At 37.3% G+C, this 72089-nt stretch overlaps 1 protein-coding gene, 2 long non-coding RNA genes and 1 other non-coding gene across 5 annotated transcripts; all 4 read right to left on the bottom strand.

Annotated features, from left to right (window-relative positions):
• Positions 1-1551: 1551 nt before the first annotated feature.
• LOC122200074 lies at positions 1552-8453 on the bottom strand. Its single transcript, XR_006193709.1, has 3 exons — positions 8393-8453; positions 7512-7644; positions 1552-1712 (listed from the first exon to the last, which is right to left on the bottom strand). It is a non-coding gene; the product is annotated as an uncharacterized LOC122200074 (long non-coding RNA).
• A 10717-nt stretch (positions 8454-19170) lies between these two features.
• Positions 19171-26284, bottom strand: LOC122200075. Of its 2 annotated transcripts, XR_006193711.1 has the most exons (4): positions 25776-26284; positions 23021-23156; positions 21786-21909; positions 19171-19306 (listed from the first exon to the last, which is right to left on the bottom strand). It is a non-coding gene; the product is annotated as an uncharacterized LOC122200075 (long non-coding RNA). The 2 variants fall into 2 exon arrangements; XR_006193710.1 differs by lacking the exon at positions 19171-19306 and having other exon boundaries at positions 21622-21909.
• A 2037-nt stretch (positions 26285-28321) lies between these two features.
• Positions 28322-53851, bottom strand: NXPE4 (neurexophilin and PC-esterase domain family member 4). Its single transcript, XM_042905961.1, is given in 8 exon segments — positions 28322-28854; positions 31725-31957; positions 33732-33767; positions 37936-37953; positions 44721-44970; positions 44973-45119; positions 45122-45443; positions 53753-53851. Coding segments are annotated over 8 exon segments (1638 nt in total).
• A 13376-nt stretch (positions 53852-67227) lies between these two features.
• LOC122201478 lies at positions 67228-67334 on the bottom strand. Its single transcript, XR_006194190.1, has one exon. It is a non-coding gene; the product is annotated as a U6 spliceosomal RNA (small nuclear RNA).
• Between the last annotated feature and the right edge of the window lie 4755 nt (positions 67335-72089).

Raw genomic sequence — 72089 nt, forward strand, 5'->3', positions numbered from 1 at the left:
GTGGGGTGTGACCCACATTTCCATCCATCCATATCTGTGGGCCCCTCAACCTGATGGTTGTCAAGCTAAATCCTCAGGACATAAAATGAGACAAACAAGAAGGCAATAGCTGTCTGTGAAGCAGAAAATGTATACAACCAGTGGGTACCAAAAAGCAAATTCCTAAATCCCAACTCAAGATCTAATTCTTCCAAATATTTTTTACCTGCAAATCTGAATTTGGAAAAGAAGAGATCATGTGAAATGTGACCATTCTCTCTCAATCAGGCACTATCGGTAGAGATCTGGCAGAGCTGACTTTGGTAAGAATTACTCTTTGCAGGCTTCTGCCAGTTTTCGCAGGATCCCATATGCAGACTCTGGAGTGAGTAAGGTTGTCCCAGCAAGTGTCATTCTGGGCACCAGAAACTTAGAAGAGGAAAAATAATTTTCCTTCTACCCTTTATGGTAAGTGCTTCCCTGAGACTCCTTTTTTCCTAGGGTAGCTTCTAAATGTTTATCTACCTTAGAAGTTCTCCACCGTGGCTACTGTAATTTGTGATTATTTTTGATAAGGTTAACTTGTTGGTTCAGCCTTAAAATTGTATTCACCTAAGACCTCATGCTAGACCCAGTCCAGCCCCAGCCCCAAGTTCAGTTTCTAAGTCAGAGCCGGTCCAACTCCAGCCTGTTTCTGTAACCAGTGGGGAAAGAAATGCTCAAATAAAGTCTGAAAGTTCATAAATAACTGCAGAACTAGGATAAGAAAGGGACTTACCTACAACCACTAGTGGCAGCAAGAAGGCAGTGGGTCCCAGGGGCTCAGTGGGTACTTTTGCTTGTTTGCTCCTGAGGGCTCTCAGAGGTCTCATTCAGTTGCTTCTTCTGACACTAGCACTGTTAAAAGTAAACTGAGGCTAGAGTGGGAGAGAGCCAAAGCATAAGAGACTGTTAAAAACTGAGAACAAACTGAGGGTTGATGGGGGGTGGGAGGGAGGGCAGGGTGGGTGATGGGTATTGAGGAGGGAACCTTTTGGGATGAGCACTGGGTGTTGTATGGAAACCAATTTGACAGTAAATTTCATATATTAAAAAAAAAAAAATTTCCCAAAAAAAAAAAAAAAGTAAACTGAGGCATATTACAATACTTGAGAGTTTATCTGAGCCAAAAATTAATTTGAATCTGGCAGTATCCAATGTAGCAGACAGAAAAGGGCTCCGAGGAACTGTATAAAATGAAAAACTTTTATAGGCAGAAAGGAGTGGGAATAAGGAAGTTACTATAGTAGACAAAAAAGAAGATTGGTTTTTGCAAGGTTACTTTTCTTTCAGGGATAGCAAGGGTCTATCAGGCAGATTACCAAAATTGAGCTGATGAGGGAATTACTAATTGATTTATTTAAGATTCCATTTCTGGGAGAGCTGAAGCTTTAAGTCTGGGTTTGGTGACATAGGGCTTAGCATAAACGATTCCATTTTGGGCCCAATGTCATTTTTGTTTTTTAAAAAGAAAAAGAAACTTGTTCGTAGATAATTTCATTGATTCCAAAAATCAATGACTCACCCAGATTCTACTCCTGAACTTGAGCTCTGCATATGCGAATTTCATCAGAATGTTTCCACGTGGAAATCCTCACCTTCACCAGCAGGGGCGTGCAGGCTCATACGAGCTTGTGAGAGCTTATTGTGCTCATCTTTTCCCAATTCCTGTGCCATGACATCATCTTGATAGCCTGAAAGTGACCATGAGGGATAGATTTACATTATGGGAAGCAGCAATTCCTGCAAACAGGTTTTTCTCCTACCCCTTACCCCTCAGAAAGCAAGTTTATTAGTGCACTACTGCTTATAGGAATCTCAAAGTCAACTTGTCCAAGTGGAATGTTTTCTATTCTTTTGCTTCTTCCTTTACCTTTCTTTGTGATGGTATCACTAATCAGAAAACTAGCCACTCTCTTTGACTCATGTCATCCCCGTATGTTTATATCCAATTATCCTTAGACATGAGTGAGTCAATGTGCAGACTATAGTCTGTTGCTAGTAACAGAAATGTAGCTAGGTAATGGAATAGTGTTTATCTTAGGGTGGTATGCCTAGTGCCCTATCACGGTACCTATGAAGGAAACTAGAACATGTCACCCCCAAATTTGCCTCTTTGACGTAAAAATTATTTTGAGCTGCAGGCAATTAAGAAACAGTAAATGCAAACAAATAAACCCCTGATTTTATTGGAGATAGACTTATCAGCTCAGAGATGGCGTCAGAGGAATCTGCAAACAAACCCTGGTAAACTAACCCTTATCTATCTTAATTAGAAAGTTAAGGAAATTAACTACTTAAGGAAGATAGCAACTACCTAGCCATAGTTCAGCTGGCACTAGCCCAACCCATGTCTTGCCAATTCTTCACAAATTTATTGTTTGTCTAAAAGATGCCAACGCTTTCTGTTTCGGTTACTTTTTTGGGTATTCATTCTCTTGTGAAGACACCCATGTACATGTAAAAATTCAAAAAAAATTTGTGTGCCTTTCTCTTGTTACTGTCAGTTTAATTTTCAGACTAAACCAGTGACCTAAAGAGAGTTGAGGAAAACCTTTCCTCCCCAACACCTGAGAAACACAGTATTTCCCAGCGTCCATTGTGTTTGGGTGTGGCCATGGGACTGAGTTCTCTGAAGTGGAATATAGACAAAGGGTGATGTGTGCCATATCCTGGCCTTTCCCTTAAGGCCATAATATAGTTCCTCCATGCTCTCTTTTCTCTTCCTACTTGATCCAAACTAAATAGGGCAGCAGCCTGGCTTTGACCATGGGGGTGACAAAATCCTAACACAGTTCTTAAAACTTCTTTGTAACATGGTCCCTTTTGGCAGTCTGGTGAAGCCCTTGGATCTCTTCTGCACATAATGTTTTTAAACACATGAAATGTAGAGGATTGTAACAAAAGTTAATTACGTTGAAGTACAGTTATCAACATTTTAAATGACTTAATTATATAGTTATAAACACATTAAATATTTAGCAGCTGAGAATAATTTATGATAATTTAAGAGTGATGTTAGGTGTGAGTGATATTTCCAGATTCTGTAATAACTGAATTGTGATATCAAAATATCTGTGATTTCCATTGGTGACTGGGTCACAGGGACTGTCAATGCTACTGTGATTTGTTGTCACTATTTAAAATTAAAGAGATGACTCAACTTCATTTAGAAGCTAGTGAATATAAAGATGTAATTTTTTTCCCCATTCAAGTTTAAAAATTAACTAAATTCTGTCTGTAGGACGATTTGGGTCTCCATTGGTCTTAGGTTAAGACCACTGGCAGTGGATAACAGCTTCCATGATGGATGCCTGGCTTCCTAGATGACCTCAAGGATCAGAACCTGCCTGAACAGTTACATGAGTGAGAAACAAACCCCTGTCCTGTTTGAGTTATCATATTTTGGGAGTTTTTTTTCCCCCAGCAGTTCAACCTGCCTACATCTACTAAGTATCTCCTCAATTTTAAGTCTTTTTTTCCATCAGTACTATTGCTGAGGTATTGCTTAGGAATTGTAACAGAGGTTTTTTTTTTTTTTGTAGCTTTTTTTGTGATATAACTTGTATACAACACGTTCATTCTAAGTAACAGTTTTATGAGCATTAACACATGTATACATTCGTATAGAATCAACATATGAAGTATTACCATTACCCCATCAAGTTCCCTTGTGCCATTTCCCAGTCAACTCTGCCCCCTCCTTGCTCCCACCTACTGTGCTTTGCTATTTTTATAGTGTTTTTCTTTCTGTATACATCCACAACAAAGACGATCAGAAGTGGCCATACTGGGAATCTCTGACTTGTTCTCATTGTTATTTTCATACTTCCCCATATTTGATTAAATGTATAATGTTTGGTGTAGGATATTTGCTGTTTTTAGTGCTTTCTACTGGATTAAGAAAGCTGTCTTCTCAGAAGAATTAAAACTGTCACTATTTGCAGATGACAAGATACTATATAGAGAAAACCCTAAAAAGTCCAATAAGTGAATTCAGTAAAGTTTCAGGATACAAAATTATATACAGAAATCTGTTGTGTTTTTATATACTAATAATGAATTAGCAGAAAAAGAAACTGAAGCAATTTCATTTATCCTTGCATCACAAAGAATAAAATGCCTAGGAATATTTACCCAAGGAGGTGAAAGACCTGTATTCTGAAAACTATAAGACATTAATAAAAGACATTGAATATGACACAGCCAAATGAAACGATATACCATGCTCATAGATTAGAAAAATTAATATTAAAATGTACATACTACCCAAAGCATTTTACAGATTCAATGCAGTTCCTATCAAAGCACCAATAGTATTCTTCACAGAACTGGAACAAATAATAGAATTTTTATGGAACCACAGAAGACCCTGAATAGCCAAAGCAATCTTGAACAACAAAGCCTGAGGTATCACAATCCCAGATTCAAGCCATACGATAATGGTATAGTAACCAAAACACTATGTTACTGACACAAAAATAGATACATAGATCAATGGAACAGAAAGCCAAGAAATAAACCCACTCTTACATGGTCAGTTAATCTATGACAAAGGAGGTGAGAATTTACAATGAGAAAAAGACATCTCTTCAATAACTGGATAGTTATGAGCAAAAGAATGACAGTGGACCACTTTCTTTTTTTTATTATTATTTTACTTATTAAAAAAATTTCTGTTTTCTGTTTTATTTATTTTTGATAGACAGAGAGACAGAGCACAAGTGGGGGAGGGGCAGAGAGAAAGAGGGAGACACAGAATCCAAAGCAGGCTCCAGGCTCTGAGCTGTCAGCACAGAGCCTGATGTAGGGCTCGAACTCACAAACCGCGAGATCATGACCTGAGCCAAAGTTAGACACCCAACTGACTGAGCCTCCCAGGCACCCCGACACTGGACCACTTTCTTATACCATATACAAAAATAAAGTCCAAATGGATTAAAAACACATCTGAACCCATAAAACAGAAGACATAGGCATTAATCTCTTGGACACTGGCTTTAGCAACATTTTTCTAGATATGTCTTCCAAGCAAGGGAAATGAAAACAAAACTAAACTATTGGGACTACACCAAAATACAGAACTTTTTCACATTGAAAGAAACCATCAACAAAATAAAAATGGCAACCTATTGGATGTGAGAAGACATTTGCAAATAATATATCTAATAAGGAGTTAATATACAAAATATATAAAGATCTCTTACAACACCAACCCCCCTTCAATAATCTTATTAAAAATAGGCAGAGGACCTGAATAGACATTTTTTCCAAAGAAGACATACAGATGTGCAAGAGACACATGAAAAGATACTCAACATCACTAATCATGAGGAAAATGCGTATCAAAACCACAATGAGGTATTACCTTACACCTGTCAGAATTGGTACTATCAACAAGAAATAACAACTGTTGGAGAGGATGTGGAGAAGAGAGAAACCTCATGCACTGTTGGCAGGAAGGTAAATTGGTGCAGCCACTCTACAAAAAACAGTATGGAGGTTCCTCAAAAATTAAAAATAAAAATACCACAAGATCCAGTAATTCTGTTACTGGGTAGCAGAACTTAAAGAAAATGAAAACACTAATTCGAAAAGATACATGTGCCTGTAGGTTTACTGCAGCATTATTTACAATAGCCAGAATATGGAAGCAACCAAATCATCCAATGACAGATGAATGGATAAAGATGATGTGGTACACGTACACACAATGGAATATTATTTGACTAAAAAAAAGAAGGAGATCTTGCCAATCATGACAACAAAGATAAACCTAGAATATTATGCTAAATAAAATAAGTCAGACAAAGACAAATACCATGTATTTGCACTTATATGTGGAATCTAAAAAACAAAACATAGGAACAAACAAAAGAAAAAGAATTATAAATACAGAGGAGAAACTGGTGGTTGCCAGAAGGGAGGAACATGGCAGGTGGGGTGGGGAATGGGTGAAATAGATGAATGGGTCTAAGAAGTCCAAACTTCCAGTTATAAAATGAACAAGTCACAAAGGTGTTGAATACAGCATAGGGACTATCAGTAATGTGGTAATAACTTTGGGTGACAAATGGTTAACTATACTTATTGTGGGAAGCACTGTGTAACGTATGGGATTGTTAAAGCACTATGTTGTACATATGAAATTAATATAACATTGTATGTCATGTATACTTCAACAAAAAAGGAATCTATCTTCTGGACAACAGCTAAGTGTTTAATGGAAGTTGAATTAGTGGGAGGTGAATTATTCTCAAAGGCTTTCTTTCTGATTATAGAGGTGGTTATATGATTTCTCTCCTTTATTTTTAAATGTTTTCTAAAGCGAAACCACCCTACCTTGCTGGCGCTTAAACCCAACTGAGTCATAATATATATTGCATTTTTATACATAAGTCTGTTGTATTCTTGGTGAGTATAAAAACAAGTATAATAATTTTTTAATTTAAATTTTATTTAACATACAGCGCAATATGATAGCATTTTTTCCCCGTGAAATTGTGTATACTTATGTCCCAAGTCTACGCAATCCAATTTGAGTAAATCAGAGGACGTTTCAGTCACGTCCATAAAACAATCACTTTCAGAATTTGGTTTCAGTTTCCTGTGTATCTATGTGTGTGTTTGTATAGGGCCTTAGATGGACTTTAATTTGTATTACTACGAAATGGTTAAGAAATATGCAGTGGATGTGTAATGTGAGACACTACATTGCAGTTAGAAGCAACCTACTACATTTTAATACAACATAGAGGGTTGCTCAACACATTGCTAAGTGAAGAAAGAAGTATTATGAATATTTATCACAAAGTTATTTATGTAAATTAAAACATACACACAAAACACAATATAAGCATACTCCTATATTCAAAGGCGCAAATCAAAAAATCTTCCTGCTTTTGTGACTTTATGACACGTCTTACTTTGGGATGGCTTGCCCTGCACCAATCCAAACTTGATGGGCAGTCAATCCCCAGCTTAGGACCCATCTTTATAGAAATCTTTCCAGAGTAATTCGATACCACATTTATCTCTCCCACATTCCAAATTCCTGTGGCATATTTACACATTTTCCACCCAATGTCTTACATGAAACAAGGTTAAAAAAAAAAAAAAAAAGAATCAGCTGGAAGCAGGTATTTTTGACATACTTATTTCTCCAACTAGATGTTAGGTTGAATGACTGTATATATGCTTGCTCCCCATGGAGCACTGGGTACTTTGGATCATTGGTTATTAGAAAAATACATTATTTTCATGCCATGTCAGGAAAACTAGCCTGTCCTTGTTATGAAGAGAGGCTCTTGTAATCATTTTTGTTTACCACATTTTTTCTTCCAAACTTTCCCTTTTTCTTCCTTTCTCTTCCTTGAAAAAAGATTTTGGCATAACATCATCTTTCTAATTCCTTTTTCTTTGCTTTTTCCTCTCCGCTACTGACCACAGGCAAGATTAGAGGTAATGAAGTCTCTATAGTTTTGCTTACTCACCTGTTTTAATGACTTCTTCATCTGGGTAGTTGGAAAAGTACCTGAGTTCTTAACTGTCTCTTGTGGCTGTACAAAACTTATTTTTTTCTTGTCCATGAAGACGTTTGTTTTCATCCATGTGTATTCACTGTCACTTGGTTTATGATTAACCCAGGGCATAAATTTGAAGAGACAATAAAGAATACGCAGTTAGATGGTGATATAATTCCACAGGTTCTGCTAACTGGATATGTCTCAGAAATTCTTTGAGATTCCTGTATCTATCCCCATATGTTACCAGAAGCCCTTGGGAATAGAAATTTCTTAGTTTTAAGACACCTAAGTCCTTGTGGCCATAGTGTAACAATACCCCGTGGCTCTAGTGCATGGTAGAATTTCCTCTGAAAACCTGGAGTCTGAAGATAACTCCACATAAGAGGACACATTGTCAGTGAACACCATGCAGAGACATGGTGGGTGGTTGAGCTATTTCTGTCCTGAGTCTGAAAAGGATCTAATAAATAGGAATAACTATTTGCTCTGTAAGAGCAATTCATATTTCTGCTGGGGGGGCTCTTCCATACTTCACACTCTTCCCCACCTAATACTTTCAGTTTTATCATGTGACTATTACTTTAGCTCTGAAACCTAACTCCGACTTCATCTGTCTTTTTATGCCTGGATGCCTAAAACCCCGTACCAATTCCTAAGATTTGGTCCTGAAGATTGTAAGTGATATATATTCAGCCAACATCCTTGGCACAAAACCTTTCAAACTACCTGTGGTGAAAGACAAGTTACTTATTTCCAAACTGTCAGCTACTGTGACTTTTGAAAAAAGTCTTAAAATCTGCATAGATGTCATGGCAATTGAAACTGTTTAGAAAGTTTCAAATACTTACCCTCAGTTTCCATATGGATCTTGATGAGGACCAGTAGAAGCATTCCGTGGGCTGGCACATGGACTGTATGTTTCTGTCTGTGGACCGTAATTTGAGAATCACTGCTGTAAAAGAAAGGCTGTGAGAGAAGAGAGGTGGTAGAAACACCCTCCAAGACAAGACATCACAGTAGAAAAGTCTTTGCTAGGGAGCATGAGAAGACAAGGCAGGGTTTATCTAAGCATTCTCATATCCCTATATCCCCTTTACACATTTTAGGCCTTTGACATAGAGAAAGTACAGCAATATTTACTGTATTGATAAATACAGTTATGTGTATGTTCGTTTATGTGTATGACAATGAAGAACTAAACCGTTGTACTATACCATGTACATACATTAATTCACTCATTTATTTGTCCAACATTAACTTGATACCTATAATGTTTTAGGTGCTAGTGATTCAGATATGAATAATAAAACATTATCCTTCATCTTAAGAATATCATAATCTAGTTATCCCAAGGTTTTAATCTTTTATGGCATTAACAACATATTCCTAGAACAGCCCATCCTACCCAGAGTTTTATTTGCCTCACAGATATTCCTGTGTCTAGACATTCCCTGAAGACAATATACCATTCTAGTGACTCAAGTTTCAGGTGCCAGATCCAGAATGGAGATGTACTACTCTTGGCTCTTGATCCAGGAATGTGGTCTAAGTGGAAGATGTGGTCAGAGAATAGAAATATTAGTCATTATGTTCTCCCGAGAGTTCTGTATGTTAAAACAGATATTATAGCATCCCCTTTGTTTCTATTTAATATTTTCCGATTTCTTGACCTTCAACATTTTGGTGTCATTATGTTTTAGATGTATCTTTTGAACAGCTTAAAAAGGGATTTTATTTAATTCTAATTTATAAACTCACTGACATTGAACATTAAGGAGAATTTGGCCCACTTAAAGTTAGTGTGATTTGGGGTACATTTGAATTTATTTCTACCTTTTTCTTTTTTTGCTTTCTATTACCATGTTCTTCCCCCTCACTCCCTTTTCTTTCCTTTCCTCTTAACTGGAATAATTACTTAAACAATAGACTTTAAGAGCGTTTTTAGATTCACAAAACTGAGTGGAAAGTACAGAGATTTCCCATATGCCTCATCCACCCCTTCCCCCCTTCACTGTGTCTTCTACTATCAACACTATGCAGTGGAGTGGTACATTTGTTACAACTGATGAACCTACATTGGCACATCATTATTCCCCAAAGTCCATAGTTTATGTTAGATTCACTTTGGGTGTCATATATTCTATGGGTTTTGACAAATGTATAACGATGTGTATTCATGATTACCCTATTACACAAAATAGTGTCGCTGCCTTAAAAATCCTCTGTGCTTCACCTATTCATTCCTTCCTAACTCCTAGTAACCAATGATTTTTTTTTTACTGTCCCATAGTTATGTCTCTTCCAGAATGTCATATATTTGGTATCATATAATATGTAGTTTTTTTCAGATTCCTTCTTTTACTTAAAAGTGTACATTTAAGTTTACTCCATGTCTTGTCATGATTTGGTAGCTCATTTCTTTTTAGCTCTAAATAAAATTCTCTTGTCTGGATGTACCACAGTTTATCCATTCACCTACTGAAGGCATGTTGTTTTTTTTTTTTTTTTTTCCAGTTTTTGGCAATTATGAATAGAGCTACTACAAATATCTCTGTGCAGGTTTTTATGTGGACATAAGTTTTCAGATCATTTGGGGAAATACCAATGAGTGTAATTGCTGGATATTTTAAGAAGATGTTTAATTTTCTAAGAAAGTATGGAACTCTATCCCAAAGTGCTGTGCCGTTTTGCATTCTGACCAGCAATGAATCAGAGTTCCTGTTGCTCCACCCTCTGCCCAGCATTTGGTGTGGTTAATGTTTTGGATTTTGGCCTAATAGTGTGTTATGATATCTAATTCTTGTTACAATTTTCAATTTCCTAATAACATGAGGATGAGCATCTCTTCATATGCTTATTTGCCATCTCTATTTTTAATGAAGCAAATGTTTAAGTCTTTTGCCCATTTTTAAATTATTGTTGAATTTTAAGATTTGTATATTTTAGAAAACAGTCTTATCATATATGTCTTTTGCAAATCTTTTCTGCCACTCTGTGGCTTGTCATCTTATATTTTGATGATTACATTTTATCCTTCACCTCCCTTTAGAGTTTTACAAGTTTTACTATATATATCATAGATATGGATCATAGATATCTATATGACATATATATATACATACACACACACACACACACACATATGTGTGTGTGTGTATGTATATATATATATATATATATATATATATATATATATATATATATATCTCATTAGTGAATTAAAAGATTTTAGTATGCATATTTAACAAACTTTACAATCAATCTGTATCTTTTGCTCCTCTTATGCAAAGAAATACTTGGCTAGGGAGGTGTTAAGATGGCAGAGAAGTAGGGGGACTCTGGGCTTTCCTCAACCCTCAAACACAGCTGTATTGAGGTCAGATCACTTGGAACACCCAGGAAATCAATTGCAGAGTGGCAGAGGGATCTCCAGAATTGGAAGGAAACAACTTGGCAGGTGCAGGGTGGGTCGAAGTGAATTGGGGGAGAGAAAAACAGTGGTGCTGTGGAGGGGAAGGAATCCTTTCTGTGGAGAGACAAAAGGGAGAGAAAGGGAGAGAAAGAGAGAGGAGTTGAGTGATATCAACTTTGCACAAGAGGAAAACCTCTCTGGACCATAGACTGGGGAGTGAGAAGTAGTGAGTGTCCCAGTTATTTTTTTCAAATCAAGTTTGGAGCTCAAAGTCTGAGGTTTTGGAAGCCTGTGACTTTCTTGGAGTGGAACTGTGGCTTGCGCTCCTCAGAAGGAGGGAGCTGGCCCTGGAATGAAAATTGTGGTGTAGAGATAATTCGAGGTGCACTGGGAGAGAACATTTCCCTTCTTGCAGTACTTTTGGAAGAGGGTTTCTTACCTCCCCAAGGCCAGAAGCCTCTTCAAGTACCAGCCAAAGATCTTTCATCAGCTGGGTGGAGAGGCTGTACTCCAGAGCAGGGGTGGGGGGCGGTTCCGCACGGTTCCAGGTCCTTTAAAACTTCTAATTTTGAATCCCAGTTATGCACCAAAGGAAAAAAATGTAGGAGAGTTGTGGAGCAAGGCTAGCTGACTGCCCTTGTTCTTTCGTGAGGGCTGCCTGAACGGTGGGGCAGGGGTGAGATCCCCAGTCAGGGGATGAGAGATTGGGGTGGTGCCATTTCCCCCCCAACACCAACAGGGTGTAGCTTTAGAAAGCAACACAGCAGGCCCCAGGAAAGACAGGACACACTTACACCAAACCCCATCCTATGCCTGGCAACTGCTTATTTACTGGGGCAAGAGTGATTCTGAGCCAATGCAGTAGGCCTTTCCTCCAGAAGACCAGCACAGCCAGCCCCCCACCATGCACCAAGTGCAATGAAACCAAGTGCTTCAAAACGACACCAGTTTTTCCTTTTTTTCTTTCTTCTTCTTTCCTTTGGAATCAGGCTTATAGTTTCTTATTTGATTTTTAATTTCCTTTTCTCTTTCACTGGATCAGCCTTTTTAATTCTTTTTTCTTTTCTTCCTTTTTTTCTTTTTTTTTCCTTTCTTTTTGAGTCAGCCTTATAGTTTTTTGATTCTTTGTTTTTTTTTGGTCCGCTTTTCTTTTTGGGGGGTATCAGGCTCTTCGCCCCCCCCCCCCCCTTTTCAGGCTTACTTCAACAAAACAAATCAAAGTACACCTAGTTAAAGGTCCAAACACCCCGCCACTGCAAGCAAGGAGGAGCTCTGCAGAGGACTGACCAGTGGCAAAGAGCAGCCAAAATGCAACAGCAGAGGGCACATGGCATACAGCAGAGACACTTCCGGAAGTGCCATGCCCTGGACAGTGTATGACCCCTTTTTAAGATAGCCGTACTCTCAGGTGTAGGAAACATAATAAACTTTTAAAACACACAAAAGACAGAGACTTAGCCAAAATAACGAGATGGAGAAGTTCTCCCCAAAAGAAAGGTCAAGAAGGAATCACAGGCTACAACTTTTTCAAAACAGATATAAGGAATATCTGAACAAGAATTTAGAAATACAGTCATAAGACTACTAGCTGGGCATGAAAAAAAAGCATAGAAGACACCAGGAAAAACGCTTTCTTCAGAGATCAAAGACCTAAGAACTAGTCAGGATGAAATGAAAAATGCTATAACTGAGATGCAAAACAAATTGGATACAGTGACAGGATCAAAGAAGCAGAGGAGAAAATAGGTGAAATAGAAGATAAAATTATGAACATTATTAGGTCATGGGGGGAGACTTAGAGAACTAAATGATTCCATGAAATGAAACAATACCCATATCCTAGGAATCCCAGGAGAAGAAAAGCAGGGAAAAAGGGCAGAAGGTTTATTTGAACAAATTATAGCTGAGAACTTCCCTAATCTGGGAAAAGAAACAGGCATTTAAGACAAAGCACAAAGAACTCTCCTCCAGATCAACAAAAACAGGTCAACACCATGACATATCTTAGTGAAACTTGAGAAATACAAAAAGAGAATTTTGAAAGCAGGTAGGCACAAAAGGTCCTTAACCTACAAGGGTAGATACATAAGGTTAGTAGGGGACTGGTCCATGGAGACTTGGCAGGCCAGAAGGGAATGGCAGGAAAAATTCAATGTGCTGAATGGGAAAAATATGCAGCCAAGAATTCTTTATTCAGCAAGGCTGTCATTCAGAAGGACAAAGAATAAAGAGAGATAAAGAATTTCTGAAACAAAAAGTAAAGGAGTTCATGACCACTAAACCAGTCCTGCAAAAAATTTTAAGGGGGACTCTCTGAGTGAAGAAAAAAAAAAAGACCAAAGCAACAAAGACTAGAAAGAACCAGAGAACATCACCAGAAACACTACCCCTACAGTGAACTCAATGGCGCTAAATTCATATCTTTCAATAATCACTCTGAATGTAAATGGACTAAATGTTCCAATCAAAAGATATAGGGTATGAGAATGGATTAAAAAAAACCCCCACAAAACCCAAAATCCATTTATATGCTGCCTACAAGGGACTTATTTTAGACCTAAAGACACCTGCAGATTGAAAGTGAGGGAATGGAGAAATATCTATCACGCTAATGGACCTCAAAAGAAAGTGAGAATAGCCACACTTACATCAGACAAACCAGGTTTTAAAACAAAGATGGTAGCAAGAGACGAAGAAGGGCATTATGTCATAATTAAGGGGTCTATCCATCTGCCAATTGATGCCCCCACTTAGAACAGCCAAATAAATAAATCAATTAAAAACAATCATAAAGAAATTTATTGATAATACCATAATAGTAGAAGACTTTAATAACTCACTTAAAGCAATGGACAGATTGTCTAAGCAGAAAATCAACAAGGAAACAATGGCTTTTAATGACATAATGGACCAGAGGGACTTAACAGATCTATTCACAACATTTTATCCTAAAGCAGAATACATATTCTTCTCAAGTGCACATGGAACATTCTGCAGAATAGATCACATAGTGGGTCACAAATCAGCCCTCAACACACAAAAAGATGGACATCATACCATGCATATTTTCAGATCACAATGCTATGAAACTTGAAATCAACCACAAGACAAAATTTGGAAAGCCGTCAGATACATGGAGGTTAAAGAAATCCTACTAAAGAATGAATGAGTTAACTAGGAAATTAAGGACGAAATTTAAAAAGCATGTGGAAGCAAATGAAAATGAAAACTTGACAGTCCAAACCCTTTGAGATGCAGCAAAGGCGGTCCCCTAAGTGGCAAGTATATTGCAATTTATGCCTATCTCAAGAAGCAACAAAAGTTGGGGAGGGAGCCAAACTGAAAGAGACTCTTAAAAACTGAGAATAAACTGAGGGTTGATGGGGTGTGGGAGGGAGAGGCGGGTGGGTGATGGGCATTGAGGAGGGCACTTGTTGGGATGAGCACTGGGTGTTGTATGGAAACCAATTTGACAATAAATTTCATATTAAAAAAAAAAAGCAAGAAAGGTCCCACGTACACAAACTGGCCTTACACCTAAAGGAACTAGAAAAGAAGCAGTTTTAGCAAATAAAGCCTAAAGCCAGGAAAAAGGTATATAATAAAGATAAGAGCAAATAAATGATAAACAAACAAACCCAGTACAACAGATCAATGGAACTAAATGCTGGAGTTTTGAAAGAATAAACAAAATTGATAACCCCCTAGCCAGACTTACCAAAAAGAAAAGGGAGAGGACCCAAATTGATAAAATCACAAATCAAAGAGGAGAGATCACCACCAACACCACAGAAATACAAATAATTTTAAGAGAATTCTATTAAAAATCTGGAAGAAATGGACAATTTCTTAAAAACTCATAAACTACCAAAACTGAAACAGGAATAAAAAATATGAATAGGCCCATAACCAGTAAAAAAATTAAATCAGTTATCAAAAATCTCCCCCAAAAAACAAGAGGCCTGCGGCAGATGGCCTCCCAGGGGAATTCTACCAGACATTTAAATAAGAGTTAATACCTATTCTTCTGAAACTGTTACAAAAAAATAGAAATGGAAGGAAAGCTACCAAACTCATTCTATGAAGACAGCATTATCTTGATTCCAAAACCAGATAGAGACCTCACTAAAAAGGAGAATTACAGGTCAATATTCCTGATGAACCATTCTCAACCACTCTTAGTAATTAAAATAATTATTCCCATGATTAAGTGGGCTTTATTCCTGGGCTGCAGGGCTGGTTCGATAGTCACAATTCAGTCAACCACATTAATAAAAGAAAGGCTAAGAACCATATGGTTCTGTCAAGATGCAGAAAAAGCATTTAACAAAATATAGCATTTTTCTTGATAAAAACCCTCAAGAAAGTAGAGATAGATGGAACATACCTCAACATAATAAAACCCATATACAAAAGATGCACAGCTATTATCATCCTCAATGGGAAAAAAAATGAGAGCTTTCCCCCTAAGGTCAGGAACATGACAGGTATGTCCACTCTCACCACTGTTGTTCAATAGCTGCAAGTTCTAGCCTCAGCAATCAGACAACAAAAATAAGTAAAAGGCATCCACATTGTCAAGGAAGGAATCAAACTTTCACTGTCACAGATGACATGATACTCTACACAGAAAATCCAAAAGACCCTACCAAGAAACTGCTAGAACTGATACATGAATCCGTCAAAGTCGCAGAATATAAAATCAATGAACAGAAATTGGTTGCATTCCTATACACCAATCATGAAGTGGCATAAAGAGAACACAAGGAACTGATCCCATTTACAATTGCACCAAAAAAAACCCCTCTACGATACCTAGGAATAAACCTAACCAAAGAGGTAAAAGGTCTATATACTGAAAACTACAGAACACTTATAAAAGAAATTAAAGAAGACACAAAGAAATGGAAAAACATTCCACGCTCATGGGTTGGAAGAACAAATATTGTTTAAATGTTGATACTACCCAAAGTGATCTACACATTCAATGCAATCCCTATCAAAATGACACTAGCGTTTTTCACAGAACCAGATCAAATAATCCTAAAATTTGTATGGAACCAGAAACGACCCCCAATAGGGACCACAATTCTGGACGTCAAGCTGTATTATAAAGCTGTAATCATCAAGACAGTATAATACTGGCACAAAAACAGATACATAGATCAATGGAATGGAATGGAGAACCCAGAAATGGACCCATAAATATACAGCCAACTAATCTTCAACAAAGCAGGGAAGAGTATCCAAAGGAAAAAAGTCTCTTCAGCAAATGGTGTTGGGAAAACTGGATAGTGACATGCAAAAGAATGAACCTGGACCATTTTCTTACACCATACAAAAAAAAAAGTTCAAAATGGATGAAAGACACAAATGCGAGACAAGAAACCATCAAAATTCTAGAGGAGAAAACAGGCAACAACCTCTTTGACCTCAGCTGCAGCAACTTCTTTCTAGACATGTCTGTGGAGGCAAGGGAAATAAAAGCAAAAATGAACTGCTGAGACATCAAGATAAAAATCTGCACAGTGAAGGAAACAATCAACAAAACTTAAAGGCAAGAAGATATTTGCCTTTAAAGGGAGAAGACATTTGCAAATATCATTTGGTTAGTATCCAAAATCTATAATGAACGTATCAAACTCAACACCCAAAGAACAAATAATCCAGTGAAGAAATGGGCAAAAGACATGAATAGACACTTCTTCACAGAAGACATCCAGATGGCCAACCGACAAATGAAAAAGTGCTCAACATCGCTCTTCACCAGGGAAGTACAAATCAAAACCACAATGAGATACCACCTCACACCAGGATGAGAATGGCTAAAATTAACAATTCAGGTAACAACAGATGTTGGCGAGGATGTGGAGAAAGAGGATCTCTTTTGCATTGCTGGTGGGAATGCAAACTGGTGCAGCCACTCTGGAAAACAGTATGAAGGTTCCTCAAAAAATTAAAAATACAACTATCCTATAACCCAGCAATTGCACTACTAGGTATTTATCCAAGGGATATAGGTATGCTGTTTAGAAGGGGCACATGCACCCCAATGTTTATAGCAGCACTATCAACAACAGCTAAAATATGGAAAGATCCCAATGTTCATGAACTGATGAATGGATAAAGGTGATATGGTGTGTATATACAATGCAATATCACTTGGTAATCAAAAAGAATGAAATCTTGCCATTTGCAAAAATGTGAATGGAACTAGAGGGTATTATGCTAAGCACAGTAAGTCAGAGAAAGACAGCTATCACATGATTTCACTCATACGTAGAATTTAAGAAAGACAACAGATGAACATAGGGGAGGGGAAGGAAAAATAAGCTAAAAACAGAGTGGGAGGCAAACATCAGAGACTCTTAAATACAGAGAACAAACTGGGGGTTGCTGCAGGGGAAGTGGGTGGTGTGGATTGGGCTAAATGGATGATGGGCATTAAGGAGGGCACTTGTTGGGATGAGCACTGGGTATTATATGGAAGTGATGAATCACTGGATTCTACTTCTGAAACCAACAGTACACTGTATGTTAACTAACTTGAATTTAAATAAATAAATCTAAAAAAATTCTGAGCTATAAGAACACATTATACATGAATTTAATTGCAGGATTTTAATGTATCGGTGGTATATACACAATGATGTATTTTAAATAAATGGTATGTTAGAGTCAATAAAATATTTAGCTCCCATTTTCTCCTTCTATATTACATTATTTAATCTAGTATTTATTTCAATTCTTTAAGTTCCTCAAATTATTCAGTATTATTTTAACTGTCTAATAGAACAAATGTTTTTTACATGCTTGCCAAGTGTCAGGCATTGTTCAAATGATTGAAAAGAAACAACCCAATTTGTCTGTGCCTTACTATCATCAGTTTCCAGGTATATATCTCATAAGGCTGCTATTAGGATTAAATTAATACATGACAGCATTTAAAACAGTGCCTTGAACTTAATGTTCAGATTCATAGGAAGTTGCAAAGATTGTACAGAGAGATCCTCTCTGCCTTTCATCCAGTTTTCCCCAATGGTTATGATTTACATGGCATATGATCAAAACCAAGAATCTGTCACTGGTACAATGCATGCATGTAGTTCTCAGTAATTTTATCCCACATGTAAATTTGTGTTACTACCTCTATGACCAAGATATAGAACTATTCCCTCACCACAAAGATCTACCCTTTTGTAGTCACACACTCCTTCTCCCGTACCATTCCTAACTTCTGGTAATCACAAATCTATTCTGTCTCTATAATTGTGTCATTTCAAGGATGTTATATGAATGGAATTATACATGGTGTTTTGAGATTGGCTTTTTCACTTAGCATATAGCATAGAGATCCATCCACGCTGTTGCACCTACCAATAGTTTGCTCTTTTGTGTTGCCAATAGCATTCTATTGTATGGATGTACCAGTTCTCATGACCATTCACCTATTGAGGAACATTTGTTTCCAAGTTTGGGGTATGGCAAATAATGCTGATATCAACAATTGTGAACAGGTTTTTAGGTCAACATAAATCTTGCTTTCTCTGGGATAAATGTCCAGAAGGGAAATTCCTGGGATGCGTGTTAAGTACATGCTTAATTTTCTATTTTAACTTCAACTTTTTTTTTAATGTTTTATTATTTATTTTTGAGACAGAGAGACACAGAGCATGAGCAGAGAAGGGGCAGAGAGAGAGGGAGACATAGAATCCAAACCAGGCTCCAGGCTCTGAGCTGTTAGCACAGAGCCTGACGCAGGCCTTGAACTCACGGACTGTGAGATCATGACCTGAGCCGAAGTCAGATGCTTAACCAACTGAGCCACCCAGGCCCCCTAACCTGAACTGTCTTTTAACTAGGAATTTTACTCTTTTATATATAATATGATCGCTGCAGACTTATTTCTACATTATTTTGTAAACCCAATTTCCAAGTCTTGCTTGGTTTCTTTATTATTGTTTCCTTTAAAACATTTATGTATTTCCTTTGTTAGATTTTTTCCTCTTCTGGCTTAAAATTAGATACTTCTTTATGAGCTGTTCTTAATTAAAAAAACCTGATAGGCTTAAATTTATACTTTAAAAGATGCACCTAGATAGCACATAAAAATTTCCTATTGCTATATTGTTAGCACTCAAACCAGTATTAGTTTGCTGGAACTTCCATAACAAAATGCTACATACTGAGCAGGGTAAGCAACAGAAATTTATTTTCTCACAGTTCTGGCGTCTCCAAGTCCAAGATCTTCTGAGGCCCCTATCCTTGGCTTGCAGATTGTCACCTTCTTGCTGTGTCCTCACATGGTCTTTCTTCTGTGCATGTGCCTCCCTGGTGTCTCTTCCTTTTCCTATGAGGGAGCAGAGCTACTGGATTAGGGTCCTACCCAAAGTGCCTGACTGTAACTTAATAACCTCTTTAAAGACATTATTTCCAAATACGGTTATATTCTGAAGTCCTGGAGCTTGGGACTTCAACATGAATTCATGAATTCAACATGAATTGGTGGGGGGACATAATTCAGTATACATTTAATATCATCTGGAATCTCAATGCTATTTTTAGGTTCACATCCTGGCTCTATCACCTACTAGCTCTGTGACAAATGGCAAGTTATTCAACTTTTCTGTGCCTCAGGATTATCGGTTTATAGGTATATAGCTGACAGGATTGTTAGGAAGATTAAATGAATACTTACACGGTATTTAGAACAGTGTTTTGTACTTAGTTTAAGCTCAGCAATTATTGTCCACTACTGTCATTACCACCTGTACTAATATTTATGCTTAAGTTTTACATATAATAGTTCTCAATTATAGCAATATTGTTTTGTAACTGGCTTCTCTAACCGATATTACTTCTAAAAATCTACTCCTATCTACTAAATTGATTTCTCCTCTTGTAAATTTTTTAGTGCTTTCGGAAAGGGCCAACACAACACTGAATAGGTTTTTGCTTTGCATCCACAAATAGTTAAGTCTATCTGGTATAGGATGAAAAGATGAAAAATATTTGTCTTGTATCTTTGAAGATGCTGTTCTATTTTCTTCTCGCATCTAATGTGACTGATGAGATATCAGATATCAATGTTAATATCCTTCTGGAACTTTTTAAAATTTTCTCTTCATCCTTGGTTTTATGAAATTTATGCAAATCTTTTATCTTATCTTTCTTGGTAGTTTTAATGGCTCATGACCCTTTACATCTGAGAACTAATATCTACTAACTTTCCTTTCACAATTTTGATCTCATTTTCCTTGTATTCTATATTCTGGAGGAATTACTGAGTTAATATTTCACCTTACCAGTGTATGGTTTTCATTTCGATTTTCAGTGTGTCCCTCAAGTTTTTTTTATTTCATCTATCTTATGTTTAGTTTAGCAAAACATCTAGCTAACTTTAAGCATGGCTGCAACATCTTCTCAGGTCACTCAGAAATGAATTATACGGTTTCCTGAATGTGCAAATCTCTTCTCTGTGTTGTGTTTGATGTCTTTTCTTTCAAGTATTCACCTTTTTCAAATGATTGGTAATTTTGGTTAAGTATTCATCTTTGAATGTAAGATCTACTAGTAGCTTCCCTGTATAGACATACCTTATTTTATTCTGTTTCACTTAATCGTGCTTTGCAGATACTGCATTTTTGTTTTGTTTTACAACAACATTGAAAGTTTGTGGCAACCCTGCATTGAACGATCTATTGATGCCATTTTTTTCAACAGCATTTGCTCACATTGTGTCAGTCACATTTTGCTAATTCTTGCACTATTTCAAACTTATATTTGTTATGGTGATCTATGAGCAATGATTAGGATACATTGAAAAATTACCAATAGATTATTTTTTAAATGTTTATTTTTGAGACAGAGAGAGCAGATGAGGGGCAGAGAGAGAGGGGGACAGAGGATCTGAAGCAGGCTCAGTACTGACAGCAGAGAGCCTGATATGGGGCTTAAACTCACGAACTGTGAGATCATGACCTGAGTCAAAGTTGGGTGCTTAACCGACTGAGCCACCCAGGTGCCCCAGCAATAAATTATTTTTAAGCTAAGGTTTAAACATTATTTTTTAGATATAATGCTATTGCACACTTAATAGACTACAATCTTCTCAGGGCTCTCTCCTGAGCCAAGTATATGAAACTTTTGTGGCAATCCAGTCCTGAATTCATTTTGGACTGTAGTTTTCTAGTTTAATCTCCTCTCTTTTGATTTCAGTCTTTGGATTTTCTCACACTCTGTTGAAAGAAATTCTTCTTGTTTTCTGGCATGGTAAGGAAGTTTTATAAATCTCCTTCCAGACATTTCTGTGGACTTATTTTAGAGGGAAGGCTACAGCATGTGCCAAGTCCACCATTTTGAGTAAGTTCGACAGTTTTTCTTATTTATTGTCAGCTTCCTACTTTCTGTTAGTATCTTGTTATCTCTTTATATTGTGAGTCACTTGTTAATCTTTTATTACTAGATCCTGTTTGTATAATATCTGATAAAAGTTTCTCCTAGACTGGGTTGAGAATCTTGGACAGGTTCTTAACTTTCTACTCTGTAGGCAGAATTTAGTGATCAGTAAGATGGGATATTAAGAGTACAAACTTCTTAGGGTTTTTGGTAGTTCCTTTAATCTGTTTCTTTTATTTATGTGAAATAAAATCATTCAGTCTCCATACAAACTCTGTGTGTCCACTTTATCTTAAGAAGATTCATAGCAAAAGATAGAAATACTATTATTTCAACTGTTTTCCATCAGGGTATCCAGAAAATTCTCTTTGGTATCAATCATAGGTCCTCGGCCTGTTTAATTCTGTTAATTTCCTAGAGTTTGTAATGACCTGAACAACTGCATCTGCAGTCTTTTATTATTGCTCTCCAGAGGCAAGTTGATCTTACAGGAACACACTATCCAGGACTCTTTCAATTGTAGTTTCCAACTCATGCTAGTAGTTTCCATGACAGCTAAAGGAAAAAGAAAAAAGGGAACTTAATGAGTCATCCAGGGGTTCAAATAAGGTAAGCAAGTTCTCTAAGCCTCTAGGCTCTCCTGTCCTCTCTTTCCTTAAATCCATTCTCAGACTGATTCATGTCACACTGTAGTCCCAAGAAGCTTAAGCCACACATGGGCTTCAGTGTTCAACTTTCACAATGAGAGGGGCCCACATCCTTCCAGAATTTATGTGTCACAGAAAAAAACACAAATAAGAACTCTGATGGACTCAATTGGGATCAATCACTTATGCAGTGGTAGAGTGCTTTGATGGATGAGTAGGATCCAAAAAAAGGGAGAACCACATGTTTGAGAGTTCCACTGGTATGATATAAAGTGGAGTAAATGCAGTTCTCTAGGAAAACAGGGGCTCTGTTACTAGAAGGAGGAGTACTGGTCAGGAAAGAAACAACAGATGTGCAGTACAAGAGGCAATACAGATGAAGGCAGCTAAGAGAGGGAGTCCTATTTCCTACCATTAATTCTTTGTTTAGGGAAGCTTTATCTGAAACTTTGTTCTATTCCTCACATGAGTCATAAGAGTTGTTCATTCATTCATGCATTCATTCATTTAGTCCCAAACATGTATTACATGCCCTCAGTTGAAAACTTGGAAATAACTAGGAATCCAAGCATGGTCTCTGAGCACCAAAGGTCAGGCATTGTTTATAAATGATAAAGGTGTATTCCCTGCTCTCATGAAATATATAATTTAGTTTCAGTGTTATCTATGTTATCAGACACATACAGAATTATTTCTAATATATAACATCACAGCCATATGAAAATAGTGCTATGAGTGCACAGGAAAGGAGTGGTTGAGTATGGCTATATAGATCTGAGTTTGATGGTTCTCTTTAATTAGAGAATGCTATGAAGGAATTTCTTTCCATTAAAAAGGAACAGTTTGGACGATGGGTTTAAGGCAGGAACATATATTTAATATGATCCTTACCTAGTTCTGGAAGTGGGAAACCCATTTAAGAGATACTTTTAGAGGCTAATTTAGTGTGAGATATAGAAGTTTAGGCTATGCTGGCAGATCCTTGGTTTCATTTCTTAGTTATTTCCATACAAGTTTACCTCTTTAGTTGGATTACATATACTTTCTGGCAGAGACCAAATCTTATTCTTCCTTATTTTTCTAAGTGTGCCAAACCCTTTCCAGGAGACACTTGGAGCATTATCATTGTTCATGTTCCAAAAGAGCAAATCTTTCCTGGCAAACACAAAGGTACAACTGTTAACATATGTTCATATTTTTCTTTCTCTTTTAAAGCTTCAGTCACCAATAGGTAGTCATGAAAAATACAACCTTTGTTCCTAAATTTGAAATTTCTGACTCACAACCTGACAGTATTTCATAATACACATCTCATGGGCTTTTGCAGACTTGATGGATCTTGGAGTCTTTCTGGAATATCTAGATATATCCTCCTGAAAGAGAACATGTCTTTATAACATGCCATTCTATAAATAGCTGTATAATTATTAGCTATTAGCTAATAAGTGACTATTAGTCACTGTGGCATCCAGCTTCCTCCCTGACAAATGTAAAAGGAGTCTTTATTTTATTCAACACATACAGATTGAACCAATATAGTCTGGGTGTTTTCTAGATGCTGTGGACAAAACATCTAGTGAGCAACACAAGGCCTTTATAGTCAGGGAGCTTAGAATCTAGCATTGAGTAGAACAGGTAAAAATCACATATAAACCTAACTTAATAAGATCATCTTAGATAGTGATAGTCACATAAAAAGGGAACATGATAATATAACCGATAGACGGAGGGACCTACATCTAGTTTGTGTGGTCAGGAAAAATTATCTCTTAGGAGACACTTGCCCTGCGGCTGGATTTAGAATCCATTGAAAGATTTTATCTAAGGGAGTGAAATAACACAATTTACAGTTTCAAAAAATCAATCTGACTGCTGTGTAGAGAATGCCTTGAAGAAGTTTCAAGATTATAAGGAGAAAGACCAGTTGTTGCCTAACTCCAGGAGAGAGGTGGCCTGAGCCAGGATGATAGCAATGAAAGTGGAGAAGAGATAGATTATCTACATTTAAAAAAATATGACAGGATTTTGAGGTGAGAGAAATGGATGAATAAAGAATAGCTTCTGACTATTATATGAGTCTTGCTAACATTTTGTGAATTGGAGAAGACTCGGATAAATGTGTTTTGGGATATAAATCAATAATTCTACTTTGATCATGGTGAGTTTGAGATGCTTCCTAGATAATAGAGTTAAGTAGGCAATTGGTTATGCAATTCCTAAACTCAATCAAGAGATCAGAGTTGGAGACGAATATTTAGAAGTCATTGAAATTTTAGGCAGTATGTAAACCACAGAGTGGATATTACCCAGAATGAAAGTGTAGATAGGGAAAAGCAGTGAAGGGGATGGAACTCCAGGGTATTCCAAATTTAGAGGCCAAGTAGTAGAGGTGGAATGGGCAAACGAGAGGGGGAAAAAGTCTCTAGGCAGGCAGGCAGAAAACACAGAAAATCATGTTACACAAAGGAAAGCGAGGGTCTGAATAAAGAAGGTGTATTCAACTTGAATGCTACCAAGAGTTTCAATGGTATGAACACAGACAAGTGGCCATTATATTTGACAGCACAAAGGTGACCTTAAGACGAGCAGTGTAGAACATAAGCCAACATGGAATGTGTTGTAACAGAGAGTATGAGTCATGAGGACAGTGAATAAACAATCACATTTTGAAGCAGGCTTTGTTCAAAGAGGAGAGATGTGTGATGGTAACTGAAGAGAAATGTAATTTCAGGGATGGATATACACATACAAATACATGTATATATTTATATATATAGATTTTAAAATTTTTGTTCATTTTTTTAAAGATGCGAAGTATTATTACAGCATGGTCTTCTTTCCTAAGGAAAAAAAGGAATACACTAAAGACTGTAGCAGTTATCAATTTATTTTCTCTCATGTCCAAACATTCCCTTCAATATACTCTCTGCAATAATGGACAGAATTCTCTCAAGCATGCCTCCTGTACAATGAGCACATTGTTTAGCTTTCTCAAGAGAGGGCACTGGAAAGACATTAGAGGAGGAAGGTGCTATCCTGCTATTTCCAGTGGCTACGCAGTGGGTTGGTGTTTTGGGTGTGGGACCATCTGGTGGAGCTCTTCCCCAGGCTTGCTCCCAGAACCTATCCATCATTTGATTGCCTTGCAGACTTGTTCTGAACTAGTGATAATCTACCCTGGCCTTTCCTACACAGAAAATGATGCCACAAAGCTTCCTCTCTCCAAAGACCTCCTCCTTGTCTGGGCACTGATTACTTCTGCAGGTCTCCTGCACAGTTTCCCTGTGTTCCAGATCCCCACCTGCTCTGCATGCCCATGCCTCTGCTTGCCACTCACCTGCACCCTGCCCACCATCACCTGTACCCAGAAAACATACAGAAGGTGTTTTCTGCTTGCCTAGCAACAGCCCATGAACTGTGGTCTGGGAAAACCAACAATCTCTGTTACTTTCACCAACAAGGTCTGACCCTCAGCCATGGGAGGCTCCCTTCCAAGTTGCTCTTTCCTTGGATTCCCTCCCTCTACTCTAAGAGTACCATATGATTTCCTTATATGTTACAGTCACTCCTTTACCAGAGTTTGATAATTCTCTAGATGGGACTTCCTCAGTTTAGTTCACTGTATTGTTTCTACCTTCTAATTGGATCCAAACTTACACAACAACGAAAGAGTCTAACTACAGGAATTCAGCACTAAGTGGTACTTAGAAAATACCAGTTTTTGAAACATTTTCCTTGGAAAGGTCCCCGTATATGTAATTAAAAAATGCTTACCTTCTCAGTTTCTTCTCAGTATATTCTTTAACACCCTTGCCCCTTGATAATGGTTTCCCTTGGAAATATTCACCTCTTTGTTTCTTTCAGGAGTAGTTTTCCATGTGTAACAATTCATTCTATCTAAAAGGCTGGGTGCCATTTTTACCTTTTCATCCCGTTGGAAGACCAACTTGCATTTCTGGGTACATACTTGGCAATCATCTCAGACAGGAAATGACCACATCTAATGTCAAGGAGACATATCAACAGTTACTTCTATGTTTATGATGATTCAGTTTTTGGAAGAACCAAAAGTGCAAACTTCTGAGAGCTGTTCTGAATGTATTGCCCTATCTGAGCTTACATTTCTCTTAGGATTTATATGGTACAAACATATTTCTCTTTCTTTTCTTAAAAGAAATCTCTAGGTCTCATTCTAATTTTTAGTCTCTGTTCTAAAATTATAGCCCTCTGTGTGTTCTCTTTAAAAATCTGCCCTTTAACATGCCCTCTTCTCCATTCTTCCTTCACTTGAAGAGTGATTGTGGAAAATCACTTTATTAATAGAAAACAACACATGCTGTTCCAGGTTTCCATGGTTTCACAACTCTTGTTCATTCTGACCTTAGCAACTGGAACAGTCTATGGTGATGCCCGAGTTAAGGTAACCAGTCCTTCCCTCCCTTACATTCTCTTTTCTTGCTCTATTGCTCCTTCTTTCTATTTTTCCATCCCTCTACTGCCTTCCAATTGTAATCAGGATAAAATTCAAACTCCTTGCCAAAGGCTACAGAGGCCATACATGATTGGGTTCCTGCTTTCCTCTGTAACTTCTCCCTCCATATTTCCTGCATTGCCAATACTCCAGGCATAATGATCCCTGTTCCTTAAATAAACCCAGCTCCATTATGTCTCTTGGGTTTTGCAATTGTCATTTTTTCTGTCCCTACTTTCTCTCATGGATGCCTCATTTCCAGTATTTTGATCTTACTTGAAGTGCTTTCCCCTGAGAGGCCTTCTCTAACTCTACTTGTCACCTCCATCACCATCATGCCATCATTGTGCATTACATAACATTATATACTTTGTTTATACTACTTTAGCAGGTCAGAATTATTTTATATCTACATTATTCTTATAACGTAAATTCTTTCATGGCAGAGAATTCATTTGCCTTTGTGACCACTTTATCACTACAGACTAGAATAGTTCCTGGCGCATGATGGATAAAATTTTTGACCATCTGAATGTGTACTGGGCACTGAACTGTGAACCCTTGTTCCTGGGCAAATAAGTAAAAATTTATTATCCTTTACCCAGAGGAAACTGGATAAATAGATTTATGATGTTTCTACTATAATTGTTCTTTCCTAGAAGTAGCAAGAGTAGGTCAGAGGCCCAGAAGTATGTGGGCATGGTTTGGAGTGAAAAATTAAGGAAGAATATGATGCCAGATTGTTTTTATGATAATGATATTTCCCCTTCTAACTGAAATTCTATCAATCATTATTTTTTAAAATGATTTTAAATTTTAAATTTTTAAATGATTTAAATGATTACGTTTTGGGAAGGTCTGTTAAAGTCCAAGTGAGAGATTAAAATGTTAAACCTCCATGTGTAGGTTACAGAAACCAGTGTTTTGATTACTGGTTTTCAAACAGTTTTAAGTAGTGGAGCCTTTTCAAATCAAAACCTTCCCAGAAGTCCAGCACACATATAGGTTAACATGGCTGATATGCTGGCTGAAATGGCGTAGCAGAACTTGTATCCTGCCCACCAGGCACCTAAGTCCTGTTCCTCCAAGCAGTACCTGAAGGACCACCCATAGCACCCAGATTTGTACAGAGCAAGGTTTGAAAATCACAAATCTTGGACCAACTCCTTTATCTGGGAAATAGGCCCAGAGAGCTGAAGTTGTCCAAAGTTGTAAAATTACTGTTGACAAAAGGACTGCAGCTCAGCTTCTTGAATGCTAGGGCACTGTGCTTTCACCTGCTATTCTATATTCCTGGAGGATAAATTCTATCAAATCAGGCTAGCTCCTAGCAGTGGGAGTTCTTAAAAGGAGAGAAAAGTCAAAGGATTTTAGTATCCAGGGGACCTCACTTGGAATTCTGCTCTTCTAGGAGGACATGGTGAATTACCTCACAAGACTTCTCTTGCCACTTGGCAATCATCTTGAGTTGGTCTTTCACGGTAGAAAGAAGAAAATGGGACTTTCTCCAAATATTTTATGACTTTATTGCACTGAATGTCCATGAATCAGAAATTTTAACCATTTCTCCACATTCTTGCCATTAGAAGTATTGACTTCCCATTTGTGAAGAGTGGCAGGACTCTTATCAAGAAGTGTAGGTCCCTTTCATGAGCATTAAATTTTTTTTTCTCTTAAGTAGAAGCCCAATTAGAAAGAACTGATTTGGTTGAATTGGTGGTTTATGGATTAGCCATAGTGTAGATTATTTCATGCTGATTGGGAGTGCAGAGCCAAATACAGCATCTGACAGGACAGCGAATACTTCATAAATGTTTTTAATTAAGTGAATAAATTTCAGAGATGTTAGCTAGCAAATACAGTTTAACAATATATTAATTTGATTTCTGACTACAGATTGAGGTGGGTGGACACTATTTTGCTATATGCAATTGTTATATCAGACATCAATGATGCCCACATAGAGATCTTAAAAAATGTCCTTAATGGCAAGATACTGGATGTAACCATGAAAATCACTAAATCTTTCCACATCGGTGTTTATCTCCCTGATGTTTTCTGCCTTTATGATAACCATAGTGTCTGGGCTTCTCAGAAGATGATGCTGAACAGCTTGGTGGACATTGAGGGCCCTTCAAATAAAAACATCAGTGGGGAAGGGTATGAAATGCTGGCCCAGAGAAATAACAATGACGGTGTGTTTATCTCCTCCAGTTTTGTCAATGACTCTGGCAATGTACTCAATTTCTTTCACTGAATAGGCCAATGATCCAATCAAGGGATAACCATGTTTTTGCCACTGAATGTTGATATTCTCATCCAAGTCCACAGCAAGTTAGTGTTGAAATTTTCCAGCCTCAGGCAGATCCATTGACTTCAGCGCTGATGACAGGTAATCCCCAAAATCAAAGAAGTGTAAAATTATAAAGATCATAAAGACAGAAGAAAAGGTTTGGTGTTTATCATAAGTTAATCATGACTGATTTATTACTGGTTCAACTGAAAGAATAGCTTTGAAGACTGTTTGAATCAAAAGTGCTACGCAGATAAGAAATTATACATGCTCCCTTGTAGAGCCATGCAAAAGCAAATTGGGGATGGAAAAAATTCAAGTAACTTCACTGGAGTGTGATGTAGTTAATTTTTAAGGTATTATTTTTGTACATTTTGTGAGCTGTAGATTAAGCTTATTTGAGGATAGAGAAAGTACTAATTGAAGTATACATTTCAAAAACCAAATAAACCTAATACTCTGTTTCCTTAAGACTGGAATTATATTCTCTGCTTCTGCATTTCCTTTACCTATTCTTAGAATGGGATTGAGCATGTCATCTATAATAATGGTTTTACTATCCATTTGTGAAGGGCTTCATAGTTTACAAAGCACTTATTTGGATTTATACATTCATTCACCTCAAAGCGTGCTCCTCCTTTCCACACACATGTCCCCCTTAGCCATTAAGAATACATTCCAAGACCCACAGTGGGTGCCTGAAACTGCAGATAGCACTGAACCGTATATATACTAGGTTTTTTCCTATACATACATTCCTTTGACAAAGTTCAATTTATAAATTAGGCACAGTAAGAGATGAACAATAAAAAGGAGAATAATTATAATATACTGGAATAAAGTTAGATAAATGTGATCTCTCTCTCTCTCAAAAGATCTTGTTGTACTGCACTCATCCTTTTTCTTTTCTTGTGATGATTTGAGATGATAAAACGCCTACATGATGAGATGAAATGAGGCGAATGATGTAAGTGCTGTGACATGGCCTTTGGCTACTACTGACCTTCTGACAATATGTCAGGAGAATTATCTTCTGCTTCCAGACCACAGGTGATTGTGAGTAACTCCAACTGTGGAAAGTGAAACCATAGATAAAAGGGGGTGAGGGGGGAACTACTGTGTCTACACACACACACACACACACACACAACTACCATGTTATAGAAAACCAAGAGATGAAATGACCTGCTCAAGATTATACAGCTAGTGACAGAATCTGCACTTGAATTTGAACTTCCTCCCAATTCTTGTGAAAACAGTCTACCCAATCTTAGAACCTATGAAAATGTAATATGAACAGAATAAAATGATGTCCTTCAATTTTTCATCCCATAAATTAGACCTTTATCAGACTATCGGGGCCAGCTGCTTTGTAGTTAGAACTTCTGAGGAAAATATATATAAGAGGATTATTAATGCTTTGTAACAAGTGCCATCTTTGAAGTAAAGGGCTACATTTAAAGTTTTAACCCAGGGGGTTTGAAAATGAAGACACTGGAGCATTAGTTGAATGAAAATGGAAGTATCATTGTCTTCATTCTGCTGCTAATTTACTTCAATATCCTTGCCCAAAGCATGCTGTAAAATTTAACTTTTAACAAAATGTGTAACACACATTTTGCTACAATTTAAAAGATTAGGCAAAGAAGGAGGTAACTCAGTAATTCAGTACTTTCTATAACCTAAGAGATCCACTGGTACTGAATGTGATGCTAGAGATTACCACCAGACCCTTAATTGTTTAAAGATTACCACAAAACTGAGGTATGGAGGAGTTCGGAGGTCACAATTTAAAACTCTCCCCTTCTGGTGGGAATTCTACATACTGCTTGGAGCCAAGGCCCTAACTGATTTTATAATGGGAGGATAAGCTTGCCTTCTAAGTTTGAGATCACAAGAGTGGCATCATTCCAGAAAGGCCATAATGGAGCCACATGAGGTGCACTGTCCCCAGTGATGACAGCCAGGACCCAGGACACAATGGGCAGACAGTAACAGTTTTATAGGTAAGAGTGCTAAGATCTACTAGTGAGTTCTGAATTACTTTTTGTGCATCCTTGGTTTAGTAAATAGAGACCGGGACTAAGATTCTAGCCACTGGATTCTAGCCCCAACCTGGATGTTAGATAACTGCATTGAAGTTTTCTAGGCACTTTCTATGTGTCTGTGTGCCTTGCAACGTGTTAAAAATTTTATAACTATTATCTCTTTTAGTATTTATAACTACCAGGTAGTATCATGTGGAGTTGATCGATGAGGAAAATGACGCACTGACAATAAGTAACATGCCAAAGGTCATGGCTCCTAAGAGGCAAAGTTTATATATGATAATACTTAAAAGCATGTGTTTTTTTTGTGCCTAATTCTAACTGATGCAAAGTCATCACCTTGCTCCTGGCATCTCTCTTTTCATGTAATGATACAGTGATGATAGCTTATACTAAAGAGAACTTCACTATGTAACAAACAATTCTAAATGCATTGTATATAATACTTCATTTTACCAGGTGGGTACTATTTTCATCTGCATTTTACAGATGAAGAAACTGAGGGGGACACTAGTTATGTAAATTGCATCAGATTATCCAGGTAGGACATGGAGAAGTCAAATTTTGCTTCCAGGGCAACAGGATCTAAAATCCACACTCTTAAGCATCATCCCAACTGTAGAAAATGGGCAATATCTTATGGTATTTTTAGCTCTGTTAACAATTTTCTGAGCATGCTGGATACAAACTGAGGCATGTATTCTGCAGGGATAGGAATGTAATAAACCTTTTCTATACTTGCTCCCTTCCAGTCAGATAAACATATTGTTTTAAAGGAAAGGGAAGGATGTCTGGAAAAGTTTGGGTATGTTGTGATTAAGAAATATGAAGAAGAGGCATTTCTTATTGCTACCTTGAAATAAAAGTAATTTCTTTAAGAGATATAAATAGTAGCTTAGACTGTGGCATACTGCTGATACTGTTTTTGAAATATTCCATCCACTGGCAGATTGTGGAATCTCTCATTAGATATATAAAATTTCCTCTTAGGCATTCTTTCATTTTGATTGGAGCCAAACTACAAGAGACAGGATTCCATGTGTCTTTCCAGACATGTCCACCCGGGATTGTGGATGCCATTCCAAACTCACATTTCTTTTTCATTTGAACTGTTTTTTCTGCCAAAGAATCAGCAAGATAGGATCTTCGAAATATCACCTTATTCATCAGCATTTATTAAGAATCTATTATGTTTTCTAAGTATCCTCTTAATAGGTCATGAGGGAGGGGAAAAAGCCTATTGAAACATCATCTTTTAAATGTCATAGTTTTTTTTTAGTAAAATTTTTTTCTGATATGAATTTTCTAAGTGATGCCCATTAATGTTCATTATAGAGAACATGTTTTCTCCCCTTCCCTGTCTCCCCAAGAAAAAGAACACGCTGGGTAAAATTTAAGCATTTATTTGCCTTTCTATGAAAGTTACCAATTCTTGCTTAGTAATAAAAACTCAATTATTTTATCATTCTATCCCTCTTTACCCCCAAGTTTGCTACATTCTGTCACAGCACCTTAAATGCCATCATCAAACTAAATTCTTTGAACAGAGGGTACAGAACGGCAGCATAGGAAGACCCTGAACTCACCTTCTCCCATGGACACACCAAATCTACAATTACATATACAGCAATTCCTCCTGAAAAAGTGAGGGCTGATTGAACAGCTTCTGCATGACAAATGATAGAGGGACTACATGGAGAAGGGTAAAAAGATGGGAGCATGGTAACAATAGGAGCCTCATTCCCAATGCAACAACCTCATGGAGGGGCCCACATACAGACTTCCCTATCTAAGGGCACAGCAAAAACCAGCTACTTAAAAGGCAACTAGTTTATAAGTGAAGAAAATGCATTAACTAATCCTAGATCATCTGCTAAATAGACAAGGAGCTACTGAAACGCTTTCTGGGGCTGGAGATGCTGGTAAGTGCCATTTTTTGCATTCTCCTTCCATCTTAATAGCATTGATGGGAGCAGAGTTCAAGTGCTCTAGCCAGCTTACTAGGGCTGCCCCAAGCAAGTCCTGTGCTCCTAGTTCACAACAGCTCCAGCTGCCCCTAGAAGAACCACCCCACCCTGCAACCCCCAGTTTGTGCCCTCCCCAGCTCCAACTGTCCTGCCAAGGGGCCCCAGAGTGGCACGCCACAGGATTTCTCCAGGCCATGCTTTACCCAGCCATCCTGCCAAGGTGGCCTAGACTGCCCTGGCATGATATACACCAGGAACCCCTGGCATGCACCCACTCCAGACTCAGCCATCTTGTAAGGGACTGTGTGTGACAGGATCTCCTGGCCCAGGCCCACTCCAGGTCCAGCTGTCTTAGCAGGGTGGCCCCAGCACAGTACACCCTAGAACCTCACGACCCATGCCTGCTCCAGCGCCAGTCATTCTACCAAAGCCACCAGGCACACAGTTTACACAGGGGATGCTCCTGCACAAGGCCACACTGTTAAGACTGAGAGACATGATTATTCTGCCTATTTCATAGAAAAAAAAAAAAGAGTGAAGCAAAATGAGGAGCTAAGAATTATGTCCCAAATGAAAAAACAAAATAACCCCTACCCCAAAACCTTAATAAAACAGAGATAAGTAATGGTTATAATGATCAACAAAATGGAAGAATGGAGAACTGTAAGAGTTAGAAAATATAAAAAAAGCAGAGCCAAAGAATACAAACTGAAATGGAAAATAAACTAGAGTAAATCAGCAGTAGAGTATATACAACAGAAGAATGGGATAGCAATCTGGAAGACAGAATAGTGAAAATCACCCAAACTGAATGACACAAACACTGAAACAAATTAAAAATATAAAAAATATAAGGATAGTTTAAGGTAGCCATGGGATAACATTAAGCATACTAACATTTACATTATAAGGATCCCAGAAGAAGAGAGAGAAGGAAATGGGCAGAAAGACTCTTTTGAATAAGTAATGGCTAAAAACTTCCCTAAGCTGGAGAAGGAAATAGACATCCAGGTCCAGGAAGCACAGAGTCCCAAACAAGTTGAATCCAAAGAGATTCATACCAAGACATAGTATGCCAATCAAAACGGCAAAAGTTAAAGGTAAAAAGAGGATCTTAAATCAGGAAGAGAAGGATAACCATATACATAGAAACCCCATAAGGTTATCAGCTGATTTTTAGCAGAAACTTAGTAGGCCAGAAGAGAGTGGAAGGATATAGTTGGAGTGCTAAAAGGAAAAACTTACAATAAGGATACTCTACCTAACAAGGTTATCATTCAGAATTGGAGGAAATACGGAGTTTCCTGGACTAGCAAAAACTGAAGAAGTTAATCACCACTAGACTGGACTTACAAGAAATGATAAAGAGAAAACAGTAGGTCCTATCTGTGTGTGTGTGTGTGTGTGTGTGTGAGAGAGAGAGAGAGAGAGAGAGAGAGAGAGAGAGAGAGAGAGAGAATTTCATTAGTAAAGGCAAATAGGCAGTAAAGGTACTAAAGAGTCACTTAAGGAACTAATGAAAGTTAAACACAAAAACAGGTTAAGCCACTATAACTACAATAAGTATTTAAGGGATACACAAGATAAAAAGATGTAAAATAAGACATCAAAAAAAAAAAAAAACAGATGGGGGGAACAAAAAAGTAGTACTTTAGAATGCATTTGAACTTGAACTAACAGCTTAAATATATATATATATATATATATACATATATATATATATATATGTATATATATATATGTATATATATATACATATATATATACATATATATATATACATATATATGTATACATGTATATGTATATATATATGTGTGTGTGTGTGTGTATGTATATATATATGAACCTTATGGTATCCATAAACCAAAAACCTACAATAGATGCACAAAAGAGAAAGGAATCCAAATATAACTGTAAAGAAAATAAGCCAAAAAATAATAATAATTAAAAAAAAGAAAATAAACCAAAAGGGAAGAGAAGAAGAAGAAAGGAATGGAGGAAACACAGAAAGAACCAGAAAGCAATGAACAAAATAGCAATAAGTACATACCTACCAGTAATTACTTCAAATTTAAATGGAGTGCTTCAATGGAGAAAAAAGAAAGCACAAATTACCAATGTTAGAAATGAAAAATAAGATTTTACCAAAGATTCTGCAGACATTTAAAAAGTACCAAATCAATATTACAATAAAAATGTATGCCAGAAATTTTCAAAACTTAGATGAAATGGATCAATTCTTTCAAAAATAAAACCAAATCAACAAAAGATGAAATGGAAAATCTGCATAGTCATGTTCATATTAAATACATTTAAAATAAAACACTTCTAAGAAAAAAGAAGGCATAGGGTGGCAAAACAGATAAAAAATAAGACCATTTTTAAGCTGCCTACAAAAACTCACTTCAGATCTAAAGACACACAGGCTGAAAGTGAAGGAAAATAAGATATTCCATGCAAATGAAAATACAAAGATAGTATAAAATACTCATATCAGACAAAACAGACTTTAAAACAGAAACTGTAACAAAAGACAAAGGAGGTATCACATAATGATAAAGGAGTGAATCCAAGGAAGGGATATAATGTTTGTACTATTCATGCAACCCAACATTGAAGCATCTAACTACATAAAGCAAATATTTAAATACATAGGGGGAAATTGATAGTAATAGACTAATAGTAGGAGACTTAAATACTTCACACTTTCATTGATGGGTAGAACATCCAGACAGAAAACCAATAAGGAACAGTGGCCTTAAATGACACATTATAGATATCCATAGAACATCTCATTCAAAAACTCCAGAACACCCATTTTTTTAAAGATGCACATGGAACATTCTCCAGGATAGGTCTCATTAACTTCAAGAAGAGTGACATCAAAACAAGCATCTTTTCCAATCACAACAGTATGAAACTATTTATCGATTACAAGAAGACCTGGAAAAAACTAAACACATTTATTAAACATGTTACTAAACAACTGATGGATTAAAACAAAATCAAAGGGGAAATAAAAATACCATGAGACAAATGAAAATGGAAACACAACTCTACTAAATTTGTGGGATACAGCAAAAGCAATTCTAAGAGAGTAATAGTAATATTACTCTAAGAGAGTAATTGTAATTGCTATAGTAATATAGCAAGTAAGCAAGCAAGCAAACAAAAATCCCAAATTAACAATCCAGCTTTATACCTGAAGAAACTAGAGAAAAAGAACAAAGCCTAAAGTTAGGAGAAAAGATGTAATAAAGGTCAGAATGGAAATAAATGAAACAGACTGAAAAAAAAATAGAAAAGATCAATGGATTAAAGTTCATTCTTTGAAAAGATAATCAATAAATGTCAAGCCAGATTCATCAATAAAAACAAGAGAACATGAAATCCTGAAATGAAAGAGGAGAGCTTACAAAATGATACTACAGATATAAAGTATCCTAAAAGATTACTATGAACAGTCACATGCCAAAAATTTGGAAAACCTAGAAGAAATGAACAGCTTTCTAACTCTGCATCATAAAGAAATAGAAAATCAGAATAGGCCATTACAGGAAATGAAAGTGAGTCAGTAATTTAAAAATTTTCAAAAACCAAGGGTCCAGGACCAGACAGCTTTACAGGTGAATTCTAATCAACATCTAAAGAAAAGTTAATACCTAGTTTTCCCAAACTATTCCAAGAAATTATAAAGAAAGCAATGCTTTCAAACTATTTCACGAGGCCAGCACTACCCTGATAGCAAAACTAGGCAAAGACACTGCGCGCACATGCACACGCGCGCGCGCGCGCGCACACACACACACACACACACACACACACCCCATTACAGGCCAATATTCATGATCAACTTAGATGAAAAAAATCTTTAACAGAATATTAACAAATAAAATTCAACAATACATTAAAAAGATCATATAGCACAATTGACTGGGATTTATTCCAGGAATTCAAGGAAAGTTCAGTATCTGCAAATTAATCAATGTGATATACCGTGTTACCAAACTAGGATAAAAATCCTAAGATCACCTTTAATAGATGCATCTTGACCAAACTCAATATACATCTATGACATGAACTCTTAAAGTGAATATAGAAAGAACAGATCTCTACGTAAGAAAGGCAATATACGACAAACCCACAGCTAACACCATACTCAAAAGAGAAAAGCTGAAAGCTTTTCCTCTAAGATCAGGAACAAGACAATAATGTCCACTCTCATCACTTTTATTCAACATAGTATTGGAAGTCCTTGTACAGCAATCAAACAAGAAATAAATGTCATCCAAATTGGTAAGAACTATTACTATTTGGAGATAACATAATACTATACACAGGTAACCATGAAAGCTTCACCAAACTGATTTAATTAACATAAATTCAGTAAAGTTACAAAATACATAATCAATATTCAGAAATCTGTTCTTTCTATACACTAATAACAAAGTAGCAGAAAGACAAATTAAGAAAACAATTCCAATTATACTTGTATCAAAAAGAATAAAATACTTAAGAATAAATTTAACAAAGGAGATTTAAAACCTATCAACTGAAAACGTAAGAAACTGATAAAAGAAATTAAAGATGACAAAACCGTATGGAAAAATATAGCATGCTCACGATAGAATATTGTTAAAACGTCCATACTACTCAAGGCCATGTACAGATTCAATGCAACACTACTCAAAATATGAATAGTTTTTAAAGAACCAGAACACATATTCCTAAAATTTGTTTGTTACCACAAAAGACCCTGAACTGTGAAAGCAATGTTGAGAAAAAAGACCAAAGCTGGAGGTATCATAGTCTGATTTCAAACTATACTACAAAACTGTAGTAATCAAAACAGTATGTTACTGGCACAAAACAACACATAGATCAATAGAGTAGAATAGAGATACCAGGAATAAACCCACACTCATGTGGTCAATTCGTGTATGAGAACAGAGCCAAGAATATGCAATGGGGAAAACACAGTCTCTTCAATATATGGTACTAGGTTTCCTTTTTTAAGATTACTTTAGCTCTTCGGGGTCTTTTCTGGTTCCATACAAATTTTAGAATTGTTTGTTCTAGCTCTGTGAAGAATGCTTGTGTTATTTTGATAGGGATTGCATTGAACGTGTAGATTGCTTTGGGTAGTATTGACATTTTAACAATATTTGTTCTTCCTATCCAGGAGCATGGAATGTTCTCCATTTCTTTGTGTCTCCTTCAATTTCTTTCATATGCTTTCCATAGTTTTCAGCATACAGATCTTTTACCTCTTTGGTTAGGTTTATTCCTAGGTATATAATTATTTTTGGAATTGTAAATGGGATCAATTTCTTGATTTCTCTTTCTGCTGCTTCATGTTTGGTGTATAGAAATGTAACCAATTTCTGTATGTTGATCTATCTTGCAACTTTGCTGAATTCATACATCAGATCTAGCAGGTTTGGGGTGGTGTCTTTGGGTTTTCTGTGTAGCGGATCATGTCATCTGCAAAGAGTTAAAGTTTGACTTCTTCCTTGCTAATTCGTATGTGTTTTATTTCTTTATTTTTGTATGAGGCTAGGACTATACTAGGACTTCCAGTACTATGTTGAACAGTGGTGATAGTGGACTTACCTGTCATGTTCCTGACCTTAGGGGGAAAGCTCTCAGTTTTTCCCCACCGAGGATGATATTAGCTTGTGGATCTTTTTTATATGGCCTTTATCATGTTGAAGTGTGTTTCATCTATCCCTACTCTCTTGAGAGTTTTTATCAAGAAATGATGCTGTATTTTGTCAAATGCTTTTTCTGCATCTGTTGACAGAATCCTATGATTCTCATCCTTTCTTTTTATTAACGTGGTATATTATGTTGACTGATTTGTGACTACTGAACCAGTCCTGCGGGCCAGGAATAAATCCCACTTGATCATGGTGAGTTTTTTTTTTTAATGTTTATTTTTGAGAGAGAGAGAGAGAGAGAGAGAGAGAGAGAGAGAGAGAGAGGCAGGCAGGCAGAGAGGCAGAGTGAGAGGGAGACACAGAATCCAAAGCAAGCTCCAGGCTCTGAGCTGTCGGCACAGAGCCTGATGCGGGGCTTGAACTCATGAACCGTGAGATCATGATCTGAGCTGAAGGTGGATGCTTAACCAACTGAGCCACCCAGGCATCCCTGTGAATAATTCTTTTAATGTACTGTTGAATTCAATTTGCTAGGATCTTGTTGAGAATGGTTCATCAGGAATATTGACCTGTAAGTCTCCTTTTTAGTGGGGTCTCTGGTTTTGGAATCAAGGTAATGCTGTCTTCATAGAATGAGTTTGGAAGCTTTCCTACCATTTCTATTTTTTGGAACAGTTTGAGAAGAACAAGTATTAACTCTTCTCTTTAACTGTCTGGTACAATTCCCCTGGGAATTCCCATCTGGCACAGGACTTTTGTTTGTTGGGAGATTTTTGATTACTGTTTCAATTTCCTTGTTGGTTATGACTCTGTTCAAATTTTCTAATTATTCCTGTTTCAGTTTTGGTGGTTTGTGAGTCACTAGGAATTTGTCCATTTCTTCCAGATTGCCCAGTTTGTTGGAATATAATTTTTCATAGTATTCTCTTATAATTGTTTGCATTCTGTAGTGTTGGTAGTGACATCTCTTTCATTCATGATTTGATCTATCTGGGTACTCTCTCTTTTCTTTTGGGTAAGACTGGCTAGGGGTTACTAATTTTGTTTATTCTTTCAAAGAACCAGCATTGGGAGGCCTGGGTAGCTCAGTCAATTAAGCATCTGACTTTGGCTTGGTCATGATCTCATGGTTTGTGGGTTTGAACCCCGTGTCAGGCTCTGTGCTGACAGCTCAGAACCTGGAGCCTACTTCAGATTCTGGGTCTGCCTCTTGCTCTGTTCCTCCCCTGCTCATGCACACTCACTCTCTCAAAAATAAACAAACATAAAAAAAAAAAACAAAAATAAAGAACCAGCATTTAGTTTCATTGATCTGTTCCACAGGGGTTTTTTTTTTGTTTGTTTGTTTGTTTGTTTTGGTTGTTTGTTTCTATATCAAAGCTAGAAGCATCACAATTCCAGATTTCAAAGCTTGATTATAAAGTTGCAATCATTAAGGCAGTATGGTATTGACACAAAAACAGATCAATGGAACATTATAGAGAACTCAGAAATGGACCCACAAACATATGGCAACTAGTCTTTCATAAAGCAGGTAAGAGTATCCAATGGAAAAAAGACAGTCTCTTCAGCAAACGGTGCTGGGAAAACTAGAGAGCAGCATGAAGAATGAATCTGGACCAAATTTTTACACTATACACAAAAATAAATTCAAAATGGATGAAAGACACAAATGTGAGACAGGAGGCATCAAAACCCTACACAAAAAAACAGGCAGTAACCTCTCTGACTTTGGCTGCAAGAACTTCTTTATAGACCTGTCTGCGGAGGCAAGGGAAATAAAAGCAAAAATGAACTATTGGGACCTCATTAAGATAAAAAGCTTCTATACCGCAAAGGAAACAATCAAGAAAACCTAAAGGCAACTGACGGAATAGAAGATATTTACAAATGACATATCGGATAAAGGCTTAGTATCCAAATTCTATAAAGAACTTATCAAACTCAACACCCAAAAAATCAAATAATCCAGTGAAGAAAGGGACAGAAGACAAGAACAGACACTTTTGCAAAGAAGACATCCAGATGGCTGACACATGAAAAGATGCTCAACATCACTCATCATCAGGGAAATACAAATCAAAACCTCAATGAGATACCACCTCACACCAGAATGTAAATGGCTGAAACGAACAACTCAGAAAACAACAAGTGTTGATGAGGATGCAGAGAAAGGAGAACACTTTTGCACTGTTGGTGGAAATGCAAAGTTGCAACCACTCTTCAAGACAGCGTTGAGTTTCCTCAAAAAATTAAAGATTTAACTACCCTGTGACCCAGCAATTGCACTACTAGGTATTTATCCAAAGGATACAAAAATACTAATTCAAAGGGGAACATCCATCCCAATGTTTATAGAACCATCAGTAAGAGCCAAATTATGGAAAGAGCTCAAATGGCCATCAAGTGATGAATGGATAAAGAAGATTGGTAAATATGCATATACACAATGGAATATTACTGGGTGATCAGAAAGAATGTAATTTTGTAATTTGCAACAATGTTGATCAAACTAGAGTATATTATGCTAAGTGAACTAAGTCAGTCAAAGACAAATATCACGATTTTACTCAAATGTGCAATTTAAGAAACAAAACAGATGGACATAGGGGAAGGGAAGAGAAAATAAGATAAAAACAGAGAAGGAGAGAAACCATAAGAGTCTCTCAAATACAGAGAACAAACTGAAGGTTGCTGGAGGGGAGATGGGTGGGGGGATGGGCTAAATGGGTAATGGGCATTAAGGAGGGCACTTGTTGGGATGAGCACTGGGTGTTATATGGAAATGATGAATCACTGGTTTCTCCTCCTGAAACTGATTGTACACTGTATGTTAGCTAACTTAACTTTATTTAAATAAATAAATCAATTAAAAAAAACAAAACTGAAAAAAAATAGATGGCATTTGGAAAACTGGACAGCTACATGTAAAAGAATGAAACTGCATCATTATCTGATACCATATCCAAAAACAAATACAAAATATATTAAAAGACTTGAATTTAAGACCTGAAACCATAAAACTCCTAGAAGGCATAACTAATTTGACCCTGGTTTTAGCAATACTTTCAGGGAACAATTTCCTAAGACGAGGGCAACAAAAGCTCATACATACAAATGGGATCACGTCCAACTAAAAAGCTTTTGCACAGTCAAGTAAACCAACTAAACAACACAACAACCTACTGAATGGAATCATAATCCTGTAAGTAGTTAATATCCAATATATATAAAGAACTTATACAAGTTAGTGTAACTCCTCCTACCCCCAACAATCTGGTATTGAGCACAGGACATGAAGAGATTTTGTTTTTCCACAGAAGACATAGAGATGTCTAAAAGACACATGATAACATGCTCAACATCATTAATCAATAGGCAAATGCAAATCAAAGCCACAATGAGAGAGCCAATTTGATGGCTGTGAAGTGTTATCATGAAAGATACAAAAACTAACAAGGATTGATGAGGATGTGGAGAAAAGGGAACCCTGTGCAGTGTTAGTGGGAGTGTAAATTGAAGCAGCCACTATGGAGAACAGTATGGAGTCCTCTCAAAAAAATTAGAAGGAGAAACAGCAGAAGAATCACTAATTCCACTTTGGGGTATTTATTTGAAAAAAACAAGAACACGACGGGGCGCCTGGGTGGCTCAGTCGGTTAAGCGTCCGACTTCAGCTCAGGTCACGATCTCGCAGTCCGTGAGTTCGAGCCCCGCGTCGGGCTCTGGGCTGATGGCTCGGAGCCTGGAGCCTGCTTCCGATTCTGTGTCTCCCTCTCTCTCTGCCCCTCCCCCTTTCATGCTCTGTCTCTCTCTGTGTCAAAAAAAAAAAAAAAAAAAAAAGAACACGAATTTGAAAAGTCATATGCACCCCTATGTTTACTGCAGCATTATTTACACTAGCCAAGATAGGGAAGCAAGCTAAGGGCCTACCAATAGGTGAATGTATAAAGAAAAGGTGTGTATGTAAATATATACACACACATATACATTTTGTAAATACACACACACACACACACACACACACACAATGGAATGCAAGTGAACCATAAAAAAGAATGAGATCTTGCCATTTATAATAGCAGGGATGAACCTACAGGGTATTATGCTAAGTGAAATAAGTCTGACAGGAGAAGACAAATAAATGCCCTATAATTTCACTTATATGCAGAATCTAAAAAAATAAAACAAATGAACAAAACAAAGCAGGACACACAGATACGGGAAACTGTTAGCTGAGTGGGGAGAGATTAGGGTGTAGGTGAAATAGGTGAAGGTGATTAAAAGGTACAAACTTCCAGTTGTAACATAAATAAGTCATGGGGGTGTAACGTACATGTTACATTGTAATAGTTTTGCATGGTGACAGATGGTAACTGGACATCATGGGGGATTTCTTAATATATAAAAATTTCAAATCACTGTGACATATACTGAAGACAATAGCAAAGTGCATGTCAATTATACTTCAGTAAAAAAAGGAGACTTAACAGAAGTAAAAAAAAAATACTCATAAATCCTTTGAGTGAAATGCAGAGTAACATAAAAAATAATTAAGAACTAGTTTGTTTTGGCACTTGGGCAGTTCACATGGATAAGATTGCAGGCTAGAGTAGAGTCCAAGATACGCCAGGTATTAACCCATTAGTCAGTGGTTTGTGAGGAGTCTGGGAATCTGAGTGGCTACTGGGGACTATTCACCAACCACAAAAATAGTTTAATGTTCAACTGGCAGGAGCGTATTTGTGTATCCTGGGTATCTCAAAAAATGGCATCTCTTCTTTTAGGTACATACTTACACTTCAGTGTAAGTTTACCAGCAATTATCAATCTGTTAATGCTGAATTTACAGAGACACAAAAGATTTTCCCTCAAATCATTTGAAAGAGAGATTTCTTCAGATATTTGCAGTCAAAGAAATTGAAGAGAAATTAATAAACCTAAGTGTGGAAGTGCTATTTTATATGTTAGAATGTTTTGAAAGGCAGCAAAAACCAAGAGGGGAAACAGTAATGAACTTTTTTCTAATTTTTGAGAGAGAGAGAATGCATGCACACACACATGCACACACACAAGTGGGGGGAGGGCAGAGACAGGGAGAGAGAATCCCAAGCAGGCTTTGTGCCATCAGCGCAGACCCTGATGTGGGTTTCGAAACTCATGAATGGTGAGATCGTGACTTGAGTTGAAATCAAGAATTGGACCCTTAACCGACTAAGGTGCCCAGGCACCCTCCCCCAACTTTGTTTTAATGAACTAACTCTTAGATGGTAGGTTGCAAACCTTTAGATGGTTATTTTTAGGTTCTTAGTGATGTGGGAAGGGGATGATGGTGGTGATGTGGAGAGGTAAACACCTAGGTGTAAATTGGGAGAGAATTTTGATATTTGAAGGTTACTGTGTTGGATGATCAGGTAATTTGTTGCCGATTAATAGATTAATGGTGAGTTCCACTTCTTAAAACAGGTTTACGATAGCCTAGTGATTCCAATCATTCATTCACTTGGGTAACTGATATCTTGGCCCACCACAGAGAAGCCTGATACCCAGAGTACCAACAGGTCTGATAACAATGAACAAGTCACCTGAAGAAAGAAACGCTTTAAATGGATTTAGTACTGGCACCTGGGCAGCTCAGTAGGTTAAATGTCTGACTTTTTGATATCAGCTCAGGTCATGATCTTGCTGTCCATGGGATTGAGCCTCACATTGGACTCTGTGATGACAGCATGGAGTCTGGGATTCCCGCTCTTCCTCTCTCTCTGCCCCTCCCCTGTATATTCTCTCTCTCTCACAATAAATAAATAAATATTGAAAAATAAATGGGCTTAGTATTAAGCACAAGTCATTAATTATCTACTGCTTCGGTTACTTCTTAATTCTACGAATTGACTACTGTACCCACAGCTCTAGGCCACTGATTATATTTCCCTTTCTTTGTTTACTAGCCCAGGGGGTGCAGATACCCAGAAGATGTGCAAGGTAATTTACAGAAGAATATACTCGAGCACTTACTTACATGTATATTTCTGATTCCCTTTTAAGTTTTTATTCTGTTTATGTACCTTTTTGTTTCAATGATAAGGGTTAAATATTCACAAGGATTGGGGACTACTGGAAAGTAAACACTGTCCCCAAATGAATTCAAAGACCTTTTCTAAAACGGCTCTTTATAGAGTCCCAAAATGGACATACTCCTAGCACTTTCACTAGATCAACATGTAGGCGAAATCATTACCATATTTTCCCAGGTAGTCTCCAGACTATAATTATTTACCTTTCGAAGAGTCTCCATTCTTGTTTGCTGAGATAAGAAACATCCTTGTTTTTGGAATGCATGTGAGTGAGTGCAGCACAGGAAATGTGCTGAGGTCTCACACAGTGGAAGGCTACTTGCTCCTGCGTATCCAGGTATGCACATAGCTCAGTGATTGAGTTTAAAACCAGGGCACAATCAGTATTGACATGACAGGTGCCCCTGGCAAACTGGCCTGTGAAGATCGCCCTGTCATAGCCTTGGTTCCTTGCCTCCAGAGATCTGACACCCCTTCCCTGGGGTGGATGAGCAGAAGAGACAGAGATACCCGGCCTTCCCAGGGCGAAGCTGACAAGATGCCATTGTTGAAGTCTGTCGCCTTTCCTGAAGCACCTGCCTTCAGATCTGGGGAGGACATCCCGGCCTCAGGAAATCCCCACCATACATCTTCCTGTGTCCCAAGTGGCCCCTTACCTCCAGAAGGAGGTCTAGCTGATCCCCCCTGCAGTAGGCATCTCGAGGGTGAAGGACGGTGGCTCTGCTGTGTGCAGCACTGGTGGTGGTGTTCACGTAGGTGAAAGGTCTGGGTGGGATCACCTGGTCTAGTTTCTCCATGATTCCCTTTATTCTCAGCTCAGTCTCTGCTGATCAAACTACTGGATGCAGTAGTACTTCAGGACATGAAGGCTTCATGATAAAATTCCAGTGATAGAGGGAGATGGGCGTCTTAAGTGTAGTCCATATCTGAGGTGATAATGAATACAATAAAGAACATAGACAATGTCTTTATGTAATATAATCATTTTTGGTAGGCTAGCCAACTTCGATCTTTTTAGAATAAGAGCAGATGCAAAACCTGAAATAAAATGATATGGAGATTTTATTATCATATATGTTTCATGGGAAAAATAAGTTTCCTCAAATTTGGTGGTGGAACTGCACTTTTCACCAGCTAATCTATTTTGGGTTCTAGGATCTTCTTCCCTAAAGTGGTGATGATAAAATACACTTTTACTGGGGCACCTGGGTGGTTCAGTTGGTTAAGCGTCTGACTTCAGCTAGGTCATGATCTCACAGTTTGTGAGTTCAAGCCCCGCTTCAGGCTCTGTGCTGACAACTCAGAGCCTGGAGCCTACTTCAGATTCTGTGTTTCCCTCTTTCTCTGCCTCTCCCCCACTCTTGCTCTCTCTCTCTCAAAAATAAATGACCATTAAAAAAATTTTTTTAAAAATACACTTTTGCTGGGCAATTGTGAAGACAGGAAAAAAATTTTTTTAAGTGCATAGCACACATTTTTTATTGCTGTTTTATTATTTAATCTTAAAGCTAGAACTCAGTCATTAAAAATATTCTTAAGAAAATGTTTAAGGGGCGCCTGGGTGGCTCATTCGGTTAAGCGGCCGACTTCGACTCAGGTCATGATCTCGCGGTCCGTGAGTTCGAGCCCCGCGTCCGGCTCTGTGCTGACAGCTCAGAGCCTGGAGCCTGTTTCGGATTCTGTGTCTCCCTCTCTCTGACCCTCCCCCGTTCATGCTCTGTCTCTCTCTGTCTCAAAAATAAACGTTAAAAAAATTTTTTTTAAAAAAGAAAATGTTTAAGATGCATGGAGATTTTATGTAAAATATGATTTTTTTTTCTGTTCTTTTATACTCTGCTTAAACATTTTATGCTATTAGTATTTTTCAGATTGTTCTAGTTAGGAGATAATCAACATAGGTTTATAAAAATATCTATTTTCTAATCATAAAATACCACTGATTATTAAAATGCTTTTTTTTAAGAGTTTATTTATTTTGACAGAGAGAGAGAGAGAGAGAGAGTGAGAGAGTGGGGGGGCACACATGTGAACAGGGGAAGGAAAGAGACAAGGAGAGAAAATCCCAAGCAGGCTCTGGGCTGACAGTGTGGAGCCCAACATGGGGTTTGACTCACAGAACATGACCTGAGCTGAAATCAAGGATCAGAAACTTAGCCCACTGAGCCACCCAGGTGCCCCTGAAATAACACTGATTATTAAAAATGGGAGATGTGAAACTGTATAGGGGATATAAATCAGTGATAATTATACCAACCATTGATAATTATTATTAATCTTATGGTGATTTTTCTTTCATTTTTCTGTATGCCATTTAACATGATTATGAACAAATTAAATATTACCAATGAATTTTGATTTAAAAATAGTATTGTTAAAAACTTCACCTTATGTCACTGGCTCATATAGTATTCCAGCCTATGGGTACAACTTAACAGTTCACCTATTTCCATCTTTGGATTTTTATTGCATTCAACTTTTACAATCCTGTGAAGAACACTTTTGGTATAAATCTTTGCAATCCAAGTTATTTGCTGAGAACTCAGAAACAGAATTATTGGTCCAAGGTGGTGAATACTGTTAAAGCTCTTAACACATGATGGCAAATAGTTTTCCAGAAATGTGGTGCTAATTTGTGCCTGAAGGAGAAGTGAATGAGAATTCTAGTCTTACAACATGCTTTCGACACCGGCTAGCTCAATTTTAGAGATATTTACCTGAATTAAAACCTAAGTCTGTCACCCACTAGTTACACAATCTTGGTTAAGTTTGTTAACTTCTCTGTTCGTCAGTTTCATCATCTAAAAAACTGAGTCATAAAGATACACACCTTATATGTTATTGTATTAATGGACTAACATGAAAAACATTGGGAATGGTACCTGGTACACACTAAGTGTTTGTATTGCCATCCCTGGTGTTTGATAAAAATGCTTTTATAAAGAAAAATATCAACATATCAAATAACAAAATGATAATCATAGTAATTATAGTAATATCTCACAATTTTCAATAAAGGCAGAATAACTTGTGTTAGACCAATTCTGCAGATAACAATAAACCAAAAATAAAGAAAATCCTTCCCATAGCGCTAGAGAGTTACCACTAGCAGCTTGACACTGGAGGGAAGTTGAAACTTGTAATAAGGAACAGCACTGGGCTTGCATTATAAGGGGTGCTAACTCAAGTTCTTCAAACAGAAGGGAAATTCAACAAATAGAAACATGGATATTCTGGAAGGAATGAAAAACACCAGAAATGGTAACAATAAGGATAAATATAAAATTCTAAATGTTTGTCTCCTAATTTAAAATGAATGTAATTATTATTATTTTTTAAAAGTTTTTTCTAAAGTTTATTCATTTATTTTGAGAGAGAGAGAACACGAGCACAGCAGAGGGAGAGAGAGGGAATCCCAAGCAGGCTCTGCACTGTCAGCACATAGCCCGATGAGGGGATCCATCTCATCTACCGTCAGATCATGACCTGAGCTGAAACCAAGAGTCAGATGCTTAACTGACTGAGTGCCCCAAAATGTTTGCTTATTTTTGAGAGAGAAAGAGCCCAAGCAGGGGAGAGACAGGTGCACAGAGGATCCAAAGCAGGCTCCATGCTGACAGCAGCCAGCCTGATGCGGGGCCTGACCTCACAAACTGTAATTTCATGACCTGAGCCAAAGTCGGATGCTCAACTGGCTAAGCTACCCAGGCACCCCTAAAATGCATGTAATTATTTAAAGTAAAAACCAATTTTGTAATAATATGAAAACTACAACATAAAGAATGGGGAGATGAGTCAGTGGAAGTAAATAGTTGAAAGGTTATTACAGATTACATGAAGTAGCACGATATTAACTATAAAAGAGTGTATATAATAATACCTACAAGAAACACTTAAAAAAAACCCTTATAGCTGTAAAAATAATAAAGAAACTAAAAGGAAATTCTAAAAAAATTCAATTCATCCCAAAAGAGGAACAGAAGGGCCAAAGAGAAAACAAACAGCAAGTTGGTGGATTTAAATCTAGTGAATAATTTTATTAACAGTAAATTGCCTAGGGCACCTGGGAGGCTCAGTTAGTTCAGCGTCTGACTCTTGATTTTGGCTCAGTTCATCATCTCATGGTTAGTGATTTCAAGCCCCACATTAGGCTCTGCACTTACAGCATGGAGTCTGCTTGGGATATTCTCTCTCTCTCTCTCTCAAAATAAATAAATATAAACATTAAAAAACCAGTAAGTTGACTAAGCATATTTTTTTAATTTTATTTTTAAGTAATCTCTACATACAATTTGGGTTTGGACTCATAGCCCCAGGATCAAGAGTCATGTGCTCTATTGACTAAGCCAGCCAAGTGTCTCTATTTGCTGTCTAACAAGAATGTAGGTTAAGTATGAAGTTATCTACAGACTGAAAGTGAATGGATGGAAATTAATATACCATTTAAGCATAAAAAAGCTAATATTAAAATAGACTTCAAGACAAAACATGTTACCAGACAAAGATGGACATTTACAAGTGCTAAGAGTCAATTTGCTAGAAACATAGGAATCATAAATGTGTATGTGCCTACACATCCATGTATTTATATGTGAAAAAAAATTGACAGAATTCAAGAGACAGATCAAGAAATTCACAATAATTAGAAACTTAAAAACCTATTTTAGTTGCTATAGGAACTAGATAAGAAATAAATAATAAACTAGAAGATAGGAACATTATCAGAGTAATTTCTTAATCAGATATTATCAGATAATTCTCAGAATTTTTAATTGTTATAACTTCAAATAAAAAATTTAAGTAATTTTTAGTATGACAGAATTATACTTCGTGCAAAAAACTTGTTGGTGAAAATAAATAGGAAACTCCTGATTCAAGAAGGAGGACAAGGGATATATTATATCCTCAATTTCCCACAGAAATGAAAGACAGAAAAGTAAAAAACTTAAAACTTTCTAAGTATTCTTGGAAATAGGAAGAGGTACCTTAATTAGACCAGAATTTGTGAGAAGTCTGAAAAAGAGCAGGGCTTGGCTGGCTCAGTCAGTAGAATACATGACTCTTGATCTTGGGGATCGTGAGTTCAAGCCCCACGTTGGGTGGAGAGATTACTTAGAAAGAAAGAAACAAACAAAGAAATGTCAACAGTAAAATGCAGGAAAAGTAAAAGGCAGAGGAGATTAGATCAATGAAGAAAACCATGGCTCCAAATGCATGTCAGTGAGAGTTCTGCACAAGATGGAAACCACTTCAGGGCTACTACAAACCTGGAGGAAATTGATGATTGGATTAAGAGGTGGTAAAGGAGTGGCCCATAGGAGGAGTATTGGGATGGTTAATACTTCCCTATTTTTCCCCTTGTGCAAGGCCAGGCAGATAGAAATGGGAACTTTTGTACTCTACTGTGAGTAAAAGCTATAGAAATTTAAGTTTGAGGGTGCAGGGTAGGACCCTGCATGTGTGGCAACACCCTAGACAAATGCAGAGCATTTATTGCCTTGAGTACTTTCTGCAGCTGAGCTACAAACATGCTGGAGAAAATAGGTGACAGTACTCAGAGGCCTGGCCACCACAGAATCTTAAGTATAAGAATGTACACCCAGCCAAGAATTAGTGAAATTTTTATGAAAGCCAACTCATGAAAGAAAAGGTATTAAGTTCAATAAAGAGAAAACAAAGTAATAGACACAGAAAAAGCAAAACAAGACTTTAAAGCAAGTATATTTCTATCATCAGAGAAATTCCAGGTGATCTTTGCATCCATAAATTAATGAATCAGAGACCATGGAAAACAAAATCTTGTTGTTCAATATGCAAAAGTCAACTGTATTCCTTTACATCAGCAACAAGGAATTAGAAAATGTATTTAAAAAACACTATTTACAACAGCAACAAAAAATTATAAAATAATGCCTAGTTATAAATCTAATAAAAGATATACAAGACATATATGCAAAATTTTTAAAATTTACTGAATGATCTTAAAGACCTAAATAAATGGAGAGAGATTACATGGTGCTAAAGACCAAAATAATGTTATGAACATGTCAGTTTTCCCAAGTTGATCTACATGGTTAATATAATGCACATAAAATTTAAGTAAGATTTTTTCCAGCAAATTTGGCAGACCGACTGTAAAACATATAAAGAGTAAAGGGTTGAGACCAGCCAGGAACATTGTGAAGTAGGTTAAGCAAAGGTAACTTGACCTACAAGTTTTTAAGAGTAACTATGAAGCAAATTATTATTATATTAATTATAGCAATGCAGCATTGATATGGGGAAGATACATTAGTCAGTGGAGTAGTACAAATGAAGGAGGATCTGTACTTATCAGAAATTTTGATATATGACAAAAAATGTCATGACAAATCAGCAGTGAAGAAAACTACTACAAAATAAGAACGGAAAAGGTGATCATCCATAAGGAAACAAAAATCAGCCAAGAAAAAACTCAGATCCGTCACAGGATTAAATGTCTAAAGCAACCTTTAAAGGTTTAAGTAGAATATTTAGATAAATAATCTGACACCGAAATAGGGAAGGGTTTCTTAATACTCAAAAAGAATCAACTGTTTAAAAAGGTGGATTTTACTATATCAACATGAAAAGGTGTTGTGCAGAAATGTCATTAAAGAAATGAACAAACAAGCTACACATGGGGAGAAAATCATCACAGATGTGTATGTAAGTGACAGAGGAAGAATGTGTGCACGCGTGCACGCGCGCGCACACACACACACACACACACACACACACACACACACACACACTCTATTATCCTCTCCTGTGCTCCGTAATGGTTATCAAACATGTTAGTTCTTCAAGGTTGTGTAAGCTTTTCAAATTCCCGTACTACGATGTATAACTCTGGTTGTTTGGACTTTCCTAGAACAGGTGAGGTAGGAAGTAAAATCATACTTCTGTAAGACACAGAAAGAGATTCCTTTGTGGAGTGTTGGAAAACTGTAAACGTGATCCAGGAGGCAAATATAAACAGTACTAACAGTAACTTAGGATTTTTCATACTTGTCATGATTAGGATCCCACAAGAGAGAATACAAAACAAACACACACACAGCAGAAAAGAAATGCAGAAACACATAAAAAATGTCTAACTCCTGATTCTTTTGTCCTAAGTTTCTACCAGCACAGAACCCTGCCTCCCTCCCACCCCAGCATTTCTTACTATCCCACCAAAGGCCACCTTTGGCTATCAACTTGTCCCTTCAACTGAAGCGCTATTCTGAGACATGAGAGCCCACCATGGACTCTATGAAACTGAGCTGTTAATGGCCGGTAAGATGCAGGATTGCTAATGTTGAGGTCAAGTCTCCTGGCTAGTTTTTCACCTAACAGGTTTATTATACTCTTCCCTTAAACACAAAATGTAGACACAGAACACCTCGGCAAATGTTGACCGTGATCGTCACATTATCCCCGGGCCCTTTTAATATCACTTGATTTTCCCAGCATCTTTATTATAATTTTTATTATGTTCCTTATTCTTAATTAGCCTTTTTAGTATCACTGAAGATTGAAAAGATTTTAAAACTTCTATTTAAAAACTTCAATGTTTTTCCATTGTTACATCTTAATTTCTGTCTTTGTGCAAGTACTTCAAGTTGTATTTTAAAAGCATATTGCTTAGTGGTTCTTGGGTAGCTCATTTGGTTAGGCGGCTGACTTTGGCTCAGGTCATGATCTCATGGTTGATGAGTTTGAGCCCTGCACTGGGCTCTCTGCTGTCAACACAGAACTCACTTCGGATCCTCTGTTCCCATCTCCCTCTGCCCTTCCCCCACTCCTGCTCTTGCTCTCTAAAAAATAAATAAGCATTAAAAAAAAGATTGCTCGAGTGCTTCCTTTCTAAAATTTTCCATCTTTTAAATGACTCTCCCCTAGAAACACCTCCTATCCCAGATTCCCAGTTTATACATAGACATTAGAAGTTTGGATACCCAAGAAAAAATGTTACCTTTTCCCTCACCTGCACAGTTGTGAAATGTTTTCATACCTTTAAAGATTGTGTTTAATATACATAGAAACTACCATAAGCTGAGTGTTGAGGCTTTGTTCTGAAGCCACAAGAGTACAACTGGGGTGCATCTCCTCTGTGCCAAAAGAAAACACAGGCAAAGTTGCCTGCATGCTTTTAATTTGGAAACACAATCTTCTGCTTACTTCAGCAAAGCTATCAGGCATGCCAACTCCACCTTAAGGGGGTGTCTGAATCACAAGCTGTGGTTATCAGTTCATGCAGAATGGGGGAGGAAAAATGAAATTCTTCGAATAATTTTAATGTCTTTAGACTTTATTAGTCTAGTTATAGTACATACACAATAAACACCTGATGAAGTAAAGAGTGGATTTAACTCAATGATTCTTCACCTGAAAAACTAACTGCCTAGTTTCCATCTGAGCCTTGTCATCAAGACCCAGTTGCCAGGATTCAAGTGCATATTATCTTGTACATTGTAGGTACTCAATAAAATTTGAATTGAACTGATGGAACCTCAAATACAATGTAGGCAAGACAATGACATTAACTCTCAGAACAACAGCGTAATAGCTTACAATCATGAGTTTGAATCCATCTGGGATTTGGATTCTTAAATTTATAGAAATGGTGCCAGAAAGAGCAGGTACCCGAGGCAATTGTACCAGTGCCCATAGAAAGCAGTAGCTGATTACACTGTGGATCCCTCCACAGTCTCATTTGTGCTGTCCCACACAGGAAGTTAAGCATATTTAAACATGTCTGTTTGTCTATTTAAGAATCAAGATCTGTTTCATAAGCACATAGTAATCCTTTCAACATCTTTGATTATGCTTTACTGAACCGGCGTTAACAATACTTCTTTAGGTCTTCACATGAGGACAGTTGGAGAAGCTGTTTGAACGTAATGTGTATGACTGGGTCCAGGATTGCTCAATTCTGCCCTAGGGACCCTTTAAGAGATAAAGATTTACAGTTCTGGTTTGGTTGCTCCTTAGGAGACTAATGTTAGCAATCATCCAAGTTTACCACCCACTCTAACACACAGATTTATGCATTTTAATTTGCTCTAGTTATATTGATGTTGACATTTAGTGTCAACCTGACATTTCTTCCTGAAGCAAGAATAACAGATATGCTGGACTTAACTGAGAGCACAGAAGAGAATTTAAATGGTTTGTCCCGATTATCTAGTATGCTTGCAAACAGAGCTGAGATCAGGATTCCTGTCACTCTGACCTCTGATTTAGAGCACTTGCCAGCACTCAGCATTACTCCAACACGAATGGTATAACCAAGTTCATGTAGATCCTTGTGGTTCATATATTTATTGTCCATTATGCTTAAAAGACTCCCACCCCCTTTAACCACTCAAAAGCCTCATGTGAGCAAGATAAATGGTCCTCCTTATGTGTGCTCTCCTTGCAGTTAGTGTGTATCTTGGTCATTATCTTTGATTGAGTAGCTTCCTTTCCCCTATGTTTATGGGTCTAAATGAGGGATATAAACATGAGAGCTCAGCCAGGGGAAAAAAGGGCCATGTATTTGCACAGTAAAATACAAGCAAGGAGATCATCAGTTCTTGGGGGGGTATGAGTAGGGTAAGAGTAGTGCTGGCCAGGATCTAAAAGAGCCCAAGGAAAATGGGCACATTGCCAGCATCAGCCAAGTGAAGAACAGATGTCCAGGGAACGGTCACTGGAGCCTGAGCCACAAGTCAGGGAAATGGCTGCTGTGGCTCCAGCAATCAAACAAGATGTGCCTCATTGCCAAGGTGTCAGTGCTGATAGTAGGAGGGATCCTGTCTGTGGGATCTGAGTATCCATGGAAGGAAGAGAGAAAATGCAAAAAAAGACTCAGAATTCCTTTTACCTTCATAGGAAACATCTTTCACACTGCTAGTAAATAACAATATAATCATTTGTGTTTGCAATACGTGTAATCCAGCTTCATGAAATTTTGACATTCTCACATTTTAGAATCCTGTCTGAGAATTTTAGGGGTAAGATAAAACCCTCCCAGACCCCCTAACATGTTCTAGTGCCTTATGGAGATCTATCTTCTTTTGAAAACTGTCTGCTCATGTCTTCTGTCCATTTCTTCACTGGATTATTTGTTGTTTGGGGGTTGAGTGTGATTAGTTATAGATTTTGAATATATCTAATATGTCATTTGCAAATATCTTTTCCCATTCTGTCAGTTGTCTTTTAGTTTTATCCAATGTTTCCTTTGCTCAGCAGAAGGTTTTTATCTTGATGAGGTCCCAATAGTTCATTTTTGCTTTTATTTCCCTTACCTCCACAGACACGTCTAGAAAGAAGTTTCTGCGGCTGAGGTCAAAGAGGTTGCTGCCTGTTTTATTCTCTAGGATTTTGATGATTTCCTCTCATAGTTAGGTCTTTCATCCATTTCGAATTTATTTTTGTGTATGGTTTAAGAAAGTGGTCCAGTTTCATTCTTCTGCATGTCTCTGTCCAGTTTTCCCAGCGCTACTTGTTGAAGAGACTGTCTTTTTTCTATTGGATACTCTATCCTGTTTTGTTGAAGATTATTGGCCATATATTTTAAAAATCAGTAAGCTTTAAATCTGGAAGCTTTAGAAATTAGTGGGACTTAACATTAGGAGAGCCAGAGGGTGACAGAAGTGGAGTCCTCACCCTTCAAGAGTCAGCATGTGAAAAAGCCTTGCCTGAGACACCACACAAAAGCAGCAGTTGAAAAGGGGGGCATACATGAAGGAGATTTACTGACTAATTTTAGGACATGTGCAAGAGGGGCAGGGATTTGTAGGTGATTTGTCCAGGAACAAAAGGGCTGGCAGGTACTTTTTTCTTGCCTTCTGCTAGTCCAGAATGCTGGATGCTTCTAGGAGACCATAATAACACTCTCCATCTACTTTGCTTTCACCATGTGTCCTGCCCTGGTGATTCCCTTATGGACCTGCTTGCCCAAGTCCCTCATCTTAGCACATACTCATCCAAAGTGATTACTACCCTGCCACACCCAGCAGGAAGCCCTATCTAGGACCAGCACCCCTCAAAAATGACTCCTGCCTTGGGAAGGGATGGCAATAACTCCACACACAAGCACACCTGTAGTTCCTGCAGCCTTGGCTCTGAGCTGGCTGTGCAGAGTGCAAGCCCTGCCTTTCAGCACACAGAGAGCCAGGCTGAGGGTTGGTTGCACCCACCAGCAAGCCCATGGCAGCTACAGCCAGGCAACTCAGCAGTTACGAACAACCCATGCCCTGTACACCCACAGCAGGTGAAGTGGGTCATTGCAGCCAGTTGGGCTGAGATGGGAGATGACCCAAATAGATAAAATCATGAATGAAAATGGAATTATTACAACCAATCCCTCAGAGATACAAACAATTATCAGGGAATACTATGAAAAATTATATGCCAACAAATTGGACAACCTGGAAGAAATGGACAAATTCCTAAACACCCACACTCTTCCAAAACTCAATCAGGAGGAAATAGAAAGCTTGAACAGACCCATAACCAGCGAAGAAGTTGAATCGGTTATCAAAAATCTCCCAACAAATAAGAGTCCAGAACCAGATGGCTTCCCAGGGGAGTTCTACCAGACGTTTAAAGCAGAGATAATACCTATCCTTCTCAAGCTATTCCAAGAAATAGAAAGGGAAGGAAAACTTCCAGACTCATTCTATGAAGCCAGTATTACTTTGATTCCTAAACCAGACAGAGACCCAGTAAAAAAAGAGAACTACAGGCCAATATCCCTGATGAATATGGATGCAAAAATTCTCAGTAAGATACTAGCAAATCAAATTCAACGGCATATAAAAAGAATTATTCACCATGATCGAGTGGGATTCATTCCTGGGATGCAGGGCTGGTTCAACATTCGCAAATCGATCAACGTGATACATCACATTAACAAAAAAAAAGAGAAGAACCATATGATCCTGTCAATCGATGCAGAAAAGGCCTTTGACAAAATCCAGCACCCTTTCTTAATAAAAACCCTTGAGAAAGTCAGGATAGAAGGAACATACTTAAAGATCATAAAAGCCATTTATGAAAAGCCCACAGCTAACATCATCCTCAATGGGGAAAAACTGAGAGCTTTTTCCCTGAGATCAGGAACACGACAGGGATGCCCACTCTCACCGCTGTTGTTTAACATAGTGCTGGAAGTTCTAGCATCAGCAATCAGACAACAAAAGGAAATCAAAGGCATCAAAATTGGCAAAGATGAAGTCAAGCTTTCGCTTTTTGCAGATGACATGATATTATGCATGGAAAATCCAATAGACTCCACCATAAGTCTGCTAGAACTGATACATGAATTCAGCAAAGTTGCAGGATACAAAATCAATGTACAGAAATCAGTTGCATTCTTATACACTAACAATGAAGCAACAGAAAGACATATAAAGAAACTGATCCCATTCACAATTGCACCAAGAAGCATAAAATACCTAGGAATAAATCTAACCAAAGATGTAAAAGATCTGTATGCTGAAAACTATAGAAAGCTTATGAAGGTAATTGAAGAAGATTTAAAGAAATGGAAAGACATTCCCTGCTCATGGATTGGAAGAATAAATATTGTCAAAATGTCAATACTACCCAAAGCTATCTACACATTCAATGCAATCCCAATCAAAATTGCACCGGCATTCTTCTCGAGACTAGAACAAGCCATCCTAAAATTCATATGGAACCACAAAAGGCCCCGAATAGCCAAAGTAATTTTGAAGAAGAAGACCAAAGCAGGAGGCATCACAATCCCAGACGTTAGCCTCTACTACAAAGCTGTCATCATCAAGACAGCATGGTATTGGCACAAAAACAGACACATAGACCAATGGAATAGAATAGAAGCCCCAGAACTAGACCCACAAACGTATGGCCAACTCATCTTTGACAAAGCAGGAAAGAACATCCAATGGAAAAAAGACAGTCTCTTTAACAAATGGTGCTGGGAGAACTGGACAGCAACATGCAGAAGGTTGAAACTAGACCACTTTCTCACACCATTCACAAAAATAAACTCAAAATGGATAAAGGACCTGAATGTGAGACAGGAAACCATCAAAACCCTAGAGGAGAAAGCAGGAAAAGACCTCTCTGACCTCAGCCGTAGCAATTTCTTACTTGACACATCCCCAAAGGCAAGGGAACTAAAAGCAAAAATGAACTACTGGGACCTTATGAAGATAAAGAGCTTCTGCACAGCAAAGGAAACAACCAACAAAACTAAAAGGCAACCAACGGAATGGGAAAAGATATTTGCAAATGACATATCGGACAAAGGGCTAGTATCCAAAATCTATAAAGAGCTCACCAAACTCCACACCTGAAAAACAAATAACCCAGTGAAGAAATGGGCAGAAAACATGAATAGACGCTTCTCTAAAGAAGACATCCGGATGGCCAACAGGCACATGAAAAGATGTTCAACGTCACTCCTTATCAGGGAAATACAAATCAAAACCACACTCAGATATCACCTCACGCCAGTCAGAGTGGCCAAAATGAACAAATCAGGAGACTATAGATGCTGGAGAGGATGTGGAGAAACGGGAACCCTCTTGCACTGTTGGTGGGAATGCAAATTGGTGCAGCCGCTCTGGAAAGCAGTGTGGAGGTTCCTCAGAAAATTAAAAATAGACCTACCCTATGACCCAGCAATAGCACTGCTAGGAATTTATCCAAGGGATACAGGAGTACTGATGCATAGGGGCACTTGTACCCCAATGTTTATAGCAGCACTCTCAACAATAGCCAAATTATGGAAAGAGCCTAAATGTCCATCAACTGATGAATGGATAAAGAAATTGTGGTTTATATACACGATGGAATACTACGTGGCAATGAGAAAAAATGAAATATGGCCTTTTGTAGCAACGTGGATGGAACTGGAGAGTGTGATGCTAAATGAAATAAGCCATACAGAGAAAGACAGATACCATATGTTTTCACTCTTATGTGGATCCTGAGAAACGTAACAGAAACCCACGGGGGAGGGGAAGGAAAAAAAAAAAAAGAGGTTAGAGTGGGAGAGAGCCAAAGCATAAGAGACTGTTAATAAAAACTGAGAACAAACTGAGGGTTGGTGGGGGGTGGGAGGGAGGGCAGGGTGGGTGATGGGTATTGAGGAGGGCACCTTTTGGGATGAGCACTGGGTGTTATATGGAAACCAATTTGACAATAAATTTCATATATTAAAAAAAATAAACTACAATAGTTTTGCAAAAAAAAAAAAAAACAAAAAACAAACCACAATTTCTTTATCCATTCATCAGTTGATGGACATTTAGGCTCTTTCCACAATTTGGCTATTGTTGAGAGTGCTGCTATAAACATTGGGGTACAAGTGCCCCTATGCATCAGTACTCCTGTATCCCTTGGGTAAATTCCTAGGAGTAAATTTAACCAAGATGTTTACTCTGAAAACTAGAGAACATTGATGAAAGAAATGGAAGATGATACAAGTGGAAAAATATTCCATGCTCATGGATCAGAAGAACTGATATTATTAAAACATCTATGCAACTAAAAGCAATCTACTTATTCAATGCAATCCTTATAAAATACCAGTAGTATTTTTCTAAACATGAAAGTAAAGAATCCTAGAATTTATATGGAACCAAAAGATCCTGAATAGCCAAACAATCTGGAGAGGAGGAATAAAGCTGCAAGTATCACAATCCCAGATTTCATGATATACTCCAAAGCTAAAGTAATCAAAACAGTATGGTACTGGCACAATAGATACATAGATCAACAGAACAGATAGCCCAGTAATGAGCCCATACTTATATGGTCAATTAATCTATGACAATGGAGGCAAGAATATGCAATAGGGAAATAACTATCTCTTCAACAAGTGTAGCTGCATGGACAGCTATATGCAAAAGAATTAAACTGGACAACTTTCTTACACTCTATGAAAAAATAAACTTAAAATGGATTAAAGACTTAAATGCGAGGCATAGAGCCATAAAACTCTTAAAAGTAAACACGGGCAGTAACCTCTTGGACACTAGCCTTCACAACATATTTATAGATATATCTCCCCAGGCTGGAAAACAAAAGCCCAAATGAACTATTGTTACTACATCAAAATAAAAAGCTTTTGCACAGCAAAGGAAATAATTAACAAAATGAAAACGTAACCTACTGGATTGGAGGAGTTATTTGCAAATGATGTATCTGATAAGGGATTAATATCTAAAATATATAAGGAACTTATATAGCTCAACGCCAAAAAATTGTAAAAAATTAAAAATATAAAAAAATTGGCATAGGACCTAAATAGACATTTTTCCAAAGATGACATACAGATGGCCAACAGGAACATGAAAACATGCTCAAATGTGGGAAATCAAATAGTTATGTCCTGGTTAAGAAGATTACAGGGAACCTATTACACTACTTTCTGAACCTTCTGAAAACAGCTGACCGGTATCTAATTAATGCATATTTAGGGGTTGGGTCCTGCCTGTGCTCATTAATTCCTTAAACCATGTTATCTATGGAATATCTTATCTTGTCCTCCACCCTGCTTTCAGCATCTGCTCTTCTGTAATCTTGGGAACACCCTGTTTTTCTTTTTTTTTTTTTTTTTCATGCTTTCTGTATGTTCTTACTGGCATATCGCCACTGACATATTGTCCAATGTTTTCCCTTTAATGTATGCCTAATAAATATGGGAGCTTGAGAGCAGCTCTGAGAGACTTCCCTCAGCCTTCCTCTCACCTCTCTTGACTTGAATGGAGTCTTGAGCAATCCTTTATGCTGTCCTCAGTTTTGCTGGACAAAGCCAAAAGCCAAACCCATGCCCCACGTTACTAATCATCAGGGAAATGCAAAACAAAATACAATGAAATATCACCTCATAGCAGTGGGAATGGTTGTATCAAAAAGACAAGGAATAACAAATGTTGGAGAGGATGTGGAGAAAAGGAAACACATGTGTACTGTTAGTGGGAAGGTGATTGGTATAATCTCTGTGTAAAAGAGTATGGAGGCTCCTCAAAAAATTAAAAACAGAAATACCATATGATCTGGTAATTCCACTACTGGGTAAATAACCAAAGAAAATAAAATAAAAACACTATTTCAAAAAGAGATAGGCAACTCTATGTTTATTGAAGCTTTATAATAGCCAAGATAAGGAAGCAACCAAAGTGTCCATTAAGAGATGAATGTATAAAGAACATGGGATGGACATACATACACACACACACACAGAAGAATATTACTCAGCCATAAAACGAATGAGTTCTTGCCATTTGCATCAATATGGATGAACATAGAGGTACTACATGAAGTGAAATAAGTCAGAAAGACAAAGTGTTAGGATTTTACTTATATGTGCAGTCTAAAAACCCAACCAACCAACCAATCAGACCAACCAAAAAGAGAAACAGACTCATAAATATGGAGAGCAAGCTGGTGTTTGCCAGAGGGAAAGGGGAAGACAGGTGAAATATGCAAAGGAGATGAAGAAGTACACACTTATAGGTGTGAAGTATATAAGTCAGAGATGGAAAGTACAGGACACAGAATATAGGCAATAACACTGTAATAATAACGTATGGGGACTACACCTATTATGGTGAGCTTTGCGTGATGTACAGAATTGTTCAATCACCATGTTGTACATCTGAAACTAATATAACAGTATATGTCAACTATACTTGAATTTAAAAAAAAAAACGTGATCCTGAAACACACGGCAGGACTAAGCAACTTTCAGAGATTAGAAGAGACTACAGAGATGATTACTAAATTTAATGTGGGATACTGTCTTGGGTTCTGGAACAGAAAAAGGACATTAGTGGAAAAAATGGTGAAATTCAAATAAAGTCTGCACTTTAGGTAATAGTCACTAAAGTACCAATGTTAATTTCTTGGTTTTGTACATTGCACATTAATTCTACAAGATGTGGGGTGCCTGGGTGGCTCAGTCGTTTAAGTGTCTGACTTCGGCTCAAGTCATGGTCTCACAGTTCGTGAGTTTGAGCCCTGCGACAGGCTCTGTGCTCACAGCTCAGAGCTTAGAGCCTACTTTGGATTCTGTCTCTCTCTCTCTCTCTCTCTCTCTCTGTCCCTCCCTCACTGTGCTCTCTTGCTCTCTCTCTCTCAAAAATAAACATTAAAAAAATTAAAAAAAATTATACAAGTTGTTATTATGTAAAGTTGGCTGAGGCCTATATAAGAACTCTCTATGTTAGAAACTTTCTATACTTATAAAATTATTTCAAATAAAAAAATTTATAAACTGTCTTAAATGGTAGAAGTAATATATTTCTCTGTGAAATGTTTCATTTTCCCCCTATCATCTACCAAACAAATGTAGCAAATAATTGAACATGTCCACACAGATTGGTGCCACCACTTTCATCATTTCAAGTTGCCATCTATACATGGTATAGTTCAGGGCTCTTCATCTTGCTTGGTATGTTTTTCATCTATAAAAGCTACACTGCTTTTTTTTTTTTTTTAACTAACATGTCTTGGTATATCTTATTTTCTGGGGAGTGGGTGGTACATCTACTTTTGTTGCTCTAAATTTTCCAAATTAGCTACCCAATGGCCTTTTTTGTTCACATGTTGTTAGGAATCAGTGTGCCTAGAGTAAGGCAGAAAGATGGAATACTAACAAGATGCTGGTTCCTTCATTTGACCCAACACTGGGTATACCCCGGAAGTGACAAGATGGTACCTTTCAGGTAATAGTAAAAGCTCTAAGAAATTCCTAGGAAGTCCAAGATAATTGCCTTCTGATGTACCTGATGGAGGTTAGGGTTTAGGAAGAGGAAGCCAAGCCGGGACAGGAGAAAGCTGGTAGCCATCAACAGGGAAAAGATTGAGGCAAGCATTCTGCATCCTTTGAATTTCCTTCTAATGCCCTGGTTAAACAGTGATTGCTATCTTGCGACTGCAGAGGAGAAGCAGCAGCATTTTTCACTACCTAACTTGTAGTATAATACCATCAGTTACCAGTAGAGAAACCTGAGGGTAGAGAGGAGAAACCTACACGGGCAAATGAATCAGTTAGTCCTAGACTTTAACTCCTCCCCTACTGCCACACATGGGAATGCTATTATCGTTTTATTTGGGACAGTACTTTATTGTGTGGCACTTCTTCACGCGTATAGCGTGTTTAATATTCCCAACCCCTTGCCCTAAATGCTTTAGCAACGTGGTGTCATTACAGAAACCCCTAAATTTCCTTCACAGATTTCCAAATACCATTTTTGGTTGAGAAGCTGTGATTTAGAGGATTAGATCACAAGAAGATGAGAGATCTTGGGAAAAACTGCTTGGGTGGAGGTACAGCAATGTCACTTGAGATCACTGTCACATTATGTCTGTGGGACAGACGGGAAATTGGGAAGGATATATCAAAATAGGCTCTTAGCCCTCAAGAACCCTTCTAAGAATCTCTGTAAACTCGCCACACCAAGGGCACAAGCTACAGCTTAGAATTTGGCTTATTCTCCTAGGGAGATATTACTGTTGATAGTAACAGATAATCTCCAAGAAATGTGACATCACAGGAAAAATGAGACATCTGAAGACACAACCATTACATAAGAAAGGGAAAAAAAGATAAACAAGAATTAGGTTTATCACATCATTAGAGAGGGAAAAGGGGAGATACTTATTATCTCACTGTAAAGCAGAAACAAGCAGTCATAAAAAAAGAACCAGTTAAAGATTCTCAGTCTGAAATAAATAATACCTGAAAGTAATAGTCTGGTGCAAGAACAGAATGCATATAAAAGCCCAATTAGTAAACTGAAAGATCAGGTTGAGGGACTCCCCCAGAAATCATCAAATAGCAAAGAGTTTAATGAATATGAAAGACAAGTTAAAAGATATAGACAAAAAAATAAACATGCCAATATCCATAAGAATGCCAGAAAGGTAGGGTAAAACCAAGTAAACAAACTGAGATGCCACATTACATTCAAGTACATAGGAAAATCACAAGTAGAACACATACTGGGTCATAAGGAAAACCTCAGCAACATTCATTATTTAAATGTAAGTTACAATGAAATCACAGAATTTTGAGTGAATAAAAATGAAATTACTTTTATCTAATGGTGTAGCATGCCATCAACTTACACTGGTGGAAATATGCAAATGTAAACATAGATATTACATACTAGTAAGAATTAAGACTAAATGAGCTAGATGTCAATATCAGGAATAGAAAAGAAATAACACAGTAAACCTGAAAAAATAGGGAAATTATAAGTAGAAGAACAGATGTTAATAGGAAATAAAACAAAGAAACAATAATCAACAGCTAATAAAACGCTAATTCTTAGAACAAAACTAAAAAGTGAGCAACTTTCCAATAAGTTTGATCAAACAGAAAGGATAAATATACAGATAATTCATTTAGAGAATAAAAAAAGGTATACTACAGCTGATACAAAGACTTTTGATATTATGACTATATCAATATATTTGCAAAGCTTGACCTAAGAACTATTTTCAAACTATATGACAATAAAACTGATGGGAGAAGATCTAAACTCAAAAAAGGTAACTACTCTGTGCACAGTGCCTTCTTTCCAAAGACTACAGCATGGGAGTAGGGGGAGACTAACTTAAACAGTAGAGAAACATGACAAACATGACCTCAGCCAGGTGATCAAGGTCAACATCAATAGTGACAAATCATATGCATCCTTGATATGCGGTGATACAAAGGACACTTCACCGCTGTAGTCTTCTTCTCTAAAACCCATAAATTCAATCTAACCGTGAGAAAAATACCAGATAAATCCCCACTGATGAACATTTTATGTAAAATACCTAATCAATATTCCTCAAAACTAAGTCATTAAAAACAAGTGAAGTATGAAAAACTATTAAAGCCAAATGGAGTTTAAAAAGACATATCAGCTACATGTCACATGGGATCTTGGACACACAAAAAAGACATTAGATTAAAACTAAAGAAATATGAATAAGTACAGTTTTAGTTAATGATAGCATATCAATATTGGCTCATTATAACAATATACCATAGAATATGTGTTATAATAGTAATATATACCACATATATTTATATAAATGATGATGTTAATAGAAAAGTGCAAAGTATTTGGGAACTTTGTACTATCTCCCTCTTTTTTCTATAAATCTAAAAGTGTCTTAAAATTTAAGCTGATGAAAAATTTAAAAATGTAATTATTAAAGAACATGAATTCACAATTAAAAAAAATCCCTCCCCAACCTGTACCACAAGGCACAACTTTTACCTGATTTTTACCCGATTTTATCTGTTATAAAAATTATTCAGAAATAGAGAAAAGGCTGAAAATTCCTCAAACTATTTTCTGAGGAAAGTAAAGAAAGAAAAAATTAATTTCACCAAGGGACAAAGCTGAATTATCTTTTTAAAATTTTGTTAAATGTTTTTTTTAATTTTTTTAAATATGAAATTTATTGTCAAATTGGTTTCCATACAACACCCAGTGCTCATTCCAACAGGTGCCCTCCTCAATACCCATCCCCCACCCTCTCCTCCCTCCCACCCCCCATCAACCCTCCACTTGTTCTCAGTTTTTAACAGTCTCTTATGTTTTGGCTCCCTCCCACTCTAACCTCTTTTTTTTTTTTCCTTCCCCTCCCCCATGGTCTTCTGTTAAGTTTCTCAGGATCCACATAAGAGTGAAAACATATGGTATCTGTCTTTCTCTATATGACTTATTTCACTTAGCATCATACTCTCCAGTTCCATCCACGTTGCTACAAAAGGCCATATTTCATTCTTTCTTATTGCCACATAGTATTCCATGTGCCCCAAAGCTGAATAATCTTAAATAGATTACTATCCAAGTGAATTCTGTTAATATATAGGAGAAGAAAACCATGATGGTTTAGTTTTGTCCCAGGAAGACAATGATGGACATCCATTGTATTTTCCGAGGAGGGACCCACTCAGAATCTCAGGGTTCACATGGAGGTGATTTTAAGCTGAAGACATTTGAGATTTGATAGATGCAGACAGAAACCTTCTTGGAGCATCCCTTATCTGACTAAAGGCAGCAACTTCTGGGAAATGAGGCTACCACAAATGTCCCTCTAGGGAATTTTAATGGCCATGAAAAGGACAAAGAGCACCTGCATAAACCAACATTATCACAAACTTTCTTCTATCCTATTTGTTCTCCTCAAAAACAAATGGTCTTTTCTAAAGAAACCTTTTTGTTCTTCCCAAAGAGTCTGCTCTCCCTCCTCCCCTTTCTCTAATAAATTAGAAAGATAATCCTCTAACTTTAAACATTTGAGAAGACTGCTACTTTTTGTTGGCTCCCATATACACATATATAAACCTTTTCCTCATGTTCTTCTGTCTTTTGTGAGTGTAATTCACAGGACTCTAGTTACTAAATATGAGGCAATAGAGAAACAGTTTGTCCTCCCTGACCATCACATTCACATTTAGATGGAGGAAATGTGGTCATTTCAATTGATGCTTAAAAAGCATCAATAAAATGCAGCACTCATTTATAATTAAAAAACAAAACAACGTAAAAACGACCTCTCAGAAAACTAGAAGTCAAAACTTGACTAGTATAATAAAGAGTATTTATTAAAGCCCTACATCCAATGCGTTACACTTACCTGTAAAATTTTACAAGGATTTATAATAGTTAGCAATAAATTAAAATTGTTTGTCATCACAACTTTTACTTAATATTTCCCTGGAGTTGTAGCAAAGGTAGGAAGACCTAAAAAGGAAGAAAAAAAAAAACAAAACAATGACAGATAAGACAGGAAATGAGAAAATTGCCTGTTTCATTAAAACACAGAACTCTATATAGAGAATCCACAAATTATTAGAAATAATAAGAAGATTGATTAAATTATTTGATACAAGATTATAAGTGAGTTGAATATTGTCTCCCCCAAATTCACATCCACCCGGAACCTCATATGGTGACCTTATTTAGAAATAGAGTCTTGGCAAATATAATTCATTAAGGATGTAAAGATGAGATCATTCTCAATTTAGGGGAGGCCCCAAATTCACTGAGTGAGATCGTCAAAAAAGAAAAGACAGAGAGAGAAGGAGATCCTGTCAAGTCTGAAGTAGAGATTCGAGTTATGTTACCACAAGCCAAGGAATGCTTGGGGTCACTAGAAGCTGAGAGAGGCAAGGAGGAGTCTTCCGTGAAGTCTGCAGAGGGAATGTGGTGCTTCTGACACCTAGATTTCATGCTCCCAGCTTCCAAAACTATGAAAGAATAAATTTAGGTTGTTTTAGCCACACAGTTTGTGGTACTGTGTTATGGCAACCCTAGGAAATTAATCCACATATAAAATCAATCGTATTCCTAGGCAGTAATAATGACCAATTGAAAATTTATCAGTAGCAATTCTATTTGCACTAACATATAAAATTAACACCAGATATAAAAGATTCTTATGGACAACACTATGAAGTGTTAAAGGACATAAAGGAAGGCATGAATAAATAGAATAGTAAGTAATGTTTATTAATAGGGGGAATATAACCAGTAGTATTTACCAGCACTTCCTACCCCCTACCACTATGTGGACAGTTTCTTCTTTTATATTATAGTTGTACTTTTACTTTTGTTATTTCTTTTAAACTTGGATTGGGCTTCCAGAGCGACCTCTCCAAACCCCAATTTCTGTGCTAATGCACAAAAGGTGTCAGTTCACTGGGGAACTGCCCCATATGTGGAACGCTTCATGAATTTGAGTGTCATCCTTGCACAGGGACCATGCTAATCTTCTCTGTGTCATTCTAATTTTTGTCTGTGTGTTGCCAAAGTGAGCACTATAGTTGCACCTTTAAATTTTTTTAAGTTTGTTTGTTTACTTATTTTGAGAGAGGGAGGGAGGGAGGTCATCCTTATTTCCATATCTTGAACTATTTATAAATTTTCCCTCTTCAGTAAAATGCTGTAGAATTTTGGAAGATAGTTTTTTTTTTTTTAATTTTTTTAACGTTTATTTATTTTTGAGACAGAGAGAGACAGAGCATGAACGGGGGAGGGTCAGAGAGAGAGGGAGACACAGAATCGGAAACAGGCTCCGGGCTCTGAGCTGTCAGCACAGAGCCCGACGCGGGGCTCGAACTCACAGACTGTGAGATCATGACCCGAGCCGAAGTCGGACGCTCAACCGACTGAGCCACCCAGGCGCCCCCTGGAAGATAGTTTTTGAAAAGATAAATGCTCTTTTCTATTTCAAGTATTTTGGGGAGTTTTTATCATAAATAACTATTATAAATGAATAGAAATAACCTTATCAAATGCTTTTGTGCATCTATAAAAATAAGCATTAATTTTTCTTAAATCCCTTATTGGGATTTCAATGAATTACACTGATAGATATTTTATTTTTAAAAGATCCTGAGAGGGGCGCCTGGGTGGCTCAGTCGGTTGGGCGGCCGACTTCGGCTCAGGTCATGATCTCGCGGTCCGTGAGTTCGAGCCCCGCGTCGGGCTCTGTGCTGACAGCTCAGAGCCCGGAGCCTGTTTCAGATTCTATGTCTCCCTCTCTCTGACCCTCCCCTGTTCATGCTCTGTCTCTCCCTGTCTCAAAAATAAATAAAACATTAAAAAAATTAAAAAAAAAAAAAAAGATCCTGAGAGAAATCACATTTGGTCACAAGGTCACGATTACTTCACCTTATAAGGGAAATTTATTTATTTATTTATTTGAAAAACCTGGGGTATAAAAGTGAACTCTCATTAAATAATATAGTTACTTAATTTCAATAGGAAGATACTTTAAATATTTTTAGCATTAAAATGACATCCATTTTTACTATAATGATACCAAATACCATTAAAATAGATGCAATTACTTCAGTAGTTAAAATTCATTTTGGGAATATAACCTGCCAAGGCATTTTTCTCTATATTAATTATATAATAGTTCTTATCTCCTCTCATCAAGGAATTTTCTTTTTAAACTATTACACATTTACCCTTAGGAATATGCTAACAAAAGAGGTGTTATACATGATTCTCAACATTTGTGTAATTCAAACTTTAAGGGGAAAAAAGAAAATCCAAGAATTAAAAAATAGAGCAAAAGAACTTTGTGGAAACAAGGCAAATGATATCACACTCACTGCAAAGGTTGGCAAATAAGGGGCATCAGTTCTGAGATTATGTGTGCTGTAAACCAGCACATGTGCCCCGAAATGAGAGGCACCAATAGAGGGTTCATCTCATGGAGCACACCTGCTGCCAAGAGGTCCTAAATTGAAAATAGCCCTTATAAAACCAACTTTAATATCCCTAATCAAGTTGGATTCTTATAACACGAGTGGTTGTTCATCACTGTTAGAGATGTCTTATCTTATACACTGATAGATTTGGCTAACGTTTTACTTAGGACTTCCATATACCTATGTTCCCAAGTTAAATAAGCCAGTAATTGTCTTTTATTGTATGGTCTTTATCAGCTTTGGCATAGGTTTCATAGGATAAATTGTAGGTTTTCCCTTTGTTTTCTAAAACAACTTGTGTAAGATAGGATCATCTCTTCTATAAAAAGTTTGATAACTGTCACTTGCAAAAACCATCTAAGTCTAGTGCTTGCTTAGAGAAGAAAGTCTTTAAATACCATGTGTATTTTCTTAATGCTTACTGTTCTAAGCTTTTTATTTCTCCTTAAGAGAAGTAAAATTATGGAATTTTATGTTTTTCCAAAAATGTATCATTTCCCTTAGCTTTCAAGTTTGTTGGTTAAGAGGTTTATAACATTCTCTCTTAGCTTCTGGAATGTGTGTGTGTGTGTGTGTGTGTGTGTGTGTATTCTCATTCTGTAGTTCATTAAGACTGTCAATCAATTTTTAAGAAACACATTTTTTAGTCTTTTCACAAAAACCTTATTTTAGTTTTGTTAATACTCCCTATGGCATAGTAAAAAATATATTGGTTTCTGTCCCTGGTTCTTGAAACAAAGTTCCTAAAACTTCAAATTTCTTAAGTGCTTTTTAAGAAATTTTTTTCTTAATGTTTATTCATTTTTGAGAGACAGAGAGAAACAGAGCGTGAGCTGGGGAGCATCAGAGAAAGGGGGAGACAGGATCTGAAGTAGGCTCCAGGCTCCGAGCTGTCAGCACAGAGCCTGATGAGGGGCTAGATGACATCATGACCTGAGCCGAAGTCAGACTCTTAACTGACTGAGCCACTCCAGGTGCCCTGAGTGTTTTTATTCATAATGAGCCCCTTTAGACCACAACTGAGCTTATGATAACAAGATGATTCAGGGTAAGGCCCATAGATAGCCTCAGGATGAAGACTAGTCACCACAAAGCCTAAACACATGATTAAAGAACGGGAGCTTACAGTCCTCCTGGGGAGGGAAAAGGGCTGAAGACTGAGTTATAAAAACTCCTGAACAACATTTGTAGAGCTTCTGGGCTCGTGAACACATCAGAGTGCTGAAAGGGTGGTACATCCAGAGAGGGCATACAAACTCTGATCTTCCTTCTCATATTTTGTTCTGTGCATTTCTACCATTTGTTTCTTACTTGTATGCTTCATAATAAATAGGTAATAGTAAAGTGCTTTCCTGAGTTCTGTGAGGGGATAATCAAATAAGGGGGGTGGGTGTTGTACGAACTCCCAAATGTATACTGGTTGGTCAGAAATACAGGTGGCCCTCGAGACTTGTAACTAGTATGTGATGTGGGAGCTGCCTTGGACTAAACCCTTAACCTGTGGGGTCTGTGCTAACTCTGGACAATCAGTGCTAGAATTGAATTGTCAGACACCTAGTTGGTGTTGGAGAAGAGATTGGTATGTGGGTGAATGACATATTTGGTGTCAGAATAAAACCATATACTCTCCATTGCTTTTTGGTTCTCTATCGATCCTGTTTTTTTTTTTGTTTGTTTGTTTTCTGACTTGCTTGTTGGGAATCTCTTCTCTGATTTCTTAAATTCAAGAGTTATGTAATTAAAACTTCCTCCTTTTAAATGTATTCAAGGTAAATTTCCTTCTAATTTTGTTTAGAGGTAGGTTACAAATTCTGACATATATCAATTTTGTTGTCGTCTAAACTAAACCATATTAACATCATACTTAATGGAGCAAGGCACAATGGATTCTAAGACCAGGAGGAAGTCTAGAATATCTGTTCTTACTCATCTTACTGACAGTAAACTTGAGATTTAGGAGCAAGGCTGAGAGAGATTCCAAAACATGGAAAGCCTGCTGAAGCTGTGGAAAGGGTAAGAAAGCTGAGCAACATTACTTGGAAGCAGTCCAAGCATTCATCAAATTCACTGCAGTGGCCTGCCAAAGTGAGGGAGATGCAGAGATGGGGAGGACTGAGAGAAATCCTTCCAAAGCTCTTCAGGCTGCATTCATCTAGTGTTTATCAGTGATCTCCAAAGGTTAGAGATGAACCCCTTGGCTATAGAGGATTCTATTAAGGGGCAATAACCTGAGAGTGAGACTGGAGAGCCAACAGAAATCCCCAGAGACCCAAAGAAGCTAGCATCATGAAACAGAAATTAAATGGCTGGTTTCTAAAGCATGGAGGGATCTATGGAGTCTTATGCATGATCAAGACCAACCTGTATTAAAGAGAAATCTCTGATCCTGCCCTCAACATTTCTAAAGCAAGTGATGAATGGACTGAAGCTTAAAGTGTAGCAAAGCCCTGGGGTGTCTGGATGATTCAGGTGGTTAAGCATCTGACTCTTGGTTTTGGCTCATGTGAGTTAGAGCCCCAAGTTGGGTTTATGTTGACAGTGTGGAGCCTGCTTGGGATTTTCTGTCTCTCTCTCTCTCCCTCTCTCTCTCCTGCCTGTATGGTCATTCTCTCTCTCATAAACAACAAACAAAAAAGGTGTAACAAAGCCCAGATATGGCTCAACTACAGATTAAATTGACTCAATCCTGCATTCTGGTAACTTGACAGAAGGAGCATGCCCTTTTTAGAGAGGGAGTAAATATAATTTATTTCAATATCTACTATTTATTTATACAAAACGTCTGATACAGAATCAAAAATTACAAGTCACATAAGGGAGACTCAAAGAAGGTCTGTTTGTTGGAATCATTAGATAGGTATTTTAACATAACCATGGCAAATACAGTAAAGAATATAGGGGAAGAAAATTGCACAATGTGAATAGATGAGAGAATTTCAGCAGAAAGATATAAATTATTAGAGAACCAATTATTTTGATGGAACTAGTAGATGGAAATGTTAAAAATGAAAAAAATAATGCAGACATGAAAATTTATTTGGAATTATAGCAGACTGGACTTAGAAGAAGAAAAGAACGGCAAACTTGAAGACAAGCCAATAGCAATTATACAAAATAAAAAACCAAAATAAGAAAAGCAAAAAAACCCAAGAGAATATCTAAGATCTGTGGGGCAGTATCATCTGGACCAGTATACAATTAGAGGACTAAAAAAAGAAAACAGATATTGGCAATAAATATCTCTGAAGGGATAGTGACTGAAAACTTTCTAAAACTGATGAAGTACTTCAACTCACAGAAATAAACAGCTCAAAAATCTCCCAGGAAAACAAAACAAAGACTTCCTTAGCCA

The sequence above is a fragment of the Panthera leo genome, chromosome D1, assembly GCF_018350215.1.
Source record: "Panthera leo isolate Ple1 chromosome D1, P.leo_Ple1_pat1.1, whole genome shotgun sequence".
Classification (NCBI taxonomy): Eukaryota; Metazoa; Chordata; class Mammalia; order Carnivora; family Felidae; genus Panthera; species Panthera leo.